Here is a 60,948-nt window from a genome sequence, read left to right as displayed (position 1 = left end):
ACAAAAAGGACTGGCATTCTCTCATATTTACTCTGCTGAGGAAGATTTTAGTCAAAACTTGTTAAAGGGCAAATTGTAAAGTGTATACAATGCTTCAAGTGTACCTCTACATCTGGCTCAGTCACAGGTGTTTGGAGGTTCCCAATGTGCCACAGCTGCTCTGGAGAGAGGTTTCCTTCTGTTCTGATGGGATGCCTGTTCCAGCTACTCAGGAAGCACTCCAGGTCAGACTTAATTCGTGGAAGAAACACATAATGCACACAAAAGAGGTGCATTTCATCTGTGCAGTCAACCAACCGCTCTTCTTCCATTGTATGCAGTACATCGTAGTAGTTACAGGTGACAGCTGACCACTGATCATGAAAGCTAAGGGTGTTAATCAACTCATGTAGACTGTTAATAAGTTCCAGTGGAATATTTAGGACATGTGATGCCATTGTGGCTAAGGAAAGCTCTTGCTGAGCAACATTCACAAGGTAATCCAAATCTAGTGTTTCATTTCTGAGAATCAAGCTGAATCATGTTTGAATCCTTTGCAAGATTTCATTACATACTTGATCCTGCAGGCACAGATGTTACCAAATCAGCACTGAGAAACATTTGTGTCTATACAAACACATTTCATTACATGACTCTTAAAAAGTCTCGCTCACAGATTGTGCTACATTTTTTATAGCAGTAAGAAAAAACATTGTCATAGTTAAGTTAAACTGACATAATTAAGAATGGCACTGGGATCTAAAAGTACGTGTATAAGTAGTATGTAGAAATGCATAAGCCAAAGATAAGCCAAGTTTCTCATTGTATGACAAAACAGATGTAATGGATTTATCCTAATCCTTTAAAACAGACCCTAATTGACCTACCTGGGACTGCATCTTGGCTCAGGCCCTCCTCAGATGTCACAACTGCTCTACAGAGAGAACAACAAAAACTGTTGTTGCATGCATATCTACCCAGAGATGACACGTCTGTGTGCGAGCGTGTCTATTCACTCGCTCACTTGGTCAATAACAGTGCGCTAGCTAGCAAGCAATCATGATAAATAGGACCTGAGGCCATGTATATGAGCATAGATTATTTTCACAATCCACTGGCTAACAATGATTAGGGGAGAGGGGCCCATCCCAGCTTCAGAGAGAGAGACCAATCCAACTTTCTAATAAATGTTTTCTCTTTCATCAGGTTGCTCAGAAGGAGGAAGCTGTAACAGAGCTAAAGAGGTGTGCAATGGCAGTGTTGGTCATCAGGGAGGATGAGGATTCTCTCCAGCCAGCACATGATATTGGGATTGCAATTGAAGGTGTTGCAGTCCTTAATGAGTTGCCGTCAGTTGCACATGCATGTGCCATGCTGTTTGGTCTCACATATGCTGTAAACTTGAGCTATCCAGGTGAGTTTAAATACACTTTTGATGCATTGCAGAAAATCTTCATGGAGATAGAACCAAAGAAAATGACACGCAAAGTGTGCAGTCTTAGTGCCAAGCTTTAAATATTGGATTTATCAAAGAAAGACATTTGGATATAGTTTTGTTTGTTGCATGCATTTAGATACATTTTAAGATAATGGAACAGGTCATTGTTTACATAATTCATTGTAGTGAGAAGTATTGTGGCACTGAAAATGTGAATATGCTAAATTCACAATCAGCAAAAGTGCTAACCTTTGTTAATAGATTGCACTCCTAGCAATTGACCTGTTTTAACTTCTGGTTCAGTTTTATCTTTTGCTTTCACTTTGTAATGTAACATTCATACGTTCTGGTCAGTTCACCAATGGATAGCCAAGTTAACAGCTCTTCACTGTTTTAGAACTTCTTAATGGCTGTTAGAATAAATCTCAAGTTTGCAAGGAGAAATGTACAGAACTGTTTCACATGTTGCACTGGTCGGTGTGTATGCTTAAGAAATATTGCAAAAGCTTAAAAGAAGAAACATTGAAAAGGCCGTAATTAATTTTTTCATGTATTTTGTTTCTGTGTTTGATATTTAGTAGATTGTGTTGGTGGCGAGCTTTACTAGCTTTAAAATTCATTTTTTAAATCAATGATATTTTACTTTTGATAATTTTATTATTATTTATTTTGTGTTTTTATATATTTTGGTACAGAAAAGTTGGTAAACGTGAAGACATTTGAATAAATATTATGGTCTTTTGAGGAAAAAATTCTTGTCTTTTATTTGTTGTGAGCAGGGGCGATTTTAGGATCTGGTCTTTAGGGGTGCCCAGCACCCAGTGCTCACAGAGGCACAATAACAAAGTATTGCGCAGGTGCAGAGCAAGTTTTTTGCATAATATAATATTTTAAAAATGTGTTGAGCCAGGGGGTGCTGAGCAACCTCACGGTGGTGCTCTAGCACCACTAAAAATACCCTAGCCTCGCCCCTGGTTGTGAGTAAACCAAATCAAACATTGTTTTAGATTTATCCCAAATGAAAAATCTATCCACATCAAATGTAGCTTTTGTTTATGAATATGTTGCCCTGCAACTTGATTAAGCAAGAAATTGTAGTTTGTACTGACCCCGGAAATTAACTTGAGAAAATTTATAAAATTGCATGTAACAAAATTAGAGTAATTTAATTAGTTTCTTAAAAGTAAAAACTATACTTGAATGTAATAGTAAATATAATTGTTCCTAAATTTAAAAAAATAACTTGAAACAAAGTTAATAAATGAGTATGTGGTCTTTATAATAAGTAATACTTTTACTTTGACTGGAAGTATTTTTGAGTTTGAGTAAATAAATATTTTAGTTGATATTAAATTAAAATATAGGATTTCAACTCAATCATAAATATAATTGGAGACAAATTAGAGTAATTTTTTTAAGTTGGTCCAAAGTATCATTTTTTTCAGTGTACATACATTATATAATTTTATATATATATATATACACAAATTGTCACCGTACGGCGGCCCCCTACTGGTCGCCCCCGTCTACAGCAGCAGCTTGTCCTGTGGGTGTGGCGTTGTGTTCGTCCCTCAGGTGGACGGAGCCCGGGATCCGTCTCACCTGAGGGTCGTTTGTTCGTCTATATGTCTTGTCTTTGTACCAGTTGACTGCTGGTTATTATATCCTTAATTCAGATCAGTTCATGGGTTTTGGTTTGCGCACTTTACATATTAAACCATCCTATTTCCCTGAGACTTGGCGTGATCGCTTCCATTTATTTTCGCTCACCCTACCCGTCACACAAATAAATGCACAGTATATCAAAGAAAACAATGTACAATCACATTAAGATTATCTCTATGAATTATGAAGACATAAGCTTCATAAAAACATAAGAAACACCAGATAATCAGCTACATTTGCATTAGTACACACAATGTATGTTAATTATTCTGTTTGCCACTGATTAGTAAATACACAATAAGCAACATTGAATGAAAAAAGAAAAGGCACAATAAGAACGTTTGGCTTCAGTTGAAATTCACCAAGTACACAATGTGACGCTGGCGTGTGGGAGCAAGGAGGAAACGCGACAGACGTCTTGTGGTGCACACTGAACATTTAATGAAATACAAAAACGCAAAGCCCAGCACAGATGGTGCAAGCACGCAAATTGCGGTGGCTTGCACAGGCATGAACTTTAGACAAAGACGAGCACAAGACACCGCGTTAACGCACATTAAATAGGTGAAGTACACAGACCCACGTGACCTCGAGACAAGGCACAGGTGTAACCACGAACACGCTCACAAACAACCCACACCCACGGAAGTACAAACATGGACATAACGACACGCAGACAACATAGCGGCACGCCCACAGGGAAGGGTCCGGAGCTGTTCCGTAACAGAACCCCCCGCCAGGGGCTCGCTACTCCCGGAGCGTCCCGCGTAGCGGAAGTGCCCCGAACAAACACCGACGGGCAGGTCCGGAGCCCCCGGGATCACGAGCCTCCGAGAGTAGTCACCCCCGACGGCGGGAACCGCCGCGGACAGCTCTAGCACACCCTCCCTGGGAAGACAGGGGAGAAAACATTAAACAATGGCACAGTCACAAACACGCACACGGGAACATGAAACACAAGAGGAACGAACGGGAAAAGGAGATTAGGGAGACATAGGGGAATGGACAAACATATAGGGACAGGCAGCCATGGCACCGCTCCAGCTGCCTGCCAAAGCGCACACGGTGTTGCTATCCCTCCAGGGAAAGCAGGCTGGGCGGGCGCGGCAGGCGGAACAGGTGGCGGAGTCCCTCCGGTCTTTGGGTTCCGACTCCTCGCGCGCATTGCGCCGCTCGCAACTCCCGCTGGCCGCGCTCCCGTTGGCTTCCTTAGGGGAGCCTCGGTTCTCCCTCTGGGCGCGGCTGGAGTCCTGGCTTTGTGCCGCGCGCCGGCTGGTGTCCGCGGCGGCTCCAAGGGCGCGTGACACATCCACCTTGGACCGCTGACCACATCAGGACCCCCCTGCGCTCCTGGAGATGCCGTCGCCTTGCCCCCCGACGTCTCCATCTCCTCCTCGCTCTCGGAGACACTCCGACCCAGCGACATGGGTTCCTCCGGGGTCGGGCAGCGGGAGCAGTCCATGCTGCTCGCCGCTGAGGGAGACTGAGGAACCTCTTTCCCTAGGTGGACTGTGCTCTCCGAACACCCAGAGGCGCTGTCCACCCCCTCGCTCTCTTCCTCGCGCCCCAAGGGTGATGAACAGGTGGACGGAGGGCGACTGACTTCCACCCCCTCCCCATAATACACGGTAGGAGCCGAGAATAGGGAAGGGGGAGGGCTGACGTCCTCCTCAGCATCGTGGCGCTCGGTGGAGGATGTGTGGCTGGAGGGAAGAGAGCTGGTCTCCTCGTCACCCTCCCCGTAATAGACCGTCGATTCGGAGAACAACGATGGGGGGCTGACCTTCTCCTCCTCGGCCATCCGGAGAGCTGCGGGAATAGAGGGAGCGCAGCTGGTTTCGCCCTCACTCTCCTCCGAACGAACGGAGGAGCGGGGGCTCTCCTCCTCTCCGGACTCGTCGCTGCCGAACTCGACTTCGGGAGGGGTGAGGGCAAAGGTACCCGCACCCACCATGAACGGCTCACTGGTCTCCTCCTCCTCAGGGAGAACCAGGAGCGGTGCGCTTGCTTCCTCCCTCTTACTGCTGCTCACAGCCATGGGTGGAAGCTCCAGGGACGCGTGGGGGTGTCTCTCCTCCCATGCGCGTGCCGCGGATCGGCGGAAGTACTCCGCCGTCTCGGCATCCTCCGTCTCCCGAGCGGCACAGAGCAGGTACGTGCAGACAGGGTCCTGCTTCATCTGCTGCTCGGTAACGGGGACTTCTTGGCGCCGGACTGGGGAAGAGCCGTGGTGACGCCTGCTCCTTCTCTTCCCCCTCGGTGCTCGGGTGGCGTATCCTGGCATACGTCGTCTTGTTCGGCTCGTCTTTCTGTGACGCTGGCGTGTGGCACAGGTGTAACCACGAACACGCTCACAAACAACCCACACCCACGGAAGTACAAACATGGACATAACGACACGCAGACAACATAGCGGCACGCCCACAGGGAAGGGTCCGGAGCTGTTCCGTAACACACAATTAAAATCAACTTAATGGTGTCGTCTTTAATTATGGCTAATGTTTCCCATACAACATATACCATACCAGGTTTTCAGTCAACTTTCACCTCAGCACTGGTGTGTGTGTATATATATATTCACACACACACAGTGACGCTGGAAACGAGGCATACACAGACACTTGCAGATTTCAAAGAAGTTAACTCTTTAGTGGCAGGGGAGTAATACCAAAGAGATCGAGGGCAGTCCGGGTCCGTACACTAGAAACAATCCAACCGAACAGAAGTGCCAGTGGGCAAATCGGAGAATAGCTAAACCAGGTCAAACCAGAGAATCAGAATTATAACTCTTAGTATGCTTTCAGGAATGTTGGCAATATTTCACAAGGGTCGTATAGGGAGGTCTTATATAGGAAATAGTTAACGGGCGACAGGTGTCTGATAAACCGGGAAGGCCTGCTTCCTGTGTAGTATGGTGACCTGATGGCTCCTTTTCACTGCTTTACAGGCAGATTACCCAGCTTTATGGATCGATCACATGAGGTAGAACACACACAACCAGTAATCCTAGTCTTTCAGTAATCCCAGAGTCTTTCTATGATTACAAACTCCAACAGGACTCAGACTGGAACCCTCACATGTTCACACACTCACTGTTCTGTACATTACCATCTCAGTATTATATGGCAAAACAACAATCCGATCATTTCACACAGACCCACAAAATTACTCACACATTATATATGCTTATACATCACTGCACTGCATAGGACTTTTTTGTTATGAATTCTGTATTATACTGAACTGTTCCTTGATCAATCAGAGACATTGTTTTGACATTTCTTCTTATTTTTTATCATTTCTACACCTCCTGGCATCCTGACTTCTAAATTTTGTGGTGGGTTCTTAGTTCTTGATCTTGAACTTCTAGTTTGAGGTGGTCCACTGGGCATCACAACGCTCCATCCATAATGAACCACATTGCAACAGTAAACTCCATAAACCTCATGCTCCAGCTTCCATTAAAGAGCAACTCAAGATGCAGCTAGCCTGAACAAAAACACCTTAGCCAAGCACAACCACTGACACAAAAAGACAAATCCAACCACTGACATTAAACACAGCCAAACCCAACCACTGACACACTAACACAAACCCAACCACTGACACAAAAACACAAACAAACCCAACCACTGACAGAAAAAGCCCTCAGCTAAGCCAAACCACTGACACAAAAAGCCCTCAACTCAACACTGACCAGGGGCATAAACTGCTCACTCAAGCCCAAGCGCTGCTTCACTCTGAGGAAAGAAAGCTGCGTGTGCCACCTCATGCTTCAACTTCCCTCATAGGCATCAGGTTATATAGTAATGGATACAATGTTAATGTGTGTTGTTTGTGTGTGTGTGTGTGCGCGCGCGCGTGCGTGTGTGTGTGTGTGTGTGTGTGCTTTTTTGTAAAAATGGTGCAATTAGGGACTTAATTGATGCCAAATGTTCATGTCACTCATATATGACCTCTCTCTTCAACAGAGTTGTATAATCCAGGTTCAGAAAGTAAAAGTCCCCACCAGGATTTTGCTCAAGCTTGCTAGATTTCTAATTAGTGCAATCCAGGTAAAATGAGTGGAATCAACACAATCCAGGAAGCCTGAGCAAAATCCTGGTGAGGACTTTTACTTTCTGAACCTGGATTATACAACTCTGCTCTTCAATGGAAAAGTAACTCATTAAGTCAGTGTTGTCACACTGATCTAAAGATTTAGATTTAGATTGTTTTTGTAAAATATATGCACTAATATATGTTCATTTATCTAAATTAGAGTGAGAAAAGAGTAAACAACTCTATAGACACCCCCCCCCACACACACACACACACACACACACACACACACACACACACACACACACTGTCCTTCGGTGCCTGGTGCATTATCTTTAAACAAAGAAAAAAAACATTAACAAGAATCATGGCGGCGCAGTGGTTAAAGCAGTGCGGAGAGCATCGCATACAAACTTAATGTTTTCCTGAGCATTTTATACTGAATACTTTGAAAGCACTCACTGGTTGTTACAACACCCCAGCTGCACCGATATGAGCAAATCTAACAAGTTCAGGGTGAGCGTGAAGAGAACCGGAGCGCGCCCGCACCCAGAACCGGAGCGCGCAGAAGCACATAAGCAGCATTACATGTAGGGATACGGGACTCTTATAACCTACTGCACACCACCACTGTCCTAGCCCACGGCCTCTTCTCTTCAGTCTGCTTTACAATATCGGTAATCAGTTGTTTGTGTCCAATAACTTGAGCCCACTGGCTATTGTGATCATGGCAGGTTCTGGACATCGCAGTGGTACCGAGGCACAGCGCAAACGCCGCAGAAACACCACACCCTGTTCGCACCGGTCCACGCTTCATTTATCATCATCACATCTCATCAAGAAAAACACAACAACAGGGTCCCGGGATCAGCAGTTTCAGGGCTTGCCTCTTCAGCTCCACCAGCCGGGCACTGCAGTTCTCGCACCAAACCCCTCTGTCGGAACCGGGGGAGCTCCCACTACCCGAGGCTGGGGAACCGGTGCCGAATCCCGGGGATCCACCTAAGGACCCTGGTGAACACGTGCCGATCCCCAGTGAGATGGGGACAGGCAAGTCCGAGAAGGAGCCAGGAGACGAGGTTCCGGATACAGGTGAAGGTGTTCCAGACGACCCAGGCACGGAACCGGCACGGCACCCTCGGGAGCCGGACGGCTGCCGGTCCGGGACTCCTCGTATGCTTTCCGGTACCAAGTTTTAGGGGAGAAAGAGGCTGACTTGGTAGGAGAAGAATCCGCTATCTGCTATGAAAAGAATAAAAGTGCTTGGTAAACACGTTTAAGGATGATTTCAAACCATCTAACCACCTAGTGATGATCTCAAACCATCTATCCCCAGTGATGATCTCAAGCCATCTAACCCCAGTGATCTGGAGAACAGAAGAAACACGCTCACTACTGCACAAAATAAAGGCAGAAAGGTCCTGGTCCCAGACCTCTCTTTATTCCCTGTGAGAGAAGTCATGGTGAAGAACTGGACCAACGTAGTGGGTGAATGTATATCACATCCAGTCCGAACAGAGCTGAAGTCAGTTCACATACAACTTGTGTCTCTCTCCAAGTCCAGACTCAGTAACGACGTCCATGCAGTGAATCATCCATTAGGGTCCAACCTAACAGGAATATTACATGTAATGTTTCATAGATCCGAGCGTTTAGGACTCCTGAAATGACGATCACGGCGCTTTCATTCCCAGTGTTCGCCGAACCATAATCTCAGATACAGCACGTCTCCATACGCATTCATGTCGGGAGACACAGAGACAGGGTGTCTCGGGGTGTCTCAGGATGTGTCAGTGGGAGTTCCAGTGCGGTATTGTGGACCCAGTTGGACCAGTGCCTCTCCAACACGGTCTGGTCTCCTGTTACTCCAGTGAAACGTCGCTGGTCATTAAACCCAGACGCGCACATCTGTTTCTGGGCGGTTCTGACCGCCCCTCGGAGTTCTCAGCCAATAGCGTGTCAATATCCCAGTGAGTGACGCGTGGGCGTGTCCTTAAAGCGACGAGTTTTATGTAGATAATTGCAGTAATCGACATTTAAAAAGCTATGAAAATACCAGCAAAACACGTAATCAGTAGATATGTTTGCACTATATAAAATATATAAGAAATTGCCAGAAGCCCCAAACATTATTCAAACTGGTAGCTTGTAAAATAATCACCTATTGTACTAACCTGAAACAACTCAGAGCATAACATACATGGCGATGCTTGATCGCAGTTTTTCATCAACAAATGAAAAGATTGGCATTTATAAATGCGTAGCTGTAGCTTGTTAGTAGAAAGCAGCAGTTTGAAGTTTGTCTTAATTGATTTCTCTTGCACGCGTAGTCAGCGCCACCTACTGACATACAACTAGAAATGTCAGAAAGCTATACTCAATAATCTTACTTTATGTAAGATTTGATCTTTGATCATAATGTCCTTGACCTATTAGTAGTAAATAAAAAAAATGAAAAGGCTGGAAAATAGATGATAATATTTCATATTCAACGCATCAGTGCAAGGAGTGTAAAATAGTCACATAACACAGTTAGCAAATTATACAAAAAGCCCATGAGACAAATTCATTAGATTAAAATCACCAGTTATGAGGAGTCCTCCTCTCTACACTAAACAGAGGCACTGCACGGGGAGGGCAAATGTGAAGAAGGGCCTAACAGTGGACAGGCCATGTGTCTCCTTCTGCTGAACTCACACACACATACACACACACACACACACACACACACACACGCACACACACACACACACACACGCACACATACACATGCACACACACGCACTCATGCACGGAGGCACGCACACACACACACACACACACACACACACACACACACACACACACACACACACACCATGGGCAGTCATGGTTTGGTGGTAGAGAACTGGTTTTGTGCCCGGAGGGTCGTGGGTTTGATTCCCAGACCTGAGGCCATGACTAAGGTGCCCTTGAGCAAGGCACCTAACCCCAACTGCTCCCCGGGCGCCGGGCTAGGGCTGCCCACCGCTCTGGGCACGTGTGATCCACAGCCCCCTAGAAATCACTAGTGTGTGTGTGTGTGTGTGTGCACCACAGCCCCCTAGTAATCACTAGTGTGTGTGTGTGTTCTAACTGCACAGATGGGTTAAAAGCAGAGAACAATTTTCAATTGAAAAATCACAATTGACAAATATGGCACATTTACATTTTACCAAGTCACACCACCCTCCATATACATACCAGTATATCAATGGGATACTGATGATTAAAGGATGAGGAATTATACACTGATGTAACATATTTTTCATGCTAACAAATAACGAGGAAATCTTCCTATTTTGTACCATGAGGCATTTATTTACAGTTCAAAGGGAATAAATGACAAGTTCTTTGTTATTGTATATAGAGGTTTATTATATTTATTTTTAACATTGTGTATGAGGCGTTGACAGTGCAGCATATGAAACAGTACAGAAGAACTGTGAGGAGCATCTTTCCATCATCACTGTGTGTCATCAATGGTCATCATGCTCACAAAGTCCTTGTAGAAAATGACATTTTTGTCTGGATCAAGAGCTGCAGAGAACATTTCCTCTGTTTCCTCTTGGGTAAAGGGCTCCCCTGATTAGTGTGAATAAAACTGTGCTTACCAGTGTTTTACAGGCAAATTCAAAATATCTAAACCACATTAAAACACTGAGAAAATGTGCAGTTAACCATTTTGAAGTGCGACACAGAGGCAGAGAGGCTCATCACACATGTTGCAGGTGATGAGGGTCAGTAGAATAATAAACGTGTTGGGAACAGGGATGAAACGAAACTGAACACACACTGGCGATCCTGAGTCATGTACATTATATTCTTTTCATGCAAGAACGTATGTTTTTATATTGTAAACTTATGCTTTTGAATAAGTGAAATATGATTTTACCCTCTTGCATCAAATATTTGGATAGTTCTTCTGGTTCCAAAAATCCCTTTTTCTGCTGATCTAGAACCTAAGGAGGGTGTTCAGGGTAGATTAGTAATTACACAGAAAACATATAAGCTGAAGTATTCATAGCAATGACTGTAGATGAGGTCCAGTGTGAAGAAGGCTGCCATTAACTTAGACATTAATGCACTCGCAGTGCATGAACACTAGAACTAGAGTTTCTAGATCTAGTACATGAATGTGAATTACCTCAAAGGCCTGCAGGAGCATATCATCAGGAATGGGGCGAAACCTGAACAGAGGAGACAGAACAGAACTGGTTATGCAAATCTATTCTCCCACATCAAGGGCATTGCTAGGACTTTTTCAATTCGGGGTTCAAGCCTTCCAGGGGATTCAGCCAATCCACAAAAATTTTTTCTTCATTAAAAAGGTCAGGATTGAGCAGAATGTTAGTCAAGAATTACTTTTTCACCAGCAGCAATCAATCACTGTCCTGGCTTTAAAATATATGTAGTGTGGGTTCTGAAATGAAAGTGGTGCTAAAGTACGCAGTTTTAATAACCATGCAACATGTTTGGGGCTGGCACTGAAACACTCTCCTGAAACTCACCCCAGAAAACACCTCATTCCACATTACAACACCATATATATATATAGTTAACACTTAATACACCATATCTAAGTATTTTCTGTGAAGATAATTGAAATCATCTTTCTTAGAGATTTGCAACACAACATGACACACACAACACACACACACTCACCACATCTCACTGGGTGGATACTAAATGATATAATGAATATGCCTTGTGTACAAAGGTAAGGCTCACATGAACAGGAGCTATCAAGTCAACTAATTACAGTTATGTAATAAGGAATATCACTCCATTCTCTTAAATGGAGTTATACATGTTACAATAAACAATAATCAATAAATGATCAGATTCAGATCTACTAAAACATTATTCACCTATGCTTTCAAATGGCTGGGTGATAAAAATCAGCAAACCTTTCTTGCAAAACCTACTTTACTTGTTCAGGTAATTAAAATCTACTTTGTTGTTTATTGTCAATGAATCACTGAAACAAGTAAAGTCTTGCTCAGACAGATCTCAGACAAATTATGCTCCAGTAAGAGAAACTCAGTAGTCACTGAGAGTGCATGCAGCAATATTGGTCCACTTTAATTTACTGTGATGAGCTTCACATAATGGATTTAATGCTAATGGTGCTAAAACGAGAATCAAGCATCTACTGGGAAGAGTTCAAATGTGAAGTTTCATCCAATACCAAGAACATATCATTTCATCAGTACACTCTGGGATCATATAAAATCACAGTGAATTAGGCCTTGTCTTACTTGTGCTCCATCAAGACCTTGGTCATAGTTGGAAGGAATTTCTCAAAGCGGATATATCCTGTTGACTCCTCCTCCTCAACCTGTTAAAGCAACTACACATCACCTTCAGTATACACCAGATCTCACTACACAGCCAATAAAACACTGTGGTGGCCTATAACTTATAATGAAATATTCTACACAGACAAAATAACACTCTGACCTCTGCAATAATGTCATGCAGTTCAGCTTCAGTTGGAAAACAACCAAGGGATCGAATAATGGTACCAATTTCTCTAGGAAAACAAGAAAAGGACACATTTAGAGAAATAAAGCAATAAAATGTAATGAACGAGAACTGTGTATGTACAGTGCAGTAAATGGGGAGTTTGTACATTTAGGTGGAGTTTGTCATGAATTAAACCTTACCTGACATCAACCGTGTGATTGAATTCATGATCAAACACATCAAATGTGTTGCTGATCCTCTTGTGGACCTCAGATACAATACCTTCTGTAAAGGACAGTAGAAAATTATCTTGTTAATCCAAACAGCTTGACATGCCTGTTGTAACGAAGTGGCCTAAGGTTCGTTTAGGTGTCGTCAGGTCGAATGTGATGCTAAAACTTTTTTTTTATTTTTTAGAAAATCTCATATTCATACTATATTGAAAAATAAGTGTTTTTGTCATTTTATGATAGCTCCCTACAATTAACTTTCAGCCATGAAGATTTCAAATATAACCTTTCATGTATAACCTTTGTTAAACTCCGTCAGGTAACTGGTTTGGTGGTCAATCTTGCACTGGGATCTTTCAGGTTGTTCTTAAGTCAGATAACAAGTTACTTAACATGTGAACCATTAGAATATCTGCACGTCACATTTAGAGGGAAATGAAGTTCATTAGCAAAGTAAAATATAAAATAGTGTAGCCAACATATTTTATTGTTTATGTCAACTTTATGCTCTAAAATGAAAATGCCAGTTAGCCAGCCAGCTAACGTAGTTTAGAGTCCTGCACGGGTCCGATTTTTGAGACCCGTACCCACCCATATCCGCAGAGTGGCTATTTCAAAGTTAAATCCGTACCCGCCCGGACCCGTTAATATTCTACCCGTTACCCACCCGTGCCCGTGAAAAATCACACAAATCGAAAGTATTCCTATAGAGCACTTTATTTTTCAATGCGCCTCTGAAAAAACGTCAGTACAACACAAAATAAAATATAAGGTTGCTGTGCAGGAACAGTATGGCTATTCCTATCTAAAATTAGCAACTGCAAAACGAGAGGGAACAAATGCCAGTATAACAACCAAATAAAATCGCATAGGTTCACAAATCTATCCTAGGTTACTGTGCAGGAACAGTATATCGTCCACAGTCCCAGGTTTGAGCTGCGTTCTGCGCTCTTGGATCACAAATCCTAAACGCCAAGTTCTCTCTCGTCATTTTTCCTTGTTCTCGCACGGCCACCCATTTGCTTTGTAACCACCTAGCGAGCTACAATAAATGCCCGGTACTGTGTTATAACCAGCCTCTGCTCATGTTTCCGCTGGAAAAGAACCGAAGTTTGGGTATTACCCCAGAACAGCTGAAGAGTAAAGTTCAGCCCGCTCTGGCCAACGGAGCTACGGTATAAGTAAGCTCCCCTGAGCTTCGCCACCACCATCGGGAGGCGCTAATCAGGCAAAATGTAACACTATGTTCATTACGTAGCAAATAAAAGCCTACTAAAAATGACCACTTATTTAACTTACCCGCCCGCATACCCACCCGTAAAATTTCGGTATGTGTAAAACCCACCCGTTTCAGCATCTATTTGCCCGTACCCGTGGGTACCCGCGGGTACCCGACCCGGTGCAGGACTCTAACGTAGTTACAACCCTGTAACATTAGCTAACAGCACTATAGTAGCTTAACAACGTGTTAGTTAGCTAGCGTATGCTAGTCAGTTAACGCACGTTACTGCACGGCGCAGAATATCTGGTCACGTGACCAACAAAGACACATTAAGAACGTTCACGTCGTTTGATACCTGCAGAGTCTTTATCTCCCGCCATGTTTGACGCTACAGCTGGTTGCTAAGAGACAGAAACGTTCACTTCCGTTCCGCGAAGCTCGCGCGTGTCCGTCATCAGTGATGGAAGTGGCTGATTTACAGAATATAATAGATGAAGAGAGTGACGGACGGCGGAGGTCATCTCCGTTTATTCAGTGCTGCACTGATCACAAGAACGCGCCTAGGATCATAGGTTTCAGCCAACAGAGTAGGTATTTGATTCCATTTTGTAACCGATGGTGTTTCTACCATGGCAAAAAACAAGTCTACACAGCTAAAATAAATCTGATCAACAAAATGAAAGTTATAAGAGGATGTTTTTCATGACAGAGCACCTACCTAATATACCACAAGAGAGACTGTGTCCTACAGTAACTGACCAAACGGTCCAGTGATGACTCCGCCTTGCTGACAGTGTTCTCACTGCTTCAGCTTCCCTATTGAGTTAATAATAGCTCAGCTAGGTATGAAAATGTTTCAATTTTACCTGAGTATGGGCTTCAATTACAGTGATCCTAAACCTCAGAAAAACAGATCTATTGAAGCTCAGTTAAACCTGAGATACAGCGACATCTAGTGGCAGATAATGATTTTTAAATGATAATTTAATTTTTTTTAGATTTACATTTAACTTCAGGTTAACTTCAGACTTTACTACAGATTCCAACAACACAGCATTTAAATACACTGCATACACAATATGGAGCTGTATTTCATTCAGATTTATGCTTATGGGTAATTTCTCAACTACAGTTCAGCTAATGACAGCTCAGTTGCCCCGTGCTATCAGCTCGGGTTGGATGCCTGTGTTTTTACCCTTCAGACAGAGACCTTCACTATAAGGTATCCTGGGACTGCTGCTGTAAGTGCTTTGAGATGAAGGAGTGAGAATGCAGTTATGAATGTCCTTCGGTCCTTTATTGTTACACAGACTAAGGTGTGTGTGTATGTGTGTGTGTGTGTGTGTGTGTGTGTGTGTTACTATTGGTTAACCCTTATGAATTACCTCTCCTATTAATGATTGCCCTAATTATTGGCCAAGCTTATTAATGACCACCCTTATTTTCACGTTTATTAGTGTCTGTCCTTTTTAATGACCACCCTTATTAATGGCCGTTAATGGTGTTTTGATCACATTGTAGGAGTGCAGATTTATTCACTTATTTATTCGCATTGTTTGCTTATGTCACAATGAGATGTTATGACAACTCAAAGCTTATGTGTCATAGGAAGCAGTAAAATTACATGCAGTGCAGACACACAAGGTAGGAAATACATGTTGTATATAACCAACCTTTGATGTGACCAAACCTCTAAATACGTTTCTTTTGTTTTTATAAAGCCATGCATTGACTCTGTATGAGGCCCTACTGACTTAAATAATACTGTTTTGTAGGAAAAGCCTTCAGTCATAAGCATATTGCCGTTTCGGTTTTGTTTTGTGTTCAAGACAAATTTCTTTCATGAAAAATGTATTTTTGTAGAGGTCTGACTAGTTTTGTAGAGGTCTAAAATAAGTTGGAGAGGTCTTGCTAGTGTAGAAGTCATACGTATGTTGTAGAGGTCTGACAAGTTTTGTAGTCATCATACATATGTGGGTGAGCGAATACTTTTGGCAATATAGTGTACTTCTATGCCAAGTCTTATTCTTGTTATAAGCAGTAGTAGTAACAGTAAGAGTTGTAGGCCGGCTGTTGCTGTCTTTCTTTGCTTTCTCTTTTCCCTTCTCTTTGCTGCTTGTTGTGCTTGCCTAAACTATCTCAAATTGTAAAATTGTACTTTTGTGACTTAGCGTGGAGTCCTTGTTCCAGTTCATCTAAATGTGGTGCTGGAGGCTTTGGAGGAACGTGGCATTTAGCCCCGCCTCCTCCAGTGCTCCAGTGTCTTCAAGCAGGTCCTGTAGAGAAGTATAACAGAGGCGCGCTGGGTGTTGCAGCTTTATTGTTTCAGTAGTGAAAGAAACGATTAGCGATGTCTGGAAGAGGTAAGGGTGGTAAAGGTCTTGGGAAAGGAGGCGCTAAGCGTCATCGCAAGGTTCTCCGTGACAACATCCAGGGCATTACTAAACCCGCCATTCGTCGTCTGGCTCGTCGTGGCGGTGTCAAGCGTATCTCCGGTCTGATTTACGAGGAGACCCGTGGTGTGCTCAAAGTGTTCCTGGAGAACGTTATCAGGGACGCGGTTACCTACACCGAACACGCCAAGAGAAAGACCGTCACCGCTATGGATGTGGTTTATGCTCTGAAACGCCAGGGACGCACTCTGTACGGATTCGGAGGTTAAACGCTCAACTCGACACGAAACCAACGGCTCTTTTAAGAGCCACCCATATACTCATTTAAAGAGCTGTTTCATGCGTTTACTGGTAACCACAAGCGTCAATTACTTAAACGCACACAGAGAACGTTTTGTCCGACTTTGCTTTTTGAAGGTACTTTTATTAAAATTATGGAAGGGTCCATACACAATCATTGCAAAATCCATAATGTCAAACATTACAATATTAAAACAGCATACGCTTTATACCATTTCATTTTATAGGCTACATGAATTCTGTTACTTGTTTACTGTTACATGAACCCCCAGATAATTTCTACACCATTTATCACACACAATGTCCGACGTTGCCGTGTACTACAACAGTTTTAAAATGCACGTTGTAGTCTCTGAATCCTAAAACATTTAAATAAATGGACATATTAAATGAATGGAGACGCTTTATGACGAAATAATGCAATGAATCTGCATTATTGAAACTAATGGTAAATAATTTTGACATTATGACATTATTTACCATTCCTTGTCTGTTCTAATTATTTTAAGTCGTCTTATTTACTTTATTACATTACTCTGTCTATTTTAATAAATTGTCATTTTATTATATTATTTTATTATGTTTGATTCCTTTTTTTCTTTAGGTTTTTTAAAATGTTTTTTATTTATTTTGTAAAGCACTTTGAGTTTCATGTATCTATGAAAGATACTATACAAATAAAGATTTTTTTTGTAATGATAATCAAAGTTATGACCTAGCTAGTTTAGAACCACATCCAAAGAATTTTAGTCTAATAAAATGAAAAGCTAGAAATTCCTTGCGCAAGCAGAACTAAACAGATTTTGAAGCTCTATCATAGTTTTCGTTTGAAAGTTGAAGGCAGAAATGGCTGGGCGGGATTAAGAGGTAAACGCTACGGCACAGTGGGGTGGCGGAGCCACGATAGGAGGTCCTGTCAGAGGAGGGCTTATTTTTGACCAATGATGCTTAGTCATGAGCGTGGAGGGAGGGCGTGACCTAATTAGAATACCAAACTCTTAATGTAGGAGGTGCTGGAGAGTTGTTGTTCATTCAACGGTGTTTCACTCATCACCGAGCATCATGCCTGAGCCAGCAAAGTCCGCCCCGAAGAAGGGATCTAAGAAAGCCGTGACCAAGACGGCCAGTAAAGGAGGCAAGAAGCGCAGAAAGACCAGGAAGGAGAGCTACGCTATCTACGTGTACAAAGTCCTGAAGCAGGTCCACCCCGACACCGGTATCTCTTCCAAGGCGATGGGAATCATGAATTCTTTCGTCAATGACATTTTCGAGCGCATCGCTGGTGAAGCTTCTCGTCTCGCCCACTACAACAAGCGCTCTACCATCACCTCCAGGGAGATCCAGACCGCCGTGCGCCTGCTGCTTCCCGGTGAACTGGCCAAACACGCCGTGTCTGAAGGCACAAAGGCCGTCACCAAGTACACCAGCTCCAAGTAAATGGCCGAATAGTGCGACTTAACCAACCCAAAGGCTCTTTTAAGAGCCACCCACACTTTCACCCAAAGAGTTTTTCCCTTAGGAATGTGTTTGCACAATAATTAGATTAAAGCTATTTCTGTCCTGTTAATTTTCCCACGTGCTGTGCTTTGTTGGGCAGCCTAGAATGTATTTTATGTTGTTTTCTATAATGTATATGATCTGTACAACTTTGTATCCACTGCTGTACGTTTTCTTAGCATCTCAGCTTGTGTGTGTGCGCGTGTTACATTTACATTTATGGCATTTAGCAGACGCTCTTATCCAGAGCGACTTACAAAAGTGCTACGTAGTTGCTTGGAATCTCCAAGAATAGATAGTCCTGAACACAAGGTACTCTAAGCTGGACAAACCACTAGACGAAAGTCAAATGATACCTAACAATTATATCTGAACATACTAGTGCTGTCAATTCCAGGTGCCGCGATTACAAGTCCTCACCAGGATTTTGCTCTGGTTTCCTGGATTGTATTGATTCCACTAATTTTACCTGGATTGCTAATTAGAAAATCTAGCAAGCTTGAGCAAAATCCTGGTCAGGACTTTAAATCGTGGCACCTGGAATTGACAGCACTAGAACATACACATTACCTGAGGAAAAAGACAGTAAACAATACCTGTAACAAACACCTGAGGAAAGAGACGATAAAGCACAATAGACGAAGCATAATTATGCAAAGTGCACTTGAAAGAGGTGGGTCTTCAGTCGGCGTCTGAAGACAGCAAGTGACCGATGTTCGGACACACAAGGGAAGTTCATTCCACCACCTTGGAGCCAGGACAGAGAAAAGTCTGGATGCTTGTCTCCCATGTGTCCTGGATGATGGAGGGTCAAGACACCTGCATGTTGACGTGTGAGAAAGGAGAATATAATATACTGTATGGGGAGACCGGGTGTTGTAACATGGGGAGAGTTGTAACACCATCAATTCCACCGATCATGGATCAGATATGAGTCATATGATCATTCCGGTATTTACCCAATTACTCCCTGATCACACATGGTGAATATCAAGGATGGAAACAGACACATGCAGATTCCATAGAGAAAAAAATGAGGTGAAAGAGTAAATTTCTGAATCAAGACTTTATTTTTAGTTTAGTACTTGTGGTTTATCTGCAATAGTATAAGAATTATATTACATTGAACTATTACATTAATTGTAGTAGGTAAATTGTGATGCATTTTGCCTTGTTAAGTTCAAATCCCCTTGCTAAAACAGCTAGCTAAACAATGGCTGACAGGGGTGGGGTGGGTTGTAACACAGCTTTTAAAAGTGTTACAACCATCACCTTACATACAACTAAGAAAACATTATTGAATTTAATTATTTTACAGAATGCCTAGGCAGTGTAAAAGAAAGACTGACATGAAAGACAAATGTTTTTTCTTAAAGCATCTGATGAGGTCACAAAGAAGGGCAAGTCAGTCAGATCAGTTGTGAAGGCACATGGTATCTGCCATATAACACACACACACATTGACATTGTTTATTATTTGACATACATGTTCTTTACACAGGTACATACATATTTTTGAATAAGTTTGTTCTAGTACACTAATTTATACACACTCAAACAAAACAGAAAGTGGATATAAGTTATGGTCAGTCACAGAGAGAGAGACATTGTTCTGGGTTGTTCTTTCATTATTTTATTTACATTTTGAAGCATATTGCATGGTGTGGCCTCTGTTGTTGCATCTTTTGTCTATTGTGATATTTGAACTGAGTTTTGAATTGGTGCCATTTGTAGTAAACAAATGTGTGTACTTTGTATAAAAGTTTGAGAAGTCTAGCTCAAGAATTCAGTGAGATAAAGGTTCAGAAGCAAAAAGTGTTACAACCAAACCCAGTCTTCCCCTATTATTTATAATTATAATAATTAATATTATTTGCCCACATATGTCCACATTCTGGGAATGGTAATACAGAATTGTAAACAGGTTTGCAATAATATTACCCAATATAATTGGCAAGGAACAGACGTGTGCAATTAGGGGTCATCATATGAGGGATAAATTGTGTACATTAAAGCATCTGTTGTGTGAAGGAGAAGAGAAAAACTACTTTATTGTGGGCTTGGACCAGACGAAAGGTTTTGGTCTTGTGCAAAAGGAACATATATGAAAGGTTATGGAGTAATTTAGAGTACCAGAAGCACTGGTTAATGATAAAAATGTTATGCCAAATCAAAGGTACAGGTTAATGTTAATGGTGTTTTGACTGAAGCCTTTGAAATGCATGTGGAATTATTTGTAATTTACATCTAGTAAATTTTAGGAAATATATGTATTTATAATAATACATACTATAAATATGAATAGCACTTTTCAAACACAACAGCAATTGTAAGAACACTACAAAATACAAAAGGAAACATACAGACAAATTGAAGAAAACAATTTTCTGTCTGTCATTTAGGCTTCTGATAAATTTAAGGATTTTGCACCATCATAAAAAAACCAGTGGGGAGAAAACAGTTCAGAGAGTCCTTGGAGTAGAAACACGCCTACTTGTCTGACATACATAGACGTATGGCACTGGAAATGCTACTGGGATTTTAAAGAACTGGTAGGCTGGAAAGAGAATAAACTGACTAGAGTTTACAGTTTAATTCGGATTTTAGAGAAACATGTACATATACATATAAACATATATATAAACACATATGTATACATACATTTACATAAAAAAGAAAGAAAACAAAAGTAAAATAATAATATTTAATAAATAATAATGGTTATAATGGTGAAAATAATGATAACCTGAAAAATGTATAGTTTGAAGCATTAACTTATATTGACTACCCTTTTTAATCAAATATATATTTTTCCAATTGTTATTAATAATAAACTTTGCTCATCTACAGAACAATCATACATTACTATTAAAAATCAATATCAAGTTATACATATATAAAATTATTTATCTTTATTATAAGTATCTATTACCTTATTTTTAAGCATGTTTTTCAAATTTGACAAGTGAACTGCAGATTTTTATGTCCTTGTCACAACTGTTCCACAAGTTTACACCTTTGACAGATAAACATTTACTTTTCCATTAGTTCTTACTCTTATTTTTTTAAACATACCTTTTCATAAGTTTAATTTTTCCTGATTCTTGAGACCACCACTATTATCTCATAGTATTTGTACATATGGCCACGGCCTCCTGCACCCCATGCTTGTGTTTTAGTCACACCTACACAAGGGATTTTTTAACTAATAAACACACCATTGCCACGTTCAAAACACCTCCATGCCTTTACTCAGACTCTCCTTCATAGCACACACTATGAGCTGTTAGACCTACTCCTTCATTTCTGTCAATTTCACCCCACATATCACACAAAACACAGCATGTCTTCTTAGGTGCGACAGTCGCAGGTTGCGTTTTTGTGGCAGTTGTGCAAAACGACCCGGAACTGCATGGGCTTCCCTGGCACGCAAATAAACGAGAGAGCCTTCTCTTGCCATTCGCGTTTTTTGATGCACTGCAAATAGTGTTTGGATGCATATTTAGGTCGAGATTTGTCGTGAGAAAACACAAGTGCCATCTACTCACGGAAGCACAGGCACGCAGTGTCGGGCGAGTTGAGTCTACACCGTCCTCATGTGTATTTTAAGACCACAGTCCGTCGCGAGGAGGGAGGTTCACATTCACAGATCAGTTCGTTCAGTGTTTGTTTCTCTTAGAAAATTCAAGGATGGCAGAAGTGGCTCCAGCCTCAACCGCTGCCGCGCCGGCTAAAGCGCCCAAGAAGAAAGCTGCCGCTAGACCCAAGAAAGCGGGACCCAGCGTCGGTGAGCTTATCGTTAAAGCTGTTTCTGCTTCCAAAGAACGGAGCGGCGTGTCTCTCGCCGCGCTGAAGAAAGCTTTGGCTGCTGGCGGTTACGACGTGGAGAAGAACAACTCTCGCGTCAAGCTCGCCATCAAGAGCCTGGTGACGAAAGGGACTTTGGTGCAGACCAAAGGGACCGGAGCGTCTGGCTCGTTTAAGATCAACAAGCAAGCGGAAACTAAGAAGAAGCCCGCCAAGAAAGCCGCACCTAAGGCGAAAAAGTCCCCCGTTAAGAAGCCTGCCGCGGCTAAAAAGCCCAAGAAAGTCGCGGCAAAGAAGCCCGCCGCCGCTGCAAAGAAGTCGCCCAAGAAGGCGAAAAAGCCCGCTGCCGCCAAAGCTACCAAGAGTCCCAAGAAAGCGAAGAAGCCGGTCGCTCCGAAGAAAGCAGCCAAGAGCCCCAAGAAGGCAAAGGTTGCGAAGCCCAAGACCGCCAAGCCAAAAGCAGCAAAGGCGAAAAAAGCAGCCCCCAAGAAGAAGTAAACGTGCATGTTTTCATGTCTTGGTCTCCCCAAAAGGCTCTTTTAAGAGCCACCCACCTTTTTTTCTAAAGAGCGCTTTTCTTTAAACTAAATATTTTGTGTCGTTAGTGGATTTTAAGGTGCAGTTTCATCCATTGCTCTACATTAAGTGCGTGGACATTGGGAAGAAAAATGACAACCTAAAACATTCATCCCGTCCTAAATACAGAAATACTGTGTAGAATAAGATTCTATTTTATATACGTATGTTTTATTTGCCCAAGTGTACTTTATTAAAATGGAGAATGAAAAGTCAATACACTAGCATTTCAAGCAATCCATACTCATAACATTACAATATCAATATCACGGTAAACCAACATATATATAACTTTATATATCTATTAGGGTCCAACGAAAATCAGTTTTTCTTACTGTATCCATAGTAAACATGTTGCATTTCATTATTCACAGAAATATTGTATATAATAAGATTTTATTGTATGCTATGAATACATTAGTCTGCCCAGCTCTCCTCTCCTTGTCATACATGTACGTAGCTTGAATAACTTGAGTACATTTCTACAATTAAATTGAAGTGCATACATATAGAAAAACGTTATTACGAGAGGGAGTTTTGTAGAGTAAACGCGCGTAAAACATTTTGCATCTCATTCAACATATGGACATGTACACAGTAATATTCTATTGTATGCTATATTTTTTAATTTGCCAATCTCTCCTGTCCTTGTCATACATATGCGTGTACCCTGAATAGCTTAGAAGATTTCTAAAACTTGATTCAATATTGAAATGCATATACGAAGGACAACAAGAAAAGACGTGCCACATGGAGTGTTGCAGGGGAAAGAGATGGAGCCTGGCTTTGGATGTCGACCGCTTCGGGTTGGTTATTCGTCATGCCTTCTTTAAGCCAATAGGAGAGCAGCTGATTTAGCTATATCTCCAGCGCTCTTAGAGCAGGCGTGATTATTTCAACTTTGCTTACACGACGCTGTGGTTGACATTATGAGTGGCAGAGGCAAGACCGGTGGTAAGGCTAGGGCCAAGGCCAAGACTCGTTCGTCTCGCGCCGGACTGCAGTTTCCTGTGGGCCGTGTACACAGGCTTTTGCGCAAGGGTAACTACGCCGAGCGCGTCGGTGCCGGTGCTCCCGTCTACTTGGCTGCCGTGTTGGAGTATCTAACTGCTGAGATTCTCGAGTTGGCAGGCAACGCCGCCCGCGACAACAAGAAGACTCGTATCATTCCTCGTCACCTGCAGCTCGCCGTGCGTAACGACGAGGAGTTGAACAAGCTGTTGGGAGGAGTGACCATCGCTCAGGGTGGCGTGCTGCCCAACATTCAGGCTGTTTTGCTGCCCAAAAAGACCGAGAAGACCGTTAAATCCAAGTAAATTTCCCTTCTGTTTTCAGAATCCAACGGCTCTTTTAAGAGCCACCCACATCGACTTATGAAGTGCAACTTTTCATTCATGCAGATTTTAGTCTGCGCTCTTGTCATTATTGGATGCTGCTGTTTCACGTCTAGGCATTCGCACACTTCATTTAAATGCGCACAATCACTCAGTAATGTTGCATATGCACACATGAATTTATACGTGTGCATAAAGACAGACATGATGTTGCTCCTATGAACAGAATATAGGACAGTAAGCATAAGCTGCTGGCAACTAATGAAAGCCAGCAGTGTTGGCAGGTGAGAAATGTAGGATTATATGGTACCAGAGACATAAAATAACAGTGTTATACCTGCAGTCTGTTTTTAAGCAGATTGTATGCGAATTAAGGAGACTGATTATGGTACATTATGGGCAGAAAAATCCAAACAAAGTCTTGCCGTGAACCCGCCTGAACCCGCGTTTTTTTAATGTGTGCGCTCTACGGGCCAATTGTCGAGCGGTGACGCACACTTGATTGTCCAATGGATGGTCTTCGTGTTGAAGACGCCCAATGAGCGCTTGTCGTCGTTAGGGCTTAAAAAGGACGTCGCCTTACTAGGTTCCTATTCTCGTTCCTCCTTGTTGGTGAACCGTCGACTTCTGTCACTATGGCACGAACCAAGCAGACCGCCCGTAAGTCCACCGGTGGCAAAGCCCCGAGGAAGCAGCTCGCCACTAAGGCTGCTCGCAAGAGCGCGCCGGCTACTGGCGGCGTGAAGAAGCCTCATCGTTACAGGCCCGGTACTGTCGCTCTGAGGGAGATTCGTCGTTATCAGAAATCTACTGAGCTGCTGATCCGTAAGCTGCCTTTCCAGCGCCTGGTGAGAGAAATCGCTCAGGACTTCAAGACCGATCTCCGCTTCCAGAGCTCCGCTGTCATGGCCTTGCAGGAGGCTAGTGAGGCATACCTGGTTGGTCTGTTCGAGGACACTAACTTGTGCGCCATCCACGCCAAGAGAGTCACCATCATGCCCAAAGACATCCAGCTGGCCCGTCGCATTCGCGGAGAGCGTGCTTAAACAGCGCTCGGAGTAAAAGCCCCCAAAAACACAAAGGCTCTTTTAAGAGCCACCTAATTGTTTCACTGCAAAATGAGCAAGTTCACTCAGCAGAGGAATGATTCTCTGAAGCTAAATAAGACTTAAACCATGAAATTGCTGTTTTCGCATCTATCTAGTATGAATGAATTATTTTGATCAGCATTGCTATGTTGAGGCCTAAACCTAAACCCTCACTGAAAGATTTCCTTTAACTGGTTCTGAATCAGGTATTCATGAGCTTAGTTGTTAAGCTAAAACCTTTTCTCAGATCTTTGAAATAAATGGCCTGTCAAGTTTAGTCGTTTTGATAAGTGGTAGGATTACTGCTCATTTGAATGATTTGGATATATAGCAAATGTCCAGGAAAGAGTTTTTTTTATTTAGTAAAGGATTTAGTCGTTTTGATAAGTGGTAGGATTACTGCTCATTTGAATGATTTGGATATATAGCAAATGTCCAGGAAAGAGTTTTTTTTATTTAGTAAAGGATCAATTGCTATAGGGAGAATTGTTTTTGAGAAAGTGTGTAGGCAACAAATCTGGTAAGCAGGATAAGAGATGAGCCCTTCAATTTAAAATGATGTGTCCTTGGTGTCATTTCCAACATACATAGATTCACCATAGACACCAGTGATCGAGTTCTTATACGCAACAAAATTCACATGAAGCAACTGTACAGGGTAGCCTTGGTTCAATACGATCTATATATTGCACAATACATAATTATTCATTTTTGTAAAACAAGAGTTTTGTTTTTACAGTGAACAGCATTTTCTTTTGTGGACAATAAATATTATGTTTATAGAGGTTTTGTGAATTGGGTTTTGTTGAAGAAGGAAGACGACAAAAAACAAAGAACACAATAACATTCCTAACCATTCATAAATGACCCATTGAATCAGAGATGTCAGGAGCAATAGTTGGTTTTACAGAACCACTGTTTAAAGAATAAGAATGAAAGTGAAAATTATTTTGTAATATTATCACTGTTAGTATGTTTTGTTTGTGTCCATGTCAGCAAATGTGTACGTGAAATCTGAGAAACCAAGATATGACAGAAAACAAATTATGAAAAGTTATCCACAAGATAGCAGACAGCTGAACTCTTACAATAACAGTAAATCCATTAGAATAATACTGGGAGGCCTTCTCATTTGTTTACCCCTCACCTTCTGTATTGTGTTCTGGGGGGTATTCCAAGAAGCGGGTTTAACAAACTCTAAACTTAACCCTGAACTCGGAGTTGTCTTACCCCGATCTGACATACTCAGAGTTTTCGGTTCCAAAACGGCGGATCGGAGTTAAAGTAATCAGGGTCGCTCAACTCTGAGTAGCTTAACCCAGACAGAAGCGCGTTCACGCGTAACTATGAAAGGCATTCTTAATGGAACGCAGATAAATAGGATTTATCATAGACTTAAACGCGAACATCGTATTTCACACCACTGTAGCTTGAAATATTAATGACTGCGTATGCAGAATATTTAGATATTATTAAACGTAAATGTAATACTGCGGTAGCTGCTAGAGAAAGGCAGTCAGCATGTCAAAAAATTGCCAACAGAGTTAATGCGTGAGTGAAGGGTGCGATTATATTATTATTTTCTCCACCTTTATAATATTGTATTGAGTTTTTAAATATTTTTTTATTGAACACTTACTAATTCCAGGTCTAATCTGAGTGGTGTGAAACACACATGGCATCAGATAAAAATGAAGTATAAGAATATTGTACAAAGTGGTATGGCTGTACATAACTATATCTTATTCTTAAAATATAAAATATATTTATTTAAAGGAAAAATGAAATAATGAAACATAACAGTGAATTTGACTGTAATGTATATTAAAAGGTTACAGGGTGGATGGTGGGGTGGTGGTGCATGATTTAATGTGGAAAGCAATGATTGCAGATGGAGTCTCTGACAACTCCACCATCTCTGTTGTCACCCACATGCATGTAAGGTTCCTCGTCTGTGAGCATGTCAGAGATGGTAGGCTGTTGCTCTTCCTGGATGGTTGCAATGTTGTGTAATACCACATATGCCATTATTATGTGGCACGCCCTATCAGGGGTTACTCTGAGCCCCTTCAGGCACTGGAACCTGGCCTCGAGGATTCCTAGGGTCATTTAAATTCTTGCCCTGGTTTTGCTGTGGGCCTGATTGTAGCGGGACTGTGGTCCAGGTGCAGGATCTGAATAGGGAGTCATAAGGTAGACCTATAGGACAGGCAGGGATACCCTCTGTCTCCATGAAGGAGACCGTCATGTCCTATAATCACACTAGGGTTTGCAATGATTTAACTATTACACTGCATGTGAACAGCTAGCAAAACTACCGCAGGCCTACTCTGTTCAGATTTGTTGTACAGTGTGGAATCATACATGGATCCTGGCCATCTGGCTTCAACATTTGTGATGAGGTGGGAAGCATCACATATGATCTTGATGGGAAGAACGGTCAGTTACAATAGCTACGTTATTTTTGTTACCATTAAAGATAAGTACATTATTCATTAAGGATGATAAAGGTTAGTACCTGTACATTAATGCTATGGATGAATTTTCATGTTCTAATGGTGCTGGAATAGGTAGCATATGTAGGTTCCATCAATACAGCCAATCACTCTAGGAAATCCTTAAAATGTAAATGGAATGAAGTTCGTTATATATTGCTTCTCCTTTGCTTAATTTCTTTATTGTCCGTGTGAATAAAGACAAACCAATGATGCTGTAGAATTCCTCTTTGATGTCCATAACTGGCTTAAGCCCAGGAAACACCACAAAACCGGGCACTAGTCATTTTCATGCCGGACATAGTTTTCGGACAGACCGACATACAGTAGCTTTGCTGACAGATTCCGCATCTCCTACACTATAAAGAAAACTTCCACTAGCAAAAAACGAAGACCGATATATAACAATCTGGAGAGAATTTAGGGCTGATCCGCGATGTGTAATATTTGAAATGTTATTATAATAATAATGTAATGGATGTAAGTAATGGATTGTGCTGAAAACGATAACGTTCATTAAAAAAATAATCCGAAAATGATAGTAGGCTTATGTCTATTCGGGGTTTTATAAGGCGTTCCCGACGAAGAACTCAGCGAATAAACTGAGCTTCAATATCCACATGATCTTCGAGGAAAGGACACGTCATGATGACGTGTTTGTAACTCTGGGTCAGGTCCAAGTTAACCTGCCAGCGAGCAGGTTAGCTTCAGAGCATAAGTTGCTATAGTAACTGACTCCGGTTCTCTCTAAGCTCGGTTTCTGGAACGGAAAACCTCGAGTTTCCGTGAACTCTGAGTTAACTTACCCGGGTTTTCTCGCTTAACCCGCTTCTTGCAACACCCCCCTGTACTTTGAATTGATGTGTTTGAAAACTGCTAATATTATTGCCTTATTATTCTTCATTCTATGTAAAAAAAAAATCTAAAGAACATTTTGAAGTTCTATTTAAAAAATAAGGAGTAAAGGATTTTATATGCTGTGATTCTATAAGTTATGGAGGGCTGTACAAAGAATTTACAACTAATGAAATGTAACAAATGGAAATCATGTCAATGTGGGCAATGGACATTACAACATAATAGTGTGCAAGATGATGTGATGTGCTTGGCTAGAGCAGAGCCTATAGTCAAATATATATTATATATGTCACATAGCCTAAGCATATTAACACAAGGCTAATGGGGGTGTGTTCAGCATGTACCCACCTTTAAACTACCGAGGAAAGAGAAGATGGAAATATCCACTGTACATGGACCACAAGATTTAAATACCTCTTTCAGTGAAAAGTGTGGGTGGCTCCTAAAAGAGCCTTTGGGTTGGTTAAGTTGCACTATTCGGCCATTTACTTGTTTTATTCAGGAGTGTTTGTGTAAATTAGTGTACTAAAACAAACTTATTTAACAATATGTATGCTTAATGAACACTCTAATACAATGTACATGTGTAAAGAATAATAATAAACAATGTCAATGTGTATGAATGTGTGTGTGTGTTATATGGCAGATGGCAGTTTGTTACAACCTAACCCACTACCAGGGAAGGTTACAACACATGCTGGGGTAAATTGTAACAATTAGACAAAACAAGCAACAGAGGCCACACCATGCAATATGCTTCAAAAAGAGGTTTTTGAAATAAAATAATGAAAGAACAATCCAGAACAATATCTCTCTCTCTGTGACTGACCATAACTCGTATCCACTTGGCTTTGTTCAAGTGTGTGTGTAAATTAGTGTAATAGAACAAACTTATTTAACAATATAGGTTCATTATGCTTAATGAACACTCTAATACATTGTACCTGTGTAAAGAACATGGAGGTCAAATAATAAGCAATGTCAATGTGTGTGTGTGTGTGTTATACGGCAGATACCATGTGTCTTCACAACTGATCTGACTGACTTGCCCTTCTTTGTGACCTCAGCAGATGCTTTTTTAAAAAAACATTTGCAGGCTCACCACTGTCAGTCTTTCTTTTTCACTGCCTAGGCATTCTGTAAAATAATTAAAATCAAAAATGTTTTCTTAGTAAGGTGATGGTTGTAACACTTTATAAAGCTGTGTTACAACCCACCCCACCCCTGTCTGCCATTGTTTAGCTAACTGTATTTGCAAGGTGATTAACTGTTGAAATTAACAGGGCAAAAATGCATCACAATTTACCAGAGAAACTAGTTTAATGTAATAGAATTCACATGGTTTTATCTGCAACAGTATAAGTACTAAACAAAAAATAAAGTCTTGATTCAGAAATTTACTTTCTTACCTCGAAATCAATTTTTTTTTCTTCATGGAATATGCATGTGCCTGTTTCCATCCTTGATATTCACCATATGGGACCAGGGAGAAATTGGGTAAATACCGGAATGATCATATGACTAATATCTGATCCATGATCGGTGGAGTTGATGGTGTTACAACTCTACCCCTGTAGTATATTAAAAATACTCTCCTTTCTCACACGTCAACATGCAGGTGTATTTGAACACACACGCACATATACTCAAGCTGTAGTGATGTGTCGTTCGCGAACGATCCGGCTCTAAGAGCCGGCTCTTTGAAGTGAACGATTGGAACCGGCTCCACAATGGGAGCCGTTTTAGGATCCTATTTGGGAGCCGCTTTTTCCTTCAGTATTGCGCTTGTGCTCTGCAAGTGCCACAGTGCCACAGTTTTTTTCCAACATCGTTTTTATTTGTCCTTCGGTGCCTCGCTGTCTCTCCCTCTCCTAGCGCGTATTGCTCTGTTTCTGCCAGAGGTAGAGCATACTTGGCGCGTCGCGACCAGCGCGAGGGTCCATGCGCCGAAAATGACGCAATCGCGGTGGCTCCGCCCCTGCGTGAGGACCCCCGTGCGAAGCGAGGTCGTGCACCTCTTCAGCGCAATGAACAAAGTTATGTATGCCGGGTTCATACACCTTTACAAGGTGGAATTCAAGCACTTGTACGTCACTTGCCATTTTCAATATTTCCCAGCACCTTAAACTTAAATATTTATACATATACTCGAAATTATTCGAAATAATTCGCTTTTTTATCACATCGATTCAGTCAGACATCTATTTGTTGTGAAACAAAATACAGTTACATTTTCAAGTACTTTAGCCTACTTTAGCACTTTTCAAACCTGGAGCACAATGCAACATGAATTTTCGTCAGGTAAAATCCTGTTTTTCCCTGTTTTTTAGGGGTGTTTCTTTATACTACCACCCATATCGTTTCGGACAACACTGCAAAGAACTTCTCCACTGCCCGCATGTCAAGCGTGTGCTCCACACATCTGACCAATCACACGCAGCTTTCAGTTAATAATGTGGTGGGAAAACACTGAAAAAAAAAAGTCTCCACTTTTTTTGTGGAAACGGCAGGCAATTGGCCAAGCTGTATTGCGTTCTATTTTGTGATAATTTAATAATTGGTTATAATAAAACTTTTATTTATAAAGCATTGTTATGCAGCATTTTTACTTAACAATGTCAATAATGAAACAAAATGTTATAAAATTAGGTTTAAGCTATTAATTAATTAATAATGTAAAAATATATATGGGGAGCCGTTTGGGAGCCGAAAGAGCCGGCTCTCCACAGTAAGAAGAGCCATTAGAGCCGCATCTCAAAATAGAGCCGAAAATCCCATCACTATCAAGCTGAGATCAGGCATGAAAATGGGTCAGGGGTTAAAAAGGTGAGAAGACCGGGGGGCGGGGCATGTGACGTCATGGGGATACGGGGCGTTGACATGTGACGTCATGGGTATATGGCGACGGGGGGTGGCTGCTGGTGTACGGGGATACAGCGACAGGTGATGCCAAATATTACGGAGCCCGTAAGGTGACATCATGTAAAAAATATAATAACGCATGGCCACGACTCTCTAACGCGTGCGAACAAGATAATTAAGTATTACTTTATATAAAGCCAGGTTTACCTTCCTTGGGCAGTCAGTTCGCGAACATCCCTGGGATCTGCTTGCTTTGCTGTGAAAAAATAAACTTTGTTGCCGCGTGTGAAAGGCGACATTAGTATCTCGTTCCCACGCGTTAGTAAGTCGTGGCCACGCATTATTTTTTTACATGATGTCACCTTACGGGCTCCGTAAAATATAGTAAAATCCATTAAAAAATTTTTTTGACTGTCTTGTCAATGGATTCAATGTATGGAGCCAGATCCGTAAACGCGAGCCGCTTTCGCCATTCCAGATGGCTCAGTCAAAACCGTTACGTCTTAATGAACCAATAAATACATCAGCAGCGAAAATGAGTGTAAAAATACCAGGGTTCACGTGTTTTTATTTTCTAACATGGGCTAAAGCACAGGGTAGACTCAAACGACAAGAGTTTACAACTTCATCTTCAACCTTTTCAGCCCTGGCGCGAATGTTATCCTCACCCGTCCCTGGATTCACCAGTTACAACTACAGACACACTAGAAAAAAATTTCGTTTCTTATTTTGTCACCGTTAACTACACGGGGTTGACGCGAAATTAATAGGTCTATCTATCTACCTATTTATCACAAGAGCTTGTGGCTCTGACAGTATTCAACGCAGTAACGGCAGTAACTTTGTTTTACCGCAAAATATGAAAACGATTGAAAGCGGTGTAGCACTAGGTCCTGCTTCTCGTCCCGCTTAGCAGTAAATGAATAACATGAATGAAGAACGTTGGTATGATTGAAACGCTATTTGGCCTCTATGATGGTTCGGGGCGGAAAATGCTGGCCACTGTGTCATTGAAATTGCCGATTTCGGAAGTGCTCTGTTTGCTTAATGAGTCAATGATAATTAAAATATAAAAATATAATCTCCCGACCCCCCCCCCAAAAAACTCATCGGATCTACACGATTTTTCAACTTCAAAACGGCGAATTTCGCCGAAAGGTGACAGATTTTCATGCCTGTGAGATACTGAAAAATAAAACGTACAGCAGTGAATCGATTTTAACTACAATTACTTGCATTTTCTTGATTTTTTATTGTGCAAACACATTCGCGAGGGAAAAACTCTTTGGGTGAAAGTGTGGGTGGCTCTTAAAAGAGCCTTTGGGTTGGTTAAGTCGCACTATTCAGCCATTTACTTGGAGCTGGTGTACTTGGTGACGGCCTTTGTGCCCTCAGACACGGCGTGTTTGGCCAGTTCACCGGGAAGCAGCAGGCGCACGGCGGTCTGGATCTCCCTGGAGGTGATGGTAGAGCGCTTGTTGTAGTGGGCGAGACGAGAAGCCTCACCAGCGATGCGCTCGAAAATGTCATTGACGAAAGAATTCATGATTCCCATCGCCTTGGAAGAGATACCGGTGTCAGGGTGGACCTGCTTCAGGACTTTGTACACGTAGATAGCGTAGCTCTCCTTCCTGGTCTTTCTGCGCTTCTTGCCTCCTTTACTGGCCGTCTTGGTCACGGCTTTCTTAGATCCCTTCTTCGGGGCGGACTTTGCTGGCTCAGGCATGATGCTCGGAGATTAGTGAAACGCCGTTGAATGAACATAAACGCTCCAGCACCTCCTACATTAAGAGTTTGGTATTCTAATTAGGTCACGCCCTCCCTTCGCGGTCATGACTAAGCATCATTGGTCAAAAATAAGCCCTCCTCTGACAGGACCTCCTATCGTGGCTCCGCCACCCCACTGTGCCGTAGCGTTTACCTCTTAATCCCGCCCAGCCATTTCTGCCTTCAACTTTCAAACGAAAACTATGATAGAGCCTCAAAATCTGTTTAGTTCTGCTTGCGCAAGGAATTTCTAGCTTTTCATTTTATTAGACTAAAATTCTTTGGATGTGGTTCTAAACTAGCTAGGTCATAACTTTGATTATCATTACAAAAAAAAAATCTTTATTTGTATAGTATCTTTCATAGATACATGAAACTCAAAGTTCTTTACAAAATTAAAAAAAAACATTAAAAAAACCTAAAGAAAAAAGGAAACAAACATAATAAAATAATATAATAAAATGACAAATTTATTAAAATAGACAAAGTAATGTAATAAAGTAAATAAGACGACTTAAAATAATTAGAACAGACATAGAATGTTAAATAATGTCATAACGTCATAAAATTATTTACCATTAGAGTTTCAATAATGCAGTTTCATTGCATTATTTTGTCATAAAGCGTCTCCATTTATTTTACAAAACGTGTTTCAGGATTCGGAGACTACAACGTGCATTTTAAATTGTGGCAAATTGTGGTATTACACGGCAAAGTCGGACATTTTGTGTGATAAATTGTGTGTACGGTTTATCTGGGGAAATAACAGAAGTAGACTGAGTGAATTATAACTTATAAATTTATAACAGTAGCCTATGTATTTAAATGCACGTAAAGACCTTTTTCAATGTTATTTTGTTCTATTCACTTTCTCACAATATAACACTGGTTTTAAATGAACAAAATTTTACATTCACCATAGTGAGGAAAATGAGTCTAATAATCTAATATCTAGTCAAGTCAACTCGAATTTATATATATATAGTGTATACGTATGTTATACGTGCAGGATCACTCACGTTTAAATAATTGGCACTTGTGGTTACTAGTTAGGTCATAACGTTGTTTTTTATTGCATTATTTAGTCATAAAGCGTCTCCATTTATTTAATATGTCCATTTATTTAAATGTTTTAGGATTCAGAGACTACAACGTGCATTTTAAAACTGTTGTAGTACACGGCAACGTCGGACATTGTGTGTGATAAATGGTGTAGAAATTATATGGGGAAATAACAAGTAACAGTTCATGTAGCCTATAAAATGAAATGGTGTAATGTGTATGCAAGATCCGTAATGTCAAACATTACAATATTAAATGATTGTGTATGGACCCTTCCGTAATTTTAATAAAAGTACCTTCAAAAAGCAAAGTCGGACAAAACGTTCTCTGTGCGCGTTTAAGTAATTGACGCTTGTGGTTACCAGTAAACGCATGAAACAGCTCTTTAAATGAGTATATGGGTGGCTCTTAAAAGAGCCGTTGGTTTCGTGTCGAGTTGAGCGTTTAACCTCCGAATCCGTACAGAGTGCGTCCCTGGCGTTTCAGAGCATAAACCACATCCATAGCGGTGACGGTCTTTCTCTTGGCGTGTTCGGTGTAAGTAACCGCGTCCCTGATAACGTTCTCCAGGAACACTTTGAGCACACCACGGGTCTCCTCGTAAATCAGACCGGAGATACGCTTGACACCGCCACGACGAGCCAGACGGCGAATTGCGGGTTTAGTAATGCCCTGGATGTTGTCACGGAGAACCTTGCGATGACGCTTAGCGCCTCCTTTCCCAAGACCTTTACCACCCTTCCCTCTTCCAGACATCGCTAAACGTTTCTTTCACTACTCACAGAAAAGTGAAACAATAAAGCTGCAAAACCCAGCGCGCATCTGTTATACTTCTCTACAGGACCTGCTTGAAGACACTGGAGCACTGGAGGAGGCGGAGCTAAATGCCACGTTTCTCCAAAGCCTCCAGCACCACATTTAGATGAACTGGAACAAGGACTCCACGCTAAGTCACAAAAAGTACAATTTTACAATTTGAGATAGTTTAGGCAAGCACAACAAGCAGCAAAGAGAAGGGAAAAGAGAAAGCAAAGAAAGACAACAGCCGGCCTACAACTCTTACTGTTACTACTACTGCTAATAACAAGAATAAGACTTGGCATAGAAGTACACTATATTGCCAAAAGTATTCGCTCACCCACATATGTATGATGACTACAAAACCTCTACAGACCTCTACAACATACGTATGACTTCTACACTAGCAAGACCTCTCCAACTTATTTTAGACCTCTACAAAACTAGTCAGACCTCTACAACACTAGTCAGACCTCTGCAAAAATACATTTTTCATGAAAGAAATTTGTCTTGAACACAAAACAAAACCGAAACGGCAATATGCTTATGACTGAAGGCTTTTCCTACAAAACAGTATTATTTACGTCAGTAGGGCCTCATACAGAGTCAATGCATGGCTTTATAAAAACAAAAGAAACGTATTTAGAGGTTTGGTCACATCAAAGGTTGGTTATATACAACATGTATTTCCTACCTTGTGTGTCTGCACTGCATGTAATTTTACTGCTTCCTATGACACAGAAGCTTTGAGTTGTCATAACATCTCATTGTGACATAAGCAAACAATGCGAATAAATGAATGAATAAATCTGCACTCCTACAATGTGATCAAAACACCATTAACGGCCATTAATAAGGGTGGTCATTAAAAAGGACAGACACTAATAAACGTGAAAATAAGGATGGTCATTAATAAGCTTGGCCAATAATTAGGGCAATCATTAATAGGAGAGGTAATTCATAAGGGTTAACCAATAGTAACACACACACACACACACACACACACACACACACACACACACACACACACACACACACACACACACACACACACACACACACACACACACACACCTTAGTCTGTGTAACAATAAAGGACCGAAGGACATTCATAACTGCATTCTCACTCCTTCATCTCAAAGCACTTACAGCAGCAGTCCCAGGATACCTTATAGTGAAGGTCTCTGTCTGAAGGGTAAAAACACAGGCATCCAACCCGAGCTGATAGCACGGGGCAACTGAGCTGTCATTAGCTGAACTGTAGTTGAGAAATTACCCATAAGCATAAATCTGAATGAAATACAGCTCCATATTGTGTATGCAGTGTATTTAAATGCTGTGTTGTTGGAATCTGTAGTAAAGTCTGAAGTTAACCTGAAGTTAAATGTAAATCTAAAAAAAAATGTAATTATCATATAAAAATCATTATCTGTCACTAGATGTCGCTGTATCTCAGGTTTAACTGAGCTTCAATAGATCTGTTTTTCTGAGGTTTAGGATCACTGTAATTCAAGCCCATACTCGGGTAAAATTGAAACATTTTCATACCTAGCTGAGCTATTATTAACTCAATAGGGAAGCTGAAGCAGTGAGAACACTGTCAGCAAGGCGGAGTCATCACTGGACCGTTTGGTCAGTTATTGTAGGACACAGTCTCTCTTGTGGTATATTAGGTAGGTGCTCTGTCATGAAAAACATCCTCTTATAACTTTCATTTTGTTGATCAGATTTATTTTAGCTGTGTAGACTTGTTTTTTGCCATGGTAGAAACACCATCGGTTACAAAATGGAATCAAATACCTACTCTGTTGGCTGAAATCTATGATCCTAGGCGCGTTCTTGTGATCAGTGCAGCGCTGAATAAACGGAGATGACCTCCGCCGTCCGTCACTCTCTTCATCTATTATATTCTGTAAATCAGCCACTTCCATCACTGATGACGGACACGCGCGAGCTTCGCGGAACGGAAGTGAACGTTTCTGTCTCTTAGCAACCAGCTGTAGCGTCAAACATGGCGGGAGATAAAGACTCTGCAGGTATCAAACGACGTGAACGTTCTTAATGTGTCTTTGTTGGTCACGTGACCAGATATTCTGCGCCGTGCAGTAACGTTGTTAAGCTACTAAAGCAGGGGTGGCCAACCCGTCATAGACCAAGAGCCACTTTTCTTACTATGTTACGGCAAAGAGCCACATCGTACATGGGCGAGCGTAATCTGTTGTAACATTAGCTAATGTTACAGGGTTGTAACTACGTTAGCTGGCTGGCTAACTGGCATTTTCATTTTAGAGCATAAATTTGACATAAACAATAAAATATGTTGGCTACACTATTTTATATTTTACTTTGCTAATAAACTTCATTTCCCTCTAAATGTGACGTGCAGATATTCTAGTGGTTCACATGTTAAGTAACTTGTTATCTGACTTAAGAACAACCTGAAAGATTCCAGTGCAAGATTGACCACTTAACCAGTTACCAAACCAGTTACCTGACGGAGTGTAACAAAGGTTATACATGAAAGGTTATATTTGAAATCTTCATGGCTGAAAGTTAATTGTAGGGAGCTATCATAAAATGACAAAAACACTTATTTTTCAATATAGTCTGAATATAAGATTTTCTAAAAAAAAAAAAGGTTTAGCATCACATTCGACCTGACGACACCTAAACGAACCTTGGGCCACTTCGTTACAACAGGCATGTCAAGCTGTTTATATTAACAAGATAATTTTCTACTGTCCTTTACAGAAGGTATTGTATCTGAGGTCCACAAGAGGATCAGCAACACATTTGATGTGTTTGATCATGAATTCAATCACACGGTTGATGTCAGGTAAGGTTTAATTCATGACAAACTCCACCTAAATGTACAAACTCCCCATTTACTGCACTGTACATACACAGTTCTCGTTCATTACATTTTATTGCTTTATTTCTCTAAATGTGTCCTTTTCTTGTTTTCCTAGAGAAATTGGTACCATTATTCGATCCCTTGGTTGTTTTCCAACTGAAGCTGAACTGCATGACATTATTGCAGAGGTCAGAGTGTTATTTTGTCTGTGTAGAATATTTCATTATAAGTTATAGGCCACCACAGTGTTTTATTGGCTGTGTAGTGAGATCTGGTGTATACTGAAGGTGATGTGTAGTTGCTTTAACAGGTTGAGGAGGAGGAGTCAACAGGATATATCCGCTTTGTGAAATTCCTTCCGACTATGACCAAGGTCTTGATGGAGCACAAGTAAGACAAGGCCTAATTCACTGTGATTTTATATGATCCCAGAGTGTACTGATGAAATGATATGTTCTTGGTATTGGATGAAACTTCACATTTGAACTCTTTCCAGTAGATGCTGGTTTCTCGTTTTAGCACCATTAGCATTAAAACCATTATGTGAAGGTCATCACAGCAAATTAAAGTGGACCAATATTGCCGCATGCACTCTCAGTGACTACTGAGTTTCTCTTACTAGAGCATAATTTGTCTGAGATCTGTCTGAGCAAGACTTTACTTGTTTCAGTGATTCATTGACAATAAACAACAAAGTAGGTTTTAATTACCTGAACAAGTAAAGTAGGTTTTGCAAGAAAGGTTTGCTGATTTTTATCACCCAGCCATTTGAAAGCATAGGTGAATAATGTTTTAGTAGATCTGAATCTGATCATTTATTGATTATTGTTTTGGACATTACATTAAATAAAAACGATTGTGATTGATCAAATTAAGCTAAAATGGAACTAATAGTAACTTGATTTGTTTACAAACATGGACTGCCACATATGCATTAGAAAGTAGTGAATGAAAATACAAAATCCTAACATGTATAACTCCATTTAAGAGAATGGAGTGATATTCCTTATTACATAACTGTAATTAGTTGACTTGATAGCTCCTGTTCATGTGAGCCTTACCTTTGCAAGGCATAGGCATATTCATTATATCATTTACTACCCACCCAGTGAGATGTGGTGAGTGTGTGTGTGTGTCATGTTGTGTTGTAAATCTCTAAGAAAGATGATTTCAATTATCTTCACAGAAAATACTTAAATATGGTGTATTTTAAGTGTTAACTGTATATATATATATATATATATATATATAGTGTTGTAATGTGGAATGAGGTGTTTTCTGGGGTGAGTTTCAGGAGAGTGTTTCAGTGCCAGCCCCAAACATGTTGGGTTATTAAAACTGCGTACTTTAGCACCACTTTCATTTCAGAACCCACGCTACATATATTTTAAAGCCAGGACAGTGCTTGATTGCTGCTGGTGAAAAAGCAATTCTTGACTAACATTCTGCTCAATCCTGACCTTTTTAATGAAGAAAGATTTTGTGGATTGGCTGAATCCCCTGGAAGGCTTGAACCCCGAATTGAAAAAGTCCTAGCGATGCCCTTGATGTGGGAGAATAGATTTGCATAACCGGTTCTGTTCTGTCTCCTCTGTTCAGGTTTCGCCCCATTCCTGATGATATGCTCCTGCAGGCCTTTGAGGTAATTCACATTCATGTACTAGATCTAGAAACTCTAGTTCTAGTGTTCATGCACTGCGAGTGCATTAATGTCTACGTTAATGGCAGCCTTCTTCACACTGGACCTCATCTACAGTCATTGCTATGAATACTTCAGCTTATGTGTTTTCTGTGTAATTACTAATCTACCCTGAACACCCTCCTTAGGTTCTAGATCAGCAGAAAAAAGGATTTTTGGAACCAGAAGAACTATCCAAATATTTGATGCAAGAGGGTAAAATCATATTTCACTTATTCAAAAGCATAAGTTAACAATATAAAAACATACGGTCTTGCATGAAAAGAATATAATGTACATGACTCAGGATCGCCAGTGTGTGTTCAGTTTCGTTTCATCCCTGTTCCCAACACGTTTATCATTCTACTGACCCTCATCACCTGCAACATGTGTGATGAGCCTCTCTGCCTCTGTGTCGCACTTCAAAATGGTTAACTGCACATTTTCTCAGTGTTTTAATGTGGTTTAGATATTTTGAATTTGCCTGTAAAACACTGGTAAGCACAGTTTTATTCACACTAATCAGGGGAGCCCTTTACCCAAGAGGAAACAGAGGAAATGTTCTCTGCAGCTCTTGATCCCGACAAAAATGTCATTTTCTACAAGGACTTTGTGAGCATGATGACCATCAATGACACACAGTGATGATGGGAAGATGCTCCTCACAGTTCTTCTGTACTTTTTCATATGCTGCACTGTCAACGCCTCATACACAATGTTAAAAATAAATATAATAAACCTCTATATACAATAACAAAGAACTTGTCATTTATTCCCTTTGAACTGTAAATAAATGCCTCATGGTACAAAACAGAAAGATTTCCTCGTTATTTGTTAGCATGAAAAATATGTTACATCAGTGTATAATTCCTCCTCCTTTAATCATCAGTATCCCATTGATATACTGGTATGTATATGGAGGGTGGTGTGACTTGGTAAAATGTAAATGTGCCATATTTGTCAATTGTGATTTTTCAATTGAAAATTGTTCTCTGCTTTTAACCCATCTGTGCAGTTAGAACACACACACACACACACACACACACACACACACACACACACACACACACACACACACACACACACACACACTAGTGATTACTAGGGGGCTGTGGTGCACACACACACTAGTGATTACTAGGGGGCTGTGGATCACACGTGCCCAGAGCGGTGGGCAGCCCTAGCCCACAGTGCACTAGCTAGTTAGCAATAGCACTTCGGACAAGCCCATTTTTATTTTAAGCCCTCGCCGAGTAATTGACAGTTATAACCAGACGTCCTGAATTAAATAAATGTACGAAAATCCACCTGACCTAAAATGAAATGGGCGCTACAGACGCGGGCATTCTTTATGATGTCCTCTGTCCACTGTTAGGCCCTTCTTCATATGTGCCCTCCCCGTGCAGTGCCTCTGTTTAGTGTAGAGAGGAGGACTCCTCATAACTGGTGATTTTAATCTAATTAATTTTTCTCATGGGCTTTTTGTATAATTTGCTAACTGTGTTATGTGACTATTTTACACTCCTTGCACTGATGCGTTGAATATGAAATATTATCATCTATTTTCCAGCCTTTTCATTTTTTTATTTACTACTAATAGGTCAAGGACATTATGATCAAAGATCAAATCTTACATAAAGTAAGATTAACGAGTATAGCTTTCTGACATTTCTAGTTGTATGTCAGTAGGTGGCGCTGACTACGCATGCAAGAGAAATCAATTAAGACAAACTTCAAACTGCTGCTTTCTACTAACAAGCTACAGCTACGCATTTATAAATGCCAATCTTTTCATTTGTTGATGAAAAACTGCGATCAAGCATCACCATGTATGTTATGCTCTGAGTTGTTTCAGGTTAGTACAATAGGTGATTATTTTACAAGCTACCAGTTTAAATAATGTTTGGGGCTTCTGGCAATTTCTTATATATTTTATATCGTGCGGTTTATTCGTCGATTGCTGTTTTAACATATCTACTGATTACGTGTTTTGCTGGTATTTTCATAGCTTTTAAAATGTCGATTACTGCAATTATCTACATAAAACTCGTCGCTTTAAGGACATGCCCACGCGTCACTCACAGGGATATTGACACGCTATTGGCTGAGAACTCCGAGGGGCGGTCAGAACCGCCCAGAGACAGATGTGCGCATCTGGGTTTAATGACCAGCGACGTTTCACTGTAGTAACAGGAGACCAGACCGTGTTGGAGAGGCACTGGTCCAACTGGGTCCACAATACCGCACTGGAACTTCCACTGACACATCCTGAGACACCCCGAGACACCCTGTCTCTGTGTCATTACATGTAATATTCCTGTTAGGTTGGACCAGGGGCGGACTGGGACAAAAAATCGGCCCTGGCATTTTTGGACCAGACCGGCCCACTCACACTCGATAACGCTTTTCACACTTTTCAGTTTTTTGAATGTGTATACCAACAGTTTACACTCTTTAAAACCATGTACCCTAAGCCATGCCATGAGTTTACAGGAATTAGTGAGAGTGAAATTAAATAATTTTTAAATCATTAAATACTTTCAAAAAGTTTTGTTTATTAACAGTATGAAAATGCATATTGAACCACTCCATCACAGTAATGAATGCAGCATTCATCCAACTGGGTGTGCCTATGTGTTTCAGGGAGGAAGACAAGAGAAAGAAAGAATAGAGATGAAAAATAAAGGATCAGATGCTAACTCTTCCAAGAGTAGTACTCAATAAATTGTGAACTTACCCAGTCAAAAGAATGAATGTATGTTTTTTTTTCTCAACATAAGGAATTAATTATTGTTGTTTTATCAGAAAAACAGACACACAGCTGCATTGGCATAATACTGGCAAAAAAAATTGTCATTGTAAAAAATAAGATTTTCTTTAATTAGAGCCTACATTTTCTTTAGCCAGCTAGGCTAAATGCCCCCAAACACATCCAGGCGAAAAAGTAGCTAAACCTAGGCTTACAAGTTAAACAATCAATGGCCTAATAACAAAATCAGAAAACTGCCCAGTAACTCAGTTTAATTGAATGGTGGCTTTAAAAATACACCTAGAAATACTGGATTTATGAAGATTTGTGAAGAGGCACACAGCAGCATTGGCATATGGCACAGGCAATAAACAAAATTACCATTTTAATAAAAGTGTAATTTCCTTTAATTTCTGTACATTGTCCCTAAACACCTCCATAAAAGCTACCAAACATTTCCCCTTCCTACCAAGCATAGCCTTAGCCTAGCCTACTACTCACCCCGCAAATATTAATAGTATAATAATGAAAATAGAATGCTGCCTGCTGAGTGACTTAGTACTGTTTTTGTTGGTGAATGGAGGTTTTAAAAGTGTTCTCACATTTAAGACTATTTAGTTCAGAATGGAAGACATAAAAGTACTAAAATAGGCTTATTTTCTCATACAGTGTACACAAAGTCTTATAATAGAGGTAAGGACGTTATTCACTTATTTTACCTTTTGCATTTACAATACAAACTAACTCGGCCATAGAACATTAGCCAAAATGATTTTATTGATGTTTTATCAATTTATCAGATTTGGCAAAGGGTTTGGTTGCTTAACCCTACTCATTTTATAGCTGCTCTGAAAGGAGTCAGGCTTACCGCACGTTCAGTACATGTTTCTGTCCACTGGCCACCGCCACCACTGTCATCAGCCACGGGAGCTGATGAAGGCCCTGCTGTGGCAAACATTTGAGTAATTTTTATACATTTGGCAGCGTTTACTTGAAGTTCAAGCTTCTTTTTGTCGTAGTTTCTCTGCACCTCCTTTGCGCTTCTCAGATACTCACATACGTTATGTTAATCAACGTTAGATTGCACTACGCACCGGCGCATGGAGGAGGGGGTGTTTGATGATATGATTGGTACAGCTCTGTGTCAGTAAAGAAAATAACCAATGGGCTGCATACCAGCGTGTTTAAGGACCGGTAAACTCTCGCGCTGACTTTTTTTTGCCAAATGCATTATGCAGGCAGCAGGAGCATCGCGAAAGGTGTGTTAATGTGATTCGCCAGACAAGTGTCAATCAGCCAGCCTCCATCTGAATCGGCCCACTGATCTACTTGTTTTATGGGCCGGTCAGACCAATATATAAATAGATAAAAAAGTGTCAGGACTGTCGGCCCAAATAGCACGTCGGCCCACCGGGAAAATGCCCGGTATGCCCGATGGCCAGTCCGTCCCTGGGTTGGACCCTAATGGATGATCCACTGCATGGACGTCGTTACTGAGTCTGGACTTGGAGAGAGACACAAGTTGTATGTGAACTGACTTCAGCTCTGTTCGGACTGGGTGTGATATACATTCACCCACTACGTTGGTCCAGTTCTTCACCATGACTTCTCTCACGGGGAATAAAGAGAGGTCTGGGACCAGGACCCGAAAATACGGGGTAAGTTTGCCTTTCTGCCTTTATTTTGTGCAGTAGTGAGCGCGTTTCTTCTGTTCTCCAGATCACTGGGGTTAGATGGTTTGAGATCATCACTGGGGTTAGATGGTTTGAGATCATCACTGGGGTTAGATGGTTTGAGATCATCACTAGGTGGTTAGATGGTTTGAAATCATCCTTAAACGTGTTTACCAAGCACTTTTATTCTTTTCATAGCAGATAGCGGATTCTTCTCCTACCAAGTCAGCCTCTTTCTCCCCTGAAACTTGGTACCGGAAAGCATACGAGGAGTCCCGGACCGGCAGCCGTCCGGCTCCCGAGGGTGCCGGTTCCGTGCCTGGGTCGTCTGGAACACCTTCACCTGTATCCGGAACCTCGTCTCCTGGCTCCTTCTCGGACTCGCCTGTCCCCATCTCACCGGGGATCGGCACGTGTTCGCCAGGGTCCTTAGGTGGATCCCCGGGATTCGGCACCGGTTCCCCAGCCTCGGGTAGTGGGAGCTCCCCCGGTTCCGACAGAGGGGTATGGTGCGAGAACTGCAGTGCCTGGCTGGTGGAGCTGAAGAGGCAAGCCCTGAAACTGCTGATCCCGGGACCCTCCTCCAGCAAGGAGTGTAGGGCAGAACCAGCAGGCTCTTCAAACCGATATTGGGTTTGCCTTAATGCTGGCACTGCACGGAGCATTAAATACTTCGCAGTGTACGTTTACGTCCTTTGTAATAAATACATCCAAGCAGTAATTCTGATACACCAGGACCTCTACAGTTTCACCCCAGAGGTAGAAGTAATGCAGATTGGCAATATTTATTCAGATTCGTCTTTACAAAATCCCACCGTAGGAAATCAGTGTTGCTTGCTGAGTCCGACTGAAAGCTAATCTTACATATTTGATATGTAACATATGTACTGTTTGAAAACGAGACACATTTAATATGCAGTAATTAACACAACTGTCCAAATTCTACCACTCTTTTGGATAAGGTTGACAATAGGAAACACAAACATTAAATGGGCCGGTTCCGTCAACTCTCTCCTGAATGATTTCCCTTTTGAGAAGGAGTGAGGGATATGTGTCTGGCTTGGGCTGTTCTCTGCTCGGTGTCGTTATGTTTTTCTTGATGAGATGTGATGATAAATGAAGCGTGGACCGGTGCGAACATGGTGTGGTGTTTCTGCGGCGTTTGCGCTGTGCCTCGGTACCACTGCGATGTCCAGAACCTGCCATGATCACAATAGCCAGTGGGCTCAAGTTATTGGACACAAACAACTGATTACCGATATTGTAAAGCAGACTGAAGAGAAGAGGCCGTGGGCTAGGACAGTGGTGGTGTGCAGTAGGTTATAAGAGTCCCGTATCCCTACATGTAATGCTGCTTATGCGCTTCTGCGCGCTCCGGTTGTGGGTGCGGGCGCGCTCCGGTTCTGGTGGGTGCGGGCGCGCTCCGGTTCTGGGTGCGGGCGCGCTCCGGTTCTCTTCACGCTCACCCTGAACTTGTTAGATTTGCTCATTTCGGTGCAGCTGGGGTGTTGTAACAACCAGTGAGTGCTTTCAAAGTATTCAGTATAAAATGCTCAGGAAAACATTAAGTTTGTATGCGATGCTCTCCGCACTGCTTTAACCACTGCGCCGCCATGATTCTTGTGAATGTTTTTTTTCTTTGATTAAAGATAATGCACCAGGCACCGAAGGACAGTGTGTGTGTGTGTGTGTGTGTGTGTGTGGGGGGGGGGGTGTCTATAGAGTTGTTTACTCTTTTCTCACTCTAATTTAGATATATGAACATATATTAGTGCATATATTTTACAAAAACAATCTAAATCTAAATCTTTAGATCAGTGTGACAACACTGACTTAATGAGTTACTTTTCCATTGAAGAGCAGAGTTGTATAATCCAGGTTCAGAAAGTAAAAGTCCTCACCAGGATTTTGCTCAGGCTTCCTAGATTGCGTTGATTCCACTCATTTTACCTGGATTGCACTAATTAGAAATCTAGCAAGCTTGAGCAAAATCCTGGTGAGGACTTTTACTTTCTGAACCTGGATTATACAACTCTGTTGAAGAGAGAGGTCATATATGAGTGACATAAACATTTGGCATCAATTAAGTCCCTAATTGCACCATTTTTACAAAAAAGCACACACACACACACAAACAACACACATTAACATTTATCACGTCATGTAGTGTGCTATGCATACAGTGTATCCATTACTATATAACCTGATGCCTATGATGGAATTTGAAGCATGAGGTGGCACACGCAGCTTTCTTTCCTCAGAGTGAAGCAGCGCTTGGGCTTGAGTGAGCAGTTTATGCCCCTGGTCAGTGTTGAGTTGAGGGCTTTTTGTGTCAGTGGTTTGGCTTAGCTGAGGGCTTTTTCTGTCAGTGGTTGGGTTTGTTTGTGTTTTTGTGTCAGTGGTTGGGTTTGTGTTAGTGTGTCAGTGGTTGGGTTTGGCTGTGTTTAATGTCAGTGGTTGGGTTTGTCTTTTTGTGTCAGTGGTTGGGCTTGGCTAAGGTGTTTTTGTTCAGGCTAGCTGCATCTTGAGTTGCTCTTTAATGGAAGCTGGAGCATGAGGTTTATGGAGTTTACTGTTGCAATGTGGTTCATTATGGATGGAGCGTTGTGATGCCCAGTGGACCACCTCAAACTAGAAGTTCAAGATCAAGAACTCAGAACCCACCACAAAATTTAGAAGTCAGGATGCCAGGAGGTGTAGAAATGATAAAAAATAAGAAGAAATGTCAAAACAATGTCTCTGATTGATCAAGGAACAGTTCAGTATAATACAGAATTCATAACAAAAAAGTCCTATGCAGTGCAGTGATGTGTAAGCATATATAATGTGTGAGTAATTTTGTGGGTCTGTGTGAAATGATCGGATTGTTGTTTTGCCATATAATACTGAGATGGTAATGTACAGAACAGTGAGTGTGTGAACATGTGAGGGTTCCAGTCTGAGTCCTGTTAGAGTTTGTAATCATAGAAAGACTCTGGGATTACTGAAAGACTAGGATTACTGGTTGTGTGTGTTCTACCTCATGTGATCGATCCATAAAGCTGGGTAATCTGCCTGTAAAGCAGTGAAAATGAGCCATCAGGTCACCATACTACACAGGAAGCAGGCCTTCCCGGTTTATCAGACACCTGTCGCCCGTTAACTATTTCCTATATAAGACCTCCCTATACGACCCTTGTGAAATATTGCCAACATTCCTGAAAGCATACTAAGAGTTATTATTCTGATTCTCTGGTTTGACCTGGTTTAGCTATTCTCCGATTTGCCCGCTGGCACTTCTGTTCGGTTGGATTGTTTCTAGTGTACGGACCCGGACTGCCCTAGATATCTTTGGTATTACTCCCCTGCCACTAAAGAGTTAACTTCTTTGAAATCTGCAAGTGTCTGTGTATCCCTCGTTTCCAGCGTCACTGGGTGTGTGTGAATATATATATCCACACACACCAGTGCTGAGGTGAAAGTTGACTGAAAACCTGGTATGGTATATGTTGTATGGGAAACATTAGCCATAATTAAAGACGACACCATTAAGTTGATTTTAATTGTGTACTTGGTGAATCTCAACTGAAGCCAAACGTTCTTATTGTGCCTTTTCGTTTTTCATTCTGTTGCTTATTGTGTATTTACTAATCAGTGGCAAACAGATTAATTAACATACAGTGTGTGTGCTAATGCAAATATAGCTGATTATCTGGTGTTTCTTATGTTTTTATGAAGCTTATGTCTTCATAATTCATAGAGATAATCTTAATGTGATTGTACATTGTTTTCTTTGATATTGTCACGGTGAGGCGGCCCCCTACCGGCCGCCTCCGTCCACAGCGGCTGTTGTTGTTGTTGTCTGGTGACGTCATGTGCGTCCCTCAGGTGGGCGGAGCCCGTGATCCGTCTCACCTGAGGGTCGTTTGTTTGCCTATATATGTCTTGTCTTTGTACCAGTTGATCGCTGGTCATTATATCCTTAATTTGGAGATATAGCACGGGTTTTAGGTTTGCACACTTTCTATTAAACCATCCTTTTTCCCTGAGACTTGGCGTGATCGCTTCCTTTTTGTTGCTCACCCCCGCCCGTCACAGATATACTGTGCATTTGTTTGTGTATATATAAATATAAAATTATATAATGTATGTACACTGAAAAAAATGATACTTTGGACCAACTTAAAAAAATTACTCTAATTTGTCTCCAATTATATTTATGATTGAGTTGAAATCCTATATTTTAATTTAATATCAACTAAAATATTTATTTACTCAAACACAAAAATACTTCCAGTCAAAGTAAAAGGATTACTTATTATAAAGACCACATACTCATTTATTACTTTGTTTCAAGTTATTTTTTTTTAATTTAGGAACAATCATATTTACTATTACATTCAAGTATAGTTTTTACTTTACTACTTTACTTTACTAAATTACTCTAATTTTGTTACATGCAATTTTATAAATTTTCTCAAGTTAATTTCCGGGGTCAGTACAAACTACAATTTCTTGCTTAATCAAGTTGCAGGGCAACATATTCATAAACAAAAGCTACATTTGATGTGGATAGATTTTTCATTTGGGATAAATCTAAAACAATGTTTGATTTGGTTTACTCACAACCAGGGGCGAGGCTAGGGTATTTTTAGTGGTGCTAGAGCACCACCGTGAGGTTGCTCAGCACCCCCTGGCTCAACACATTTTTAAAATATTATATTATGCAAAAAACTTGCTCTGCACCTGCGCAATACTTTGTTATTGTGCCTCTGTGAGCACTGGGGGCTTGGCACCCCTAAAGACCAGATCCTAAAATCGCCCCTGCTCACAACAAATAAAAGACAAGAATTTTTTCCTCAAAAGACCATAATATTTATTCAAATGTCTTCACGTTTACCATCTTTTCTGTACCAAAATATATAAAAACATAAAATAAATAATAATAAAATTATCAAAAGTAAAATATCATTGATTTAAAAAATTAATTTTAAAGCTAGTAAAGCTCGCCACCAATACAATCTACTAAATATCAAACACAGAAACAAAATACATGAAATAAAATTAATTACGGCCTTTTCAATGTTTCTTCTTTTAAGCTTTTGCAATATTTCTTAAGCATACACACCGACCAGTGCAACATGTGAAACAGTTCTGTACATTTCTCCTTGCAAACTTGAGATTTATTCTAACAGCCATTAAGAAGTTCTAAAACAGTGAAGAGCTGTTAACTTGGCTATCCATTGGTGAACTGACCAGAACGTATGAATGTTACATTACAAAGTGAAAGCAAAAGATAAAACTGAACCAGAAGTTAAACCGGGTCAATTGCTAGGAGTGCAATCTATTAACAAAGGTTAGCACTTTTGCTGATTGTGAATTTAGCATATTCACATTTTCAGTGCCACAATACTTCTCACTACAATGAATTATGTAAACAATGACCTGTTCCATTATCTTAAAATGTATCTAAATGCATGCAACAAACAAAACTATATCCAAATGTCTTTCTTTGATAAATCCAATATTTAAAGCTTGGCACTAAGACTGCACACTTTGCGTGTCATTTTCTTTGGTTCTATCTCCATGAAGATTTTCTACAATGCATCAAAAGTGTATTTAAGCTCACCTGGATAGCTCAAGTTTACAGCATATGTGAGACCAAACAGCATGGCACATGCATGTGCAACTGACGGCAACTCATTAAGGACTGCAACACCTTCAATTGCAATCCCAATATAATGTGCTGGCTGGAGAGAATCCTCATCCTCCCTGATGACCAACACTGCCATTGCACACCTCTTTAGCTCTGTTACAGCTTCCTCCTTCTGAGCAACCTGATGAAAGAGAAAACATTTATTAGAAAGTTGGATTGGTCTCTCTCTCTGAAGCTGGGATGGGCCCCTCTCCCCTAATCATTGTTAGCCAGTGGATTGTGAAAATAATCTATGCTCATATACATGGCCTCAGGTCCTAAACATTTTGCATATTAGCGTATGCTTGCTGTTGCCTGTATGTACTGTGGAGTTCCGTGTCCCCCACTGGTTCTTAATCAGCACAGTTTAATATTTATGAAAACTAATGTATAGCTGTTTTTGTTCAGAGGTGTGGCACTGAAAACGCCTTACAATTGGACTTTTTTGGTTTGACTGGAAATAAATGACCTGCTGACAGTAAGCAATTTTCTAAAGCTTAAGTGATTCAAATAACACTACTTACCAGATACTCCACATCTTCCCCAAGGTACACAGTAAGGCACTTCAGCAGACACTCTCTCTTCAGACTCACCTCAAGGCTCTAGGTAAGAACCCAAAAACATGTAATGCTAAACATACCCTGTTATGAATGTTTGCCTATATTTCCTCAGTTACCATCATAGTTTCTCTAAATGACAACAAATCTAATTAACTCTTAGTGGGTAGCATTAAATATATGAAATGTGTTACACTTAGAGTAATACATGAATGAAGTGATTTGACAGACTGAACTCAGCTTTCCCTTTAAATACCAGTCAAGTTCAGAGACCTGCAGCACAATGTATTTTTCTATTTGATTAATTAATACTAATTCAATTTCAAACAAGCTTACTGGCTAAGATAATGTATATTAGATGTGCATAGAATAATGGAATTTATATAAATATAATGTTTTACCCATACTCGTACTAACCTTGGCTGACGTTTCCAAAAAACTTGCATTGACCATTTAAAAAAATAAATAAATAAATCGGTTGACCACTACTAGTTAGCTTTGAGCAAACCAGTTTCAAAACTTGTCACACAATAAATGAGCTCTACTGCTTCTATTTAAAATGTGTGATATAATTCAAGCTTTGTTGTACTAAACAAGCACCTACCTGATCAAGAACCTTCAGTATTTTCTGTGTCTTCTCTCTGACAACTCCTCCCTTGTTTCTGATTATCTCAATCAGCTTGCTGTGGTGCTTGTCCAAAGAAGCCAGGAACCGCGGTTGCAGTGGAACAGTTGTAATTCTCAGAAATTCATTATTTATCTTAAAAAGTTAAAAACAAACATGCAAATCAACTACGTTACCTTATAACTATGGTATGAGAGCTTAGATGCAATCACATACATTTTGAATGTGGCTGGCTCACGCTCTTCCTTTTCATAGGTGTCAGGAATGTCACCTGATAGCCATTAAGGACTCAGCTGTTCCTCATCACCACGCCCACATTCCAGGCTTTCATATACACCGTCATCACAACACCTCGTTGCGAAGTATTGCCAACCATGTTGCATACCGAGCGTTATCATACCCTGCTGTTTCTCCTGTGTACCGACCTCTGCCTGTTCCCTCGACCCCGTCTTCTGCCTAGCCCTCAGGTACCGTACGGACTCTGCCTTCCCGTTACGACCCCGGACCGGATAGACCACTCTCAACAAACGGCATTAGATCAACTCCGTTTATGCATTAACATCTCGCATTCTCTGGTTGTATCTATCTGCCAAATAAAGAGCACTGTGCTTTTGCATAAGGATCCCTCTCCGTCTCTTCCTGACGTTACAATAGGGCACAATTGATTTATTCACATTGCTTAGAAAACTTACTTCATCCATGGTGAACAACGCAGGCCATCTCTCCTTTAACTCTTCTATTTTTGGTTCCTTTTCCACAATATCCTTTCTTTGCAGTGAGAAAGTCTTGGCCATTTTTTCCCTTATCACAGAGTGATTGTTTCGCTTCTTTAGTTCACTTAAAAGTGACAGTCTCTCATTTTCCAACGTGTCTATGGTCTCTCCAGCTGGAATGTCAGGAATGTGGTTGGCCTCTCCTTTCCTAGGTCTCTTTACTTTTTTTGCTGGCAATGCATCCTCTGGAGCTTTTGACTTAAGTGAATTGGCAATTAATTCAGAACACCCGATGCCTTTTAGCTGAGTTCGGTAGTTGCCCATTTTTGTCTTCAGCCGCTGCTTCCACCCATAGCAGCGGTTGTATGAACCTGGTTCAGAGAGGCATGGATGTTTCTTGATCAGTGCTTCAGCAACATCACTGAAGTCAGCATCTGTTGGGTAGGCTTTGTACTTGAATATTTCTTCAGCTAGCTTTTCCAGAATATTTGACTTGGTTTTTGAACTCAGTGTCAACCTGGTCATGTCTGACCTATATACCGCATTTCCCTTTTCTAACTGAAGTTCAGTGTCATAGGAAAACACTGGTATTTGAAACTCTCTTGGCCACATCCGAGTTCGTGTAGAAGCAGAGCTGGAGAGTGAGGATAGGATCTCTGTGTCATCTGATGATTGTGGCATTAAATCATCACAGACAGTGATATTAAATTCTTGGCTACAGTTATCAGTTATTGGGATGACCTTGATAGTTGCAAAATCCTCAAGTTAAGTGGTAGAAGTCAGGTTTACTAGTGCATCTCCAAAATCTCTGTCTTGGTACTGCAGTCTGAAATTCCCACTAAGCGCACACAGTTTGCTGACTTCATCCATAAGCTCCCCCATTGTATTTGGTATTCCATCAGGCAGAATTAGCTCCCTGGTTTCATTGGGATGTGAGAATAACTCACAACTTGGCTGGCCTTTTGACTGCCATGTCATTTGCTCCTAAATGACCTAGTAAAAAATTAAGAATACAATAAAAACACAATTAGGTGTACAAAATGGACAACAGCAAATTATATAGAAATAATCATAATTTATTCACAACCCTCTCCTTCTCAGGTAAAAAAAAACACTAAATAACTTTAGGAAATTCCCAACATTTGTGCAACTAAAACTGAAGCATTATATTATCATTACCCAAGTTTATAACACTTCCATTTTCATGACATATGTAACAGAGGCAGATTATATTTGCCCCATCTAATTTATTTAGGTCTAATTTTGGATACACCGAGTGCATTATTATCATACGATATTGACTAAATGCTTTCTGGTGAAAAGTCTTGTATTTTTTTTATATTGCAATAATTATCACTAGGGGTGACCTGCAATAGTCGCTGATTCGACTATACCCCCTAGTCGACTATGAACGTCATAGCCGAATGTACCATTCTAACTGCATGGGGGTGCCCAAGGATACAACTAAGCATTAGTTGTTACATGAAATGTTTTTGTTTTCGTTATATATAGCCTTTTGTCAAATAAAATCATCCTAATTTCTGTTAGTAAATATTTAAAAATGATGTTTGCGCATTAACAATAGGCATCTTCCTTACTACACATTAATAAATCACACCCTGCTGTTGCACAATCCAAACGAGCGGAGCTGAACACGCTACAGAATACGCGCAGCATACGCGCAGCATCTGCCGAGATTATAATGGCTACTAAAAAACTTCAAAAGTATTTTGAAAAACATAAAGATGAATCAAACAAAGTAAAGTGCAAGTTATGTCATCAATGTCTTTCATTTCACACGACAACAACCAACATGGCATACAATTTAAAACGCGTAAGGCGAAAAAAAAACGTTTGCCGTTTCAGTCGTGTCGTCTCGTCGCGTCTCGGCAAGTAGGCCTATACATTATTTGTTGTTGTTTGCTTTTAAACCCCGTTACTTGAACCTTTCCTTATATTTTTTTGCTGTTGTGTGGCAATTTTTTTATATTTTCAGGCAGGCATATTTTATTTAAAATATTTTTGACATTTTGCACAGTGCCTGTCTGACACTTCGATATGCGCAATGCGCACTGACGGTTAATGTTCTCTAATGTTTGTGACGCGCGGGCAGGGCGAAGGATGAGAATCCTCGCTTTCTGTTGGTCACTTAAATTTTTAACAGAGATTGCGCAATAGCGCACGAGTAACACTGAAACATTCACACAGAAACCTGTAGACTCTAGACAACGACGAGCACAGGACACTGCGCGAACGCACATTAAATAGACAAACCACATTAGCCCCACGTGATTACGAGACGATTCACAGGTGAGACAGATTATCACACGACATAACCATAACCACGGAGATTCACTGACACAGACAAAGCACGTGGACAACGTTAACACACGCCCAAAAGGGAGGGGCCGGGGTCCTCAACGTGACAACGTTTCATTAAAAAATAAATAAGTAAATAAATAAAAGCTGAATAAAGCCAACCTACCATGTTTATTCATTTATCTGAGTGTTTTAGGTTTTTACTTTTAAGAGGAAAAAAGTCCTGAACGAGAATGGGATCCCATTTAAGGTGCTCTAAATAAAAAATAAATAAAAATAAACCCGATTCGACTATTAGTCGACTAAAGGGAAAAGCTGACGAATCAGATTCGACTATGAAAATCCTTAGTTGAATACACCCCTAATTATCACTGAAAAAATACATTGCAATGAAAGGTTTTTTCCCCTAATATCATAAAGCAAGACCTGCAATAAAGGGCAAAACCTGTTTCAGAAGGTTAAGTTAACCTTTTTTCACATTTGAGCAAACTGTACCTGTCTAAAAGACTTTATCAAAACAAGAATTAAGTAGTTCATTTATAAAGTTAGAGTAAAAAGCACAGTTTTTCTTAAGACAATATTGTGCATCCAGACCTAAAACAAATCCTAAAGGTGTTCTTAATATAGCAAATCCAGTAGTCACAACAAATGCTTTTTGTTTTACTGCCTTAAAAAAAAAATTAAATCAGGTAATTGAGGTTGAAAAATCAATTAGTGTTCAAACATCAATACATTTCACTCAAATGTGAAATATGGAACTTCCCATTTAATATTACAACTTATAGCAGGGTTACTCAAACCTGGCCCTGGGTATCTACCACCTTGAAGAGATCGGATCCAACACACCTGATATTCAGTTGCCTCTGAAGCCCCTCATTACCTGGATCAAATGTGTAAGATCAAGGTTAGAGCTAAACTCTGTAGGGGGTAGATCTGCAGAACCAGGAATGGGTGTACAAAATGTACAATGAACCATTTAAAGAAATCTGTTTTAAATGCAACGTAATTCAAATCTGAAATCTAAGTTGATAGTCTGTTGCAAAGTTATATCACATACTATAAAATATCTGCCCGTTTTATAAGAATTGAAATAGTTTAGAAGCAATTAAAACGTTAATTGTTGAGCGGGGGCGGGGGGGTATGTGGCGAACGTCAGCTGTTGAGCGGGGGGGGGGGGGTGGTTGTATATCGCGATCGATCGCCAGTGGAGGGCGACATAGATATGGATCGGAGGTAAATAAACTAGATTTTTTTTCTCGCCGTGTGAAATCGGAGGTGTGCCGTGTGAGCGTGTGAAGACGGTCAAATGTGTGTGTCACACGCTCAATGCATGAGACTTGAGAGCCCTGGATACAGATAATGGGCAGCCTGAAATTGATGCCTCTGAGCTAACGAATACAGTACATTTTTATAACAGTTTGTATGACGGATTACTCTTTTGAAGAAACTTGCTTCAAATCTCATAGTCCATAGTGCAACAAGGGGGTCAAACTAGCGTATCAACTGTGGATAGTGCTCCAGGTAATGATGTTTAGGCAGAATTTTTCCAACAGGAAAAACTTCTTGAAGTACTGTCCTGTGTTCTAATATCTTGAAGTCAAGATAGGAAATAGACTCCTCAGTGTGAAAAGGTGCAACAACAAGTCCTTTAATTCACAGAGGACCTCCCATGCTGGTTCATTTAAAGGAACTCTGGTTCCGATCAAGAAAGGAAGAAATCTCAAGAGGCTCCAATTTTCATGTGCATTTCCTCCGATTGTTTTCTTTGTTGTGAAGGTGAGGGGCACAGAATGGGGACGGTTTGTCTTATCAGTCCACTTGGAAATGTGGCTATTGCTTCATTCAGTTCAGATAATGTAAAATATTTTTTAGAAATTAGCTTTGTAAGACACAGAGCAATTTCAACAGAGATAATTCCTTCAAAGAGATCATGAACTATATCTGGGGGGAAACTCTGTGTCACACTAAAATAGGACAGATTTTCTGACAGCACACATTTCCTTTTTACACCAAAATGAGCAGGAAATGAATTTTCTTCAATAGCTTTGAGATGAGAAGTATGAAGAACACTGCTTCTTAGGCAAAACACTCCTGACCTGACTTCTTTGGTTTGTATATCTGCATTTTCTGCTGTACAAAATCTGCAAACATATTTACCTGAAAATTTTTCCACAAAACCTGCAATACTGTGGGCCCCAAGATTGTCTGCTACTACACAATGAACAAATCCTTTCACAGTTTTCCCCAACTTGGCAAAAAACAGTCATTGTTGTTCTACGTCTCCTAGTCTGCGTCTGTGGTTCTCTGTGGGTGCGGTTGTGTCTTTTGCTGATTCGTCTCACCTGTGGCTCGTCTCATAATCACATGGGGCTTATGTGGTTTCGTGCAGTGTCCTGTGCTCGTCGTTGTCTGAGTCTACACATTGTCCATGTGATCATGTGTATGTTATATGTGCGCTAACAGCGCTTATTCGTGTCTGAGATCTGGATTCCTGTCTCGTCCTTTGCCTCGCACCCAGCGTCACAGAACAACGAGCCGCAAGAGACAGCATGCCAGGCTATGCCACCCGGCCAAAGAAGGGCAAGCGCCCCAGCAAGCGGCACCACCGTGCCTCTACCTCCCCCCCGCACCGCGAAGCCGCAGTATCGCTCGAGGAGATGGAGAGAGACCCGGTGTGTGCTTTCCAGCTGGCTTCAGCACGGGAGTGCAATGTCCCAGAGGTGGCGAAGATACTCCGCGAGGGGGTGGTGAGGATGTGGAGAGAGTGACACCCCTCTCGTTCCCGCGAGCTCTCACCTCTGAGAGTGGGTGCTTGCGTGATTTGCACCACGGACACAACCCCAGAGAGCGAATTCAGGGAGGAGGCAGGGTACCCGCGGGTCCTTAAAAAGTCTTTAAATGTCTTAAATTTAGTTTTACATATTCAAGGTCCTAAAATGTCTTAAAATGTCTGGAATTTTAGGAGGCGAGGCAAGTAATAAGTAAGTAATGTGTTGCTCAGTTTTTCTGTTTTATTTTACCGATGTATACACAATAATTATCATTTCCGCAATGGCCGTATACTCCGCATGGTAGATGGCAGTAGTACGTCACCTAACAGGTGGAAACAGCAGACGATGCTTTAGCTGCCTAGCAATCTGCTTCTCTTATTTGAGGGCTGCGGCGGGAACAACAATACAAGGCTCCGATGCAGACATGGGTAAATGTCGATTCAATGAAGTGGCTGGAGGATGAAAAATATTGTGGCTAGCTGCTAACTGCAGTTTAACTGTAAGTGCCAAAAATGATTTGTCTACTGTGTAGTGTGACCAAACGTCTGTATTTCCCGGGACGTATTTCACGTCCTGTCCCGGGTTTTTTTTTAAGTGAGGAAGTGTCCTGGTTTTTAAATTACCTTCATTGGACCATTACAATTTAAATGTACAGGCACTAGGGCACTGCGCACGGCGCTGTATGTGCCGTAATCCCTGAGCTGCGTCAAGCTTGGTTTATACATGACGCAACGCGACCGGTGCGAGGTTCCGCGTGCCGACAATGACGCAATCGCGGTGGCTCTGCCCCTGCGCAAGGTCCCCGAGTGCTGTCGCTTTGCGAGGTCGTGCACATCCCCTCCCCCCTCAACAACTTACGGTCGCCACCCCCCCCCCCCCCCCCCCCAAACTATTTAAACTCGCCACCACCTCCTGGTTCAAATTTCACTCCAAGCAATCTTGAAATGTTGGCAAATCCGGTAATATTTTTCCTTGTGAGAGGTATTAAAAAGGTCTTAAAAGTCATTGAATTTGAGATTTTAAAATGTGCAGATACCATGGAGGAGGGTCTCCTTGGATTCAAAGGAAGAGGACTACCCTCCGTCCGTGGGCTCCGCTCCCACCGTAGACTACGGTGAGGAAGAGGAGGAAGATGAGGAGTCCTACATGGAGGACGAAGAGGTGTCCTACACGGAGGAGGAAGAGGAGAGTCCTCCCCCCTCGGAGCTCTCCGCGGGGACCGTGAAGGGAAGGAGGACTCCTGAGAAGGGCGTGTCCTCCAGACCGTCTGAGGCCAGTGCCATGGACTACTCCCAGGGTGAGAGCCCGGCAGAGTCTATGAAATGGAGCCTGGGAGAGGAGGAGGGAGACCGACAGGGGACTCCCATGCGGCCCGCCTGAAGTGTCCTTCAGCTACGCTGCACCTGACGCGTCCGCCAGCCGCGCTGCACCCGGCGCCTCCGCCAGCCGCACCGCACCCGGTGGAGGGTTTGCAGCGAGGGCAGGAGGAGGACCGCCCACCGCAGCACCAGCAGCTCCTGGTCTCTCTCCCTTTGCCCTTCTCCTGGCGTGTAGCTTGGCGCCTGTGTCGTGTGTGTCTGTTCCTGTGTTCGTATGTCTTCCCGTGTGTCTCCCAAACCCCCTTTTCCCGTTTATGCCCATGTGTGTTAATGTACCTGTGTGTGTATTCGTGAGCGTCCCGTTATGTTTGTCTAATGCAGTGGTTCCCAAAGTGGGGGGCGCGGAGCTATTGCAGGGGGGGCGCGGAGCTTGGAAGTAAAACATGTGCACATGTGTCAATATGGGGGATGCACAGATTCTGAAAAAATTCTAGATTGGGTATCGGTGACAATGTGACCGATACATAAAAACAGATCTATTCAGTCTAATTCTATGCTTGTAACGCTTTTCGGAGTTAGTTCAACCTTAACCCTTTGATGCGCAACATATGCACACCCCCTCTAATGCACAACATGGGTCAAAAATGACCCACATTCATATTCAGTGTCATATAATGCTGGTAGGGTTTTTCTGTGTTCCTGTCTTTTGAATCTATTCTTTTTATGATTGAATATTCCAAATATTCATTATTAAATATCTTGTTTTTGATCACTGCTGATAATTATTTTCATTTGAACTTTAATACTTATTGAGCAAAAATAGTTCCTATAATAGTACATTGAATTTACACACTTGGGTCAAAAATGACCCACATTCATATCCAGTGTCATATAATGCTGGTAGGGTTTTTCTGTGTTCCTGTCTTTTGAATCTATTTCTTTTATGATTGAATATTTCAAGTATTCATTAAATATCTTGTTTTTGATCACTGCTGATCATTATTTTCATTTGTACTTTAATACTTCTTGAACAAAAATAGTTTATATAATAGTACATTGAATTTACACACATGGGTCAAAATGACCCCTTCATCCAAATGTGATATAAAATAGAGTAACATAATCCAATAATAACTAGTTTTAAGGTGTTACTTTAGTAGTGAGTGGGGTCAAACATTTATTTGGTTTTTACCACATATTTTTCATTTTATCACACACACACAATGTCAGGTTTTCAAAGTGACCACCCAAATGCAGACATCAAAGGAAGAGGAAATGTAAACGAAGCATCTTCAAAATAACCAATAAAGGGTATAGGCAAGATCCAAAAACAGAACATGGAAGAACAAGACAAATAGGGAAACCAGGACAGGACAACAATACCTTAAGATGACTCTGACTATGATGACTATAAGATAAATACCGCAACACTTAGTGTGGAAGACTAATGATGCAACAAAGGCTGAACAGAAAACTGGACTTGAATACAAACACAGACAAGGGGACGAGGGACAGGTGAAAAGACGCTCGGGTGAGGACAGTGAGCAGAAAACAGGTGGGTGACCGGCAGATCGGTGCAGCCTCTGCAGTGTCGCGAACGCTGTAACGGACCGTTGTGGTGAAGGGTTTTTACTGGTCTACATTCCAAGTCTCACCTATGGTCATACTGTAAGCTTTGGCTAGTATGAGATCATGAATACAATGAGACAAAGAATGAGACTGTGAATACAAGTGGTTGAAATGAGTTTCCTCTGCTGGATGTTCGGGTCTCCCTTAGAGATAAGGTGAGGAGTACGGTAGTCTCGCTGCTGAGTAGTCTCGCTGCTGAGTAGTCTCGCTGCTGAGTAGTCTCGCTGCTCTGTCTTGTAGAGAGGAGCCAGTTGAGGTGGTTCAGGCATCTGGTTCACCTGCCCCCTGGGCTGGCTGGCCTTTCTGTCTTTGCACCTTTTCCTCTTTCTGTCTTCGGGAAGAGGGCAGCGAGCGCACCTCTTCCTCTGTCGTTGGCCCTCCTTGGGGATGTCTTTCTGAGGATGGGTGGTGGCTGTGGTTTGTTTTTGTAACCCACATCTTCCCACTGCCTCAAACACATGCTGTTGGAGTTTGGGTGAGACCTCCATGTACCTCTTCATATGTGGCATGACAAGATTTTTGCTCAGTTCCTTGATGAATAGGAGCCATGCAGCGTTCACCCCACCCATATGACCAGGGTGTTGTGCAGGTGAAGTTGGTGTAGACATTGAGGATGGAAACACCCACCATGTTGTACTAGAGAACCACAGGCCTCTTCAAGGTTCAACAGTTAGCTAGTAAATAATAATTACTTGTGACCTTCTTACAAGTAATGTACTCACTCTCAAGGTAACCTAAACCTAATAAAATATTACAGTATGTACAATTGTCTTTCCCAAAGATCATCAAAATATTTTCTAAAGTAATGTTAGAACAATTGAAAAAACAATACTTGTGTGATGGGAGCTGTGGTGAGTTATGAAATGGTAAATGCACGTGGGTCGTCTGTGACCCATGTGTGTAAACTTAATGTATAAATACAAAATATGTGTTTTTTCTGAAAGTAAAAAAGGAAAATAAGAATCAAGATTTGTATTAAACAAAAACAAGATATTTACTGCAAACTTGGGATAGAAAATGATTAATGATTTATTAATTTAAAAGATGTACCATAGAAACACTCAGCCAAACATGAAGTAACATAGAAAATGAATGCGGGTCATTTTAGACCCATGTTGTGCATTAGAGGGGTAGTGATACAAAAAGAGTTTTTATTCAAAAAGTAAGAAATGAAAAAATTAATTAAGGATAGGCCTATATGATGATCAAAAACAAGTTAATTGAGGAATACCTTGAAGGCTGAATGATTAAATTAATTTATTGCAAAGATATAGAAAATAAAAACTCAGCCGGGTCACTTTTGACCCATGTTGCGCATCAAAGGGTTAAATATCCACTCTGTCCCGGATAGAAGTGAACTTGGACAGTTAACAGGCGAGTGAAGCACGAAGTACAGAGAGGAGAGATGAATCACTGACTCGTACTCGCGCTGGTGGTATTCCACTTAGTCCGTTTATTTGCTGGTTGACCAAAATAAACCTGGGCTCC

General features: G+C 41.2%; 8 protein-coding genes and 1 pseudogene across 8 annotated transcripts; 6 read left to right on the top strand and 3 right to left on the bottom strand.

The window, feature by feature from the left end:
- Positions 1–10,590: 10,590 nt before the first annotated feature.
- On the bottom strand, positions 10,591–14,536 carry LOC143495166 (dynein regulatory complex protein 8-like). Its single transcript, XM_076992459.1, has 7 exons — positions 14,418–14,536; positions 12,811–12,895; positions 12,605–12,677; positions 12,403–12,482; positions 11,289–11,331; positions 11,037–11,103; positions 10,591–10,726 (listed from the first exon to the last, which is right to left on the bottom strand). The coding sequence occupies exons 1-7, from the start codon at positions 14,440–14,442 to the stop codon at positions 10,608–10,610; spliced, it is 492 nt and encodes a 163-aa protein (XP_076848574.1). The 5' UTR covers positions 14,443–14,536; the 3' UTR covers positions 10,591–10,607.
- A 1,876-nt stretch (positions 14,537–16,412) lies between these two features.
- On the top strand, positions 16,413–17,173 carry LOC143495156 (histone H4). Its single transcript, XM_076992447.1, has one exon. The coding sequence runs from the start codon at positions 16,413–16,415 to the stop codon at positions 16,722–16,724; it is 312 nt and encodes a 103-aa protein (XP_076848562.1). The 3' UTR covers positions 16,725–17,173.
- A 614-nt stretch (positions 17,174–17,787) lies between these two features.
- Positions 17,788–18,601, top strand: LOC143495145 (histone H2B 1/2). Its single transcript, XM_076992432.1, has one exon. The coding sequence runs from the start codon at positions 17,818–17,820 to the stop codon at positions 18,190–18,192; it is 375 nt and encodes a 124-aa protein (XP_076848547.1). The 5' UTR covers positions 17,788–17,817; the 3' UTR covers positions 18,193–18,601.
- A 3,085-nt stretch (positions 18,602–21,686) lies between these two features.
- On the top strand, positions 21,687–22,833 carry LOC143495142 (histone H1 pseudogene; annotated as a pseudogene).
- Positions 22,834–23,545: 712 nt separating this feature from the next.
- Positions 23,546–24,006, top strand: LOC143495159 (histone H2A-like). Its single transcript, XM_076992450.1, has one exon. It carries the CDS (start codon positions 23,565–23,567, stop codon positions 23,949–23,951), a length of 387 nt encoding a protein of 128 aa, XP_076848565.1. The 5' UTR covers positions 23,546–23,564; the 3' UTR covers positions 23,952–24,006.
- Positions 24,007–24,355: 349 nt separating this feature from the next.
- On the top strand, positions 24,356–25,412 carry LOC143495151 (histone H3). Its single transcript, XM_076992439.1, has one exon. It carries the CDS (start codon positions 24,605–24,607, stop codon positions 25,013–25,015), a length of 411 nt encoding a protein of 136 aa, XP_076848554.1. The 5' UTR covers positions 24,356–24,604; the 3' UTR covers positions 25,016–25,412.
- A 7,194-nt stretch (positions 25,413–32,606) lies between these two features.
- LOC143495147 (histone H2B 1/2) lies at positions 32,607–33,028 on the bottom strand. Its single transcript, XM_076992434.1, has one exon. The coding sequence runs from the start codon at positions 32,996–32,998 to the stop codon at positions 32,624–32,626; it is 375 nt and encodes a 124-aa protein (XP_076848549.1). The 5' UTR covers positions 32,999–33,028; the 3' UTR covers positions 32,607–32,623.
- A 1,206-nt stretch (positions 33,029–34,234) lies between these two features.
- On the bottom strand, positions 34,235–34,860 carry LOC143495162 (histone H4). Its single transcript, XM_076992455.1, has one exon. It carries the CDS (start codon positions 34,855–34,857, stop codon positions 34,546–34,548), a length of 312 nt encoding a protein of 103 aa, XP_076848570.1. The 5' UTR covers positions 34,858–34,860; the 3' UTR covers positions 34,235–34,545.
- A 1,932-nt stretch (positions 34,861–36,792) lies between these two features.
- LOC143495155 (dynein regulatory complex protein 8-like) lies at positions 36,793–40,221 on the top strand. The gene is made up of 7 exons (XM_076992446.1): positions 36,793–36,935; positions 37,651–37,735; positions 37,869–37,941; positions 38,064–38,143; positions 39,353–39,395; positions 39,581–39,647; positions 39,958–40,221. Exons 1-7 carry the CDS (start codon positions 36,911–36,913, stop codon positions 40,074–40,076), a joined length of 492 nt encoding a protein of 163 aa, XP_076848561.1. The 5' UTR covers positions 36,793–36,910; the 3' UTR covers positions 40,077–40,221.
- Positions 40,222–60,948: the final 20,727 nt, after the last annotated feature.

The sequence above is a fragment of the Brachyhypopomus gauderio genome, unplaced genomic scaffold (assembly GCF_052324685.1).
Source record: "Brachyhypopomus gauderio isolate BG-103 unplaced genomic scaffold, BGAUD_0.2 sc93, whole genome shotgun sequence".
NCBI lineage: Eukaryota > Metazoa > Chordata > Actinopteri > Gymnotiformes > Hypopomidae > Brachyhypopomus > Brachyhypopomus gauderio.
Note: the sequence above shows the minus strand (reverse complement) of the source record. Positions and strands in the feature narration are given on the sequence as shown.

What these genes read in the sequence shown, in the direction of transcription:
- LOC143495166 (XM_076992459.1), bottom strand. Translation starts at nt 14,442, where the DNA reads ATGGCGGGAGATAAAGACTCTGCAG. An exon ending in GGGAGATAAAGACTCTGCAG is followed by an intron (nt 12,896 to 14,417) that starts GTATCAAACGAC and finishes TGTCCTTTACAG; the next exon opens with AAGGTATTGTATCTGAGGTC. An exon ending in TGCATGACATTATTGCAGAG is followed by an intron (nt 12,483 to 12,604) that starts GTCAGAGTGTTA and finishes TTGCTTTAACAG; the next exon opens with GTTGAGGAGGAGGAGTCAAC.
- LOC143495156 (XM_076992447.1), top strand. Translation starts at nt 16,413, where the DNA reads ATGTCTGGAAGAGGTAAGGGTGGTAAAGGTCTTGGGAAAGGAGGCGCT.
- LOC143495145 (XM_076992432.1), top strand. Translation starts at nt 17,818, where the DNA reads ATGCCTGAGCCAGCAAAGTCCGCCCCGAAGAAGGGATCTAAGAAAGCC.
- LOC143495159 (XM_076992450.1), top strand. Translation starts at nt 23,565, where the DNA reads ATGAGTGGCAGAGGCAAGACCGGTGGTAAGGCTAGGGCCAAGGCCAAG.
- LOC143495151 (XM_076992439.1), top strand. Translation starts at nt 24,605, where the DNA reads ATGGCACGAACCAAGCAGACCGCCCGTAAGTCCACCGGTGGCAAAGCC.
- LOC143495147 (XM_076992434.1), bottom strand. Translation starts at nt 32,998, where the DNA reads ATGCCTGAGCCAGCAAAGTCCGCCCCGAAGAAGGGATCTAAGAAAGCC.
- LOC143495162 (XM_076992455.1), bottom strand. Translation starts at nt 34,857, where the DNA reads ATGTCTGGAAGAGGGAAGGGTGGTAAAGGTCTTGGGAAAGGAGGCGCT.
- LOC143495155 (XM_076992446.1), top strand. Translation starts at nt 36,911, where the DNA reads ATGGCGGGAGATAAAGACTCTGCAG. An exon ending in GGGAGATAAAGACTCTGCAG is followed by an intron (nt 36,936 to 37,650) that starts GTATCAAACGAC and finishes TGTCCTTTACAG; the next exon opens with AAGGTATTGTATCTGAGGTC. An exon ending in TGCATGACATTATTGCAGAG is followed by an intron (nt 37,942 to 38,063) that starts GTCAGAGTGTTA and finishes TTGCTTTAACAG; the next exon opens with GTTGAGGAGGAGGAGTCAAC.